General features: G+C 42.8%; 1 protein-coding gene across 1 annotated transcript; it reads left to right on the top strand.

Annotated features, from left to right (window-relative positions):
* The first annotated feature begins 7,966 nt into the window (after positions 1-7,966).
* On the top strand, positions 7,967-53,544 carry CLVS2 (clavesin 2). The gene is made up of 5 exons (XM_069973672.1): positions 7,967-8,355; positions 30,223-30,397; positions 47,213-47,323; positions 50,750-50,973; positions 53,454-53,544. Exons 1-5 carry the CDS (start codon positions 7,967-7,969, stop codon positions 53,542-53,544), a joined length of 990 nt encoding a protein of 329 aa, XP_069829773.1.
* Positions 53,545-54,512: the final 968 nt, after the last annotated feature.

Genomic DNA, 54,512 nt, shown 5'->3' with positions numbered 1-54,512 from the left:
GATACAGAGCTGGGAAAAGACCAGATTTAAAACAGTCTTCTTCTGGCACGTTCTCACGACCAGTATGGTTCTGAACACTCAGAACTGAATCGATCAAAAGTTTTGACATGTCTCTATGCCGTGTCAAAAGTTTTGTTTTTGTAATGACAGGTACACTTAACTTGAACACTTAACAAGTGACAATCTGCTCAACATAGACAGCCCAAACTATACCCAACGTACGTTTCGCACAAAATGGCTTTTTGGAGTTTCTGACACTGAGCCCTGAACTTAAACACAATTCGGATAAGTTAGAATGGAGACTGTGAGCCCCACCCTCTCCTGTAACCTCACTGTTTGACCCCACAAATTCTCTTCTGGATGAATGGTCCAAAATTTCCCACAGACACGTTCCATAATTGTGTAGAAATTCCCAGGAGAGTGGAAACTGTTATAACTGCTGTGGGGAGACCAATTCCATATTATGTTATAACTGAAAAGGGGACCAACTCTATATAAATCTGTAACCTTATGGATTTAGAATGCAATGTCCGAAAAGCAAATGCAATGTGTAGGTCTGCCAAAATATCTGTCCATATAATGTATGTTATGTGTGTGATAATGCCATGTGACAAACACGACTGCCAAAACATGTACCGTCAGCTAGTACTTGGCAAAAGGCTTTTGGGCATTTTTGTCTGACTTCTGTAAAAATCCCCTATAGCTCTAACATGTCTTGTACCACTTTATGGTTAACAACGAGACAAATGTTTATAAAATCTAAAATAACATAATATATCTTAAAATAACATTCTATACTGTAGTTGATTTATCATTTGGTTCTATTCAGCTATATTTCATGTTAAACAATGCTTTTTTTCCCCATTATCCTAGCAGTTCTTCAGATGCCCTAACCAAAAGGATTTATGTGCTGATCTGCCCCTCCCAACAACCCCCCCCCCCATCATTTATGTCATCATTAGGGCCATTTAATTTAGGGGATCTGCACAGGTGTCTTGGATTCCAAGATGGCCCACATCATTCGGAGCCCACTCAAGGATCCTCTGGTCCTCCAGTGGGCCAGTGACAAGATCAGATGTAGGTCCGGACCATCCACATAATGATCTGCCCCTGGTGGCACACTATCTTGTGGGGGCAAACTGAATCTCTGCCCCAGGTGCAGGAATGTCCTAGCTTTCCCTTTGCTTAAACGTGTAAATGTAAGGACACAGTCGGCTGCCAAGTTGTATTTTTGCTTTTAACGTGACTTGAGGAGTTTATTGAGGCCAGCCTGTTCTAGTCACCTAAATGAGTTTGGACAGTATCCATCCTGTTTCTTGAGATCTATCGTTGTCATCTACTATGCTGCAGATCTGAGAACCCATATTGCTGAAAGTACCAGCACTTCTGAAATTCAGCAACTAATATGAGATAAGAGCACAATGCTGATAAATTTAGACTGTCACTGCCAACACAGATTATATTTGTTGTGTTAACATAGGAGGTGTAACTATCCAGCTACACCAAGTGCAACCAATTTATGGAGGTTTTCGTAATTGAAAAATAGGGGTAACATGTTCTTAAGAAAGACTGATAGCAAAAAGTATAAATGGTAAAAAAAAGAGATAGAGCTGGAGATGATGCAAGAAGATTTTTAATCGCTAAATAATACTTGTAGTACTGCCGTTTTGCCTCACTAATAGGCCGCTACATTAATCTATCTGTGCACTGCATGTAGAAGTCCCGACACACGGTTGAACTATCATATATGGTTACAGGGACTTTTTACCAATCTATACGTCCACTCCCTAGCTTCTTTGCCCAAACTTACGGGGTCTCAAGGTAGACCGATATTGAAACCCCAGCAGTGTGAACAGGTGATCACGTGGATAGCGGATAATGTGTCCAGTAACTTATCCACCACCCAGTCTTCCACGCAGTCCACCCACGCTACCCAAGGGAGTTGAACCCTTGCTCCATTAGCTCAGCCTCCTTCCCCACAGCCTGGCCCCTCCAGGGAAAGAAGGGATTCAGATCCACCACCCTGCTCCCAGGAACTGTTTTCTGGACCCTTCCCTGAGTCAAAGCAACCGGAGCAGTCGATCTGTCCTGATGCCCAAACTATGCAGTTCACGCAGTCAGTGGGTGATGAGAGTGGGGACTTGCAAGCGGGGTTGGAAGAGGTGTCTGATGATGACTATGAGATACGGTTGTCAGACAGTGAGGTTGTTGTCATGGATGTAACTCAAAGTGAGGAGGAGAGTGAGGAAATGGAGTTGACAAAAATGACGTTTAGGATACACACCGCCACAGTTAATAGTTTGTTAATGCTGTTTGAGCCTTAAAGGGGAAGGTAACTATCACTTCATAGAACGATTGACGTGACTATAACTTTCTTATTGACATGTCAGCCTCCTTACCCCCAAGAGTTGCCAAAATAGGGCAGAGGTGGTCAGGTCGTCACTTTTTTGTTTCTGTTTGTCTATCCGGGAAGTGATGATCAGGAAGGAACAGATGCCGCACTCTGCTGAGGGCCCTCTGCCCCTTCCTTTAAGCAAGTAGGGTTAGGGTCAGCACTTGGACCCTAACAAGTTTGGTGACATGTCAGAAATTTGGAAATGATGGTTATTGGTTACCCTTCAGTTTAATTTGTTGGGATATATACATATTGTAAGTTTGCACAGTATGAGAGAGAAATCTAGCTGTGCTCATGCTTGTTTGTTAGCACTTAAACCAGTTAGCACTTAGAATTGTGACTTGTCACATTAGTCAACCAGGGAATGGGATGTCACTATTGGTGGGTTCATAGTTTTCAGTTCACATTGTAAAAGTTTAAAGTTCTGCACTTATCTCACATTTTTTATTGGTTGTTGTTTGATTACACAGTTTGTGTTCACTTTTACTACTTTGATAGTTTAGAAGGATGTGTGCTTTCCCCCCCAAACATTTGTACTATGATGTACCACACCACCCCTTACTAAGACACCATGTATAGATTTATTGTACTTTTTTAATTTAATATTTTCTTATTTTTTCTTAAAGGGGAACTCCGGATCGAGGCAAGAAAAAATGAAACTTCTGCAGAAGCATATAGCATTATTTATTACTAGAGATGAGCGAACCGGGTTTGGTTTCGAGTCGATGCGAACCCGAATGTTCGGTATTTGATTAGTGGTGGCTGCTGAACTTGGATAAAGCTCTAAGGTTGTCTGGAAAACATGGATACAGCCAATGACCATATCCATGTTTTCCACATAGCCTTAGGGCTTTATCCAACTTCAGCAGCCACCGCTAATCAAATGCCAAAAGTTCGGGTTCGAATTGACTCGAGCATGCTCCAGGTTCGCTCATCTCTATTTATTACCTATCTATCCCAGTTTTGAAACTACCAAAAATCCATTTGTTTTAAGGTTTTTTGTTCTGTTTTGTGTTTCTGTATTTCCTGGTTGAGCAGATGTACTCAGTACTACAGGTTCCAGAATGCATTGCTGTCCCTCTGTTTTAACCAGGCTGTTGCACAGAATTAGGCATAATGGTGCCACAGCCTCAGAGGTATGCATACATGCTGCCCCTGCCGTTTCCTGTCCATTTCCGTTGTGTTTCCATCAATTTCTGAGGTTGACAGGTTTTCACACAACCTTCCCTCTACCGAACTTGAGTCTCCTGCAAAAATACTTGAGTCTCCCATTGAGGCTCCCATACTCGAGCTTTGGGAAATACTCGTCTCGAGTAACGAGCACCCGAGCATTTTAGTACTCGCTCATCACTAATTATTATTTTACTCTATTATTTAGCGATTAAAAATCTTCTTGCATCATCTCTAGCTTCATCTCTTTTTGCCATTTGTACTTTTAGCTATCAGTCTTTCTTGAGGACCTGTTACCCCTGGTTTTCAACTATATTTACCTACACCTCCTAGGGTATAGGAGACCTACAGGCTCACCTCGATAGTCTTCTTTCAGTTGATTTCACACATACCTCCTTGTACTCATGTATTCAGGTTTTCACTCATGCTCAATAACCACAAAAAAAATGTTCAAGAGCAAGAGCATTACTGTAATTTGCAGTAATGTTTAACATGTCATCACACATATCCGAATGTCACTGATAACATCAGGTCTCACTCCTGAGACTCACTGTGATCCCGAGATACAGCAGGAGGTAGTGCTTGCCTCTCCTCAGCTGTCAATCAAATCCGACTTTCTCTGTATTACAGTCTATAAATTAAAATAGTTGGATCTTACTGCCACACCCTCCCCCTGGCTGTATCTCAGAATAACAACAGGCCTCAGGAGAGAGACCCGATGCTATCAGTCTGATAACATGCCAAAGGTTTTTGCAATTGACAGTAATTCTTTAAAAGGGTTTTCCGCTCAAATATAACTTTTCATATGTTGCTTCCCATGGTGAGATTAACAATTGATTCCATACTTGTTATTATCTATTCAGTCTCCTTCTCCCAGTTCTGAGCTTCTACTTTCTGCTGAAGTCACAAAAAGCTGTGTGTGAGCTTTTCTCTCCATCTCCCCGTCCCCCATGGTGTAGCTACCATAAAGGCAGGGCAGGCAGCTGCTATGGGGCACATGGAGGAGGGATGCACAGGGAAGATAAGAGCCATCCTGTGTTCTTCTGCTTAACCCCTTATGTACTGCAGTGTGTAAGTGACCAAGTGTTCACTTACATGCTGCAACACAAAAAGGGTTAAAAAGCACAAGACAAGGAGATCTATGCTTCACTGCTCTGATAACCCCTGACCTCTGTTCTCCGAGTGCTGAAATCAAGTAGGAAAATGTGCAGAGCTCCATGCAGAGGTCAGGGGTTAACAGTACACAAGCAGTGAAGCAGAGATCTCCTTGTCTTGTGCTTTTTTGTGTTGCAGCATGTAAGTGAACACTGAGTCACTTACACACTGCAATACATAAGGGGTTAAGCAGAAAGTAGCCTGCCCCTGCACCTATGTATTTAACCATAAGGGCTCCTAGTGGGCCCTTATAGTTAAATATAGTGGACGTACAGTGGATTGACAGCCACTTTTGTAGCTGCAAGTAGGATTCTGCCTCTGGCCACAAGAGATTTTATTTTTTAGCCACACCAATATATAGGGCCCCATAAATCCTAGCTATGCCCCTGCCCACCCCCTCCCTTCTGAGACGACTGATGTAAACAAGTCCCTGACAGGCTGTATCTGCAACCTTGGCTTCTTTGTAATGTTGGGATGATTAATATTAGGTCAAGTTGCTGATGAACTCACTGTGATTAATCCTCCCAGCATAACAAAGATGCTACAGATAAAGCCAGTCAGGGACTTGCTTACATCAGCCATCTGGGAAGAGAGGAGAGAGGACAGAGAGAAAAGCTCACACATAGTTTTTTGTATCTTCAGCAGAAAGCAGCAGCTGAGAACTGGGGGAAGGAGACTGAATAGATAACAAGTATGGCATGAATTGTTAGTCTCACCATGGACAGCAACATATGAAAAGTTATGTATGAGTGGAATACCCCTTTAGGCTATGTCCCCACACATTTTTGCTCAGTGTTTTGCAACCAAAACCAAGAGTGGATTGAAAATACACAGAAAGGCTATGTTCACACACTGCTGTTATTTAGTGGATGGCCGTCATCTAATGGCAAATAATTTCTGTTATTTTAAAACAATGGCCTTTGTTTTGAAATAATTACTGTTATTTGCAATTAAATTACGGCCATCCACTAAATAACAGCAGTGTGTAAACATAGCCCATCTGCCTTTTTAATCCACTCCTGGTTTTGGTTGCAAAATACTGACCAAAATACTGAGCAAAAATACTGAGTGGAAACATAGCCTTATAGTGTCACTGTCGCTAAATTTTTTTTTTGCAACAATCAATAGTTCAGGCGATTTTAAGAAACGTTGTATTTGGGTTTATTAGGCAAATATGCCATTATTTGCATTCAAAAAGACTTTCCCCAGGTCTCCCCCTCTTCTCCTTTCTGTCATCCACTGTTTATTATCAGGAAATCTCGACTGTTTTACATCAGTCAAATCCTGTCTGTTCTATGAAGAGGGGAGGAGGAAGGAGGGAGGGAGGGATATTAGTCGGCAGCAGAGAGCAGAGAACAAAGGATTACACAGCAAGGAGCTGCTGAAAGCTGGTATTCAGAGGTCAGAGAGGTCAGTGCTGACACCAGAGGAGAGAGCCTGATGTAGCTGTAAATTAACTCTTTGTTGTCCTGTTTCCCTCCACCCCTCCACTCTTCAAGTGGGGGGGCTTCAAACTGCTTTTTCATGATAAAAATGAATTAACGACAGTGACACTTTAAGGTATATTGTGCATGTATTCAGGAAATAATTTTTTTCTCTATTTTCTCTCCTAGAAATTTGTGATTAAATTGATGACAATCCAGGGTTGTGTCTCTACACAATCCAATACTATTACACTGACAGTGCAAGGCGTTGCTGGGACATTGACAAGGGAAATGGTAAAAGCCAATGAATAACACAGGGGACAGCACAACTTAGTGTTACAGCATGAGAAACCATGTTCTATGATTGTTTATTATGGGGGGGGGGGGGATACCAAACAAACATGACAAGAGAACTGAGAGCTTAGTGAGTTATTACTGGCACCGACAATACAGTCTCAAAGAGTTAGACGCAAAGTCACATTTACAGCATTTACAGTATATATTTTGAGCTATATATATATATATGACAAGAATACAATGTATATAAAATATCATTAAATATTTATACATGAAAGGTAAACAATAAAGTAACAAGCATCCCTGTGTATAAAACCAGGGAATTTAGCAAGTCCTTTTCTTTATACATGCTGTAACCTTATGGTGGGCTCAAAACTGTGCAGGGAGGGGCTGTGCAGTGAGTGGGACCACAAAGGGGGGAAAAAAAAAAAAAACAGCAGGTGCAGAATTAAATAGAGATCACTAACAAAGACTGTGAGTGGCATGTTGGGGGGAGATAAGAGCAGGGAGGATGCTGCATACTGCTGAGTCCCAGCTACTAGCTGCATAGTACTGGCTGGGCCAAGGCTGACGTCACCCATCCTCCAGCAGCAGCAGCAGCAGGACCACAAGTGATTGAATGCACAAAACAGACGGGCAACCTCTCATCTCATTGCCATCCAGCACACAGCAGCTGCAAGAGCCCCAGCAATGGAGGCAGGCATGGGAGCTGGATTGTAAGGAGCAGGCATCAGATGATCCATGGTGCTGTGACAGATAGTGGAGCTACTGGACCATCCCTTTAACAGAACCTTATTGCATGGGAAGCGACTGTCTTCACAGGTATAGGATCAGCTGCAGTGAGCCACATGTAGAGGAGACTCCATCCTCCTCCTCCTCCTCCTCTTGGATGTTTCCCTGCTCTGTAAGGCTGAATGATTCTGCTGCTGGATATAGCTTATCTCAGGTACTGCAGGCTACCGCATTCTACATAGAAGGAGATGTGTCCAGCTATCTTTTGGTGTAGGATGGGATTTATATAACCATTGAGCATGCACAGCTGATCAAATCCCTTATCATCCACAATCAAGGCTTCTCATCCATAATACTACAATAACACAGCACATTGGATTTATCTATGCTCACATTTAAGGAGATTTAATCAGAAAAAAGCAGATGGGAGATATATATATATAAAAAAAATCATGGCCAAAATGCTGAGGATACTCAATGCTTCTGAATATTAGTGCCGCCTCCTGCCGCCTGGGGGCGCTGTCTTCATCTGTTCAATTGTTATCCTTGAAGCCTGGAAGATAAAGCAACAAGGGCTTATTATTATTCTTATTTTTTTGCTATTGCTTTATTCTAAATGCTGTGAAAAACAAGGGATTGAGTGATTTTACAGACCTGTAAAGGAGTTCTTCATACTGGTTTACCTTGGGTTTGTGTTCTTCATAGCTATCTGTTGTTCTGCATTTTGGCTGGGCACAACTTGCAGTCAGGGCCTCTCAGGAACAGAAGGTGAACGCTTGCTTGCCTAGTCAATATGACTCACTTACAGGCTGGCCTGTCTCCTGAGACCCTGGAGAAAGCTCGCTTGGAACTGAATGAGAATCCAGATACCTTGCATCAGGATATCCAGGAGGTAAGGGACATGGTTATTACACGACCAGATATTGGTTTCCTCAGGACAGATGATGCCTTCATCTTGAGGTTCTTGAGGGCCAGGAAATTTAACCACTTTGAGGCTTTCCGCTTGTTGGCCCAATACTTTGAGTACCGACAACAAAACCTGGATATGTTCAAGAACTTCAAGGCTACGGATCCAGGTATAAAGCAAGGGCTCAAGGATGGATTCCCAGGAGTGCTCTCTAATCTTGACCACTTTGGCAGGAAGATACTGGTATTATTTGCTGCCAACTGGGACCAGAGCAGGTAAATTTGCCATGCTAAAAAGTTTTAATGCAACACATGTATTTAATATGTCTTTGAAGGATTGTTTTAATATGGTAGATAGATAAATCTTATATGCAGCTTAACTTCAAGTGATTAGAACACATGTATTCAGTTCTTCCTCTGCTAAGTGCATATCGTACAAAAAAAAAACCACACAACAACAAATTGTAAAACATTTGTATCATATAACACTGTTGCTGGTATACAATTTGTATCAATAGGCCAAGCTTGTGCATTGGACGTGTTCTCTTTAGTGTAAGCCGGCGTTTGGCACAATACAATACAGCTGTTCGTATATACGGTAGGATGAATAAATAAAATACTGCAACAAAACAGGAAAATAGCTGAAAGAGCCACGTTGCATTGTCTATACAGATCTAGTATCTTTGCAGTTGATCGCTGCATCTCATTAACATCTTTGTTCTTAATGTTATGTAATAACCAACAGATACTGGTTTCCATTGCAGGTATGTGAGGGTCAGGTTCTCTGCCATATGTATAATTTCAGCAGAGTGGTATGTGTAATACCCATTTCATTCCTCTTCATGTGTTTTGATGGAATGCAGCTGGTACTATATGTGTGACATTAGTTTTGAGTCAATCGGTTTTGCTCACCCGAATGTTCTGGTAAAGTAGATGGTGGTTTCTGAAAACATAATGCAGCAATGCCCTTGTTTCTATGGAAATGGAATATATATATATATATATATATATATATATATATATATATATATATATATCTTTTTAAGTCGGCATATATTAGCAATAGGCCAGAGTTCCTGAACCTGAAGCATGACGACAAATTGAGTGATGGAGGAGTATAGCAACTTTAAACATTGACCAAAGAATTCATACTGAAATGTAATGAACAGCTGGGAGACGCACATTTTTGGACGCCAATTTTGTTTCTGGTGAAAGGAGAGATGGTGCTGGCATAGTGGAATCCATCTGCCTGATACTTTAGGCCTTCAAGGTTTAGAATGCTAAGCTTGGAGCAGTAGTTTGAAGGATTTTATGTATTTATTTTTTAATCTATCATTTAATTTATTAATACTATTCTGTACACCCACACAGCCTGACATCCATGTTGCCCATTTTATGAGAGGGACCTTTGGACAGTTTTGAATCACGTATATATGTTTCAAGACCTGTGAACATCATATTGTTGTATACAATGGTGGTCGAATAATTTGCCTATCTAGCTGTTCTCTTGTTTAAGTAAATCCATAACTTTAGAGTTACTGTACATGATACCCACACCATTCATGAAAAACGGAATTATCCACTTAAACCTCATAACCGCTTAAACGGCCTGTAGCTGCAAACATTGATAAATTTACACCTTATAAATGTTGGTTATACTCAAAGATCCTTTTGCGTTTAGAACATATCTATGGTTTCCATACATTAAAATCGCTATTTAGGAAACTGTAGATGTATTGTAGCTAGAAATATTGCATCCTACCTATTTTAGGTCTGTCTATTGCTGCTTCTTAGAAATGCACATTTTCTCTCTCCATGCCAGTTAAGTGGGTGGACTCTTCCTGGGATGATATAAGAGCTATGCTTTTCACTATGAGCCAATCAGCTGCCTTCACCCTGCTGTTCCCTCCCCCCTCATGCTGTTTCTGTTTACTGTTTTACCCTAAATGTTTTTTTTTTTTTTTGCAATTAATAGATTATTGCATCTTTACAAACAATCAGTATTGAAAAAGATACTAAAAGCTGATTGATGATGAGGAAGATGCCACTTTCAAAAAATAAAAAAATAAAATAATTTATAATAATGTACAGAGTTTCATTTTCATGCTCTTCAATGTATGTACATTTTTAATGTACTTTATTTTCATGATAAACAATATAATAATTGTTGGTACACTTTAAGTAAGGACTTTGAGTAAGTTTAAGATGAAATTTTATTTATAGTCCGCTATTCTCACGTAGACTTTTGGATCATTGGCTGGCTGTATAACCCAATTATAATAGCAATTGTTTATAGTAGTAAATTCATAACTAAGGACACGCTAACCAGGTCCTATCAAAGGGACATTACTCTTGGAAAGCAATGATTTTGCTTTGCTACTTTCTCGTGTATTCCATTTTTGCCCATTCCCTTATTGTATAGATAAAAATTATTATTTCATGAAAACTGGTCCTAGCTAAGGCTAAGGGTGTCAGGAATCTGCAGTAGCCTGTGTGAACTGGACCTGGTGTTTTGCCTTTGTGTGCCACACCCGATTGCTTCTCAGCTTCTGGCTATGCAGGAGTTAAGCTGAGAAGCTCCTGGTCTTGATTTTACACCTGTGTTGTTGCTGTGATTGACAGGTTTCTCTGCCTGTCTGTACCTGGAAGATCAGAGCGCCGTTCCAATAAGGATCCAGACCGGGCTCTTGGTCAGCATAAAAGCTAAGCACAGACTGAGTCCCAGCGCTGGCTAATTAGGTGTATTCCTGGTCCCAGCTCTCCCTTGTATATTCCTGCGCTCCCCGTCCTATCCCTCCTACTGCTCGACTCGTTTTTCTGACCTCCTGCCTGACTTGTGACTTCTCTTTTGGATTACTGATTTTGTACTACGTTGCCCGTGTGGTTTGACCCGGCCTGGTTTACTATTCCTTATTGTGTTCGTCTGTCCGTATTGTTTTGTGTATCACGTATATAGCGCAGGGAACGTCTCCGTGGTTGTCCGCGACCGCCTAGGGTCGCCATTCTTTTGTAATTTTGGTTTTAATCCTAGGTATTCCTCTACTCATGCTGCTGAATCAGTTAACCCCTTCTGCTGAAGCCATATTCTCTAAACTGTGCACAGTTTGGGCCCAAGCTCATCAGATCTTGGTTAAAGCCCAAGAGCAATACAAAAAACATGCTAATAAAAGACGCATACCTGGCCATCAATACATAGTAGGGGAAAAGGTCTGGTTGTCTACGAGAAATCTGAGGTTAAAGGTACAATCCGGTAAACTGGCACCTAAATATGTTGGACCATACCCTATTGTGGAAGTGATTAACCCTGTTACCTTTAGATTAAAACTGCCTGCATCATTTCGCATACACAATGTGTTCCATAAAGCACTTCTGAAAAAGTATGTTCCTCCGGTTGCGCCGTCTTCTCCTCCTGCTCCCCTGGTCATCCAGGGGGAGTGGGAGTATGAGGTAGAAAAAATTCTAAATTCTCGCTGGGTACAAGGGTCTTTGCAGTACTTGGTCCACTGGAAGGGTTTTGGCCCAGAAGAACGGACGTGGGTTTCTGGGAAAGACATGCATGCCCCACGTCTGGTTCGACAATTTCATGCACGTAATCCGTCTAAGCCAGGTCCGTTCAATAAGGGTCCTGAGGCCCCTCATAAGAGGAGGGGTACTGTCAGGAATCTGCAGTAGCCTGTGTGAACTGGACCTGGTGTTTTGCCTTTGTGTGCCACACCCGATTGCTTCTCAGCTTCTGGCTATGCAGGAATTAAGCTGAGAAGCTCCTGGTCTTGATTTTACACCTGTGTTGTTGCTGTGATTGACAGGTTTCTCTGCCTGTCTGTACCTGGAAGATCAGAGCGCCGTTCCAATAAGGATCCAGACCGGGCTCTTGGTCAGCATAAAAGCTAAGCACAGACTGAGTCCCAGCGCTGGCTAATTAGGTGTATTCCTGGTCCCAGCTCTCCCTTGTATATTCCTGCGCTCCCCGTCCTATCCCTCCTACTGCTCGACTCGTTTTTCTGACCTCCTGCCTGACTTGTGACTTCTCTTTTGGATTACTGATTTTGTACTACGTTGCCCGTGTGGTTTGACCCGGCCTGGTTTACTATTCCTTATTGTGTTCGTCTGTCCGTATTGTTTTGTGTATCACGTATATAGCGCAGGGAACGTCTCTGTGGTTGTCCGCGACCGCCTAGGGTCGGCTGAGGCAATTAGGCAGGGACAGTGGGTGGTTCAGATAGGGCCCACTGTCTGGTTGTGTCTGTGTTAGTCTGACATATTAGCCAGCCCTATATACTGCCATTGCCCCATGGACAATAGGACCGCCATGTTAAACAACGTGGACCAAATGCAGCGGCTCAACACCATGGTGCAGGAGCTTGCTGTAAGGGTTCAGGATCAGGAGACGACACCCCGACAAATCACGGTGACCCCTCCGCCACCTCCTGAGCCACCCGTTCAGCTCCCTGATAAGTTCTCGGGGGACAGGAGGAGGTTCCGTGTGTTCAAGGAGGGGTGCAAGCTGTTCTTTAGATTACACCCCCGCTCATCGGGAGACGAGTCTCAGAGGGTCGGCATTATCATATCCCTTCTCCAAGGGGCACCTCAAGAGTGGGCATTTTCCTTACCACCTGCTTCACCAGAATTACTCTCAGTTGACCAGTTTCTTGGGGCTTTGGGTTTACTATATGATGACCCTGACAGTGCCACCAATGCTGAGCGTCAGCTGACAGGGTTAAGGCAAGGCAGGCGACCCGTAGAAGAATATTGTTCTGAGTTCAGACAGTGGAGCGTCCTCTCCACTTGGAATGACTCAGCCCTCCGATTCCAGTTCCGGGCAGGGTTAAGTGACCGACTAAAGGACATGCTGGTAGCTTACCCCACTCCTGACTCACTCGAGGAGAGTATGACGTTAGCCATCAGGGTTGACCGACGTCTGAGAGACAGGCAGAGAGAGAGAGGTACCCCAGACCTTCCCAGAACCCCAGTGACTCCAAGCTCCTACCCTAAACCTTCCCCTCCTGTTACGCCCACACCAGAAGAACCGATGCAGGTGGACTCTACTGACGCCAAGGCCAGACGAACACATCGGTTACAGAACAACCTATGTCTGTATTGTGGGAAGGCAGGACATCGGGTGCGGCAGTGTCCGTCCAGGCCCGGATCACCGCCGGAAAACTTCAGCGCCTGAGAGACTATCGAGGGGGTCTCTCCGGTGCACAGGTAACCTTCAAGAATAAATTGTTGTTACCTATTTCTTTGGTAATAGGGAATAGGAGTGTTTCAGGTTACACCCAGATCGATTCTGGGTCGTCAGCGAACTTTGTTAACCTCATGTTTTTTTCCGGTTTAGAGGTATGTCCCCTCCGGCTCAGGTGCCCAGTGAATGTTACTGGGGCTGACTTGGCTCCTTTTGCCCAGGGGGACGTACGATACATAACCCCACGCTTGGAAGTCAAGGTGGGATCTGTTCATGTGGAACATCTTGATTTTCTCCTTATGCATAATTTGTCATCAGATGTGATTCTGGGATTGCCTTGGCTGAAACTGCATAACCCTGTTTTTGATTGGTCTAGTAGGGAACTTACTCGGTGGGGTCCTGAATGTAGTTCCCATTGTATCCCGGTGTCGCTGGCAGAATGTTCCCCTGGGGAGGGAGAGATTCCAGAATTCCTGTTTGACTACGCGGATGTGTTAGATGAAAAGGCAGTAGAAGTATTGCCTCCTCATAGACCGTATGATTGTCCTATCGATTTAATTCCTGGTGTAAAATATCCTGGAGGTCGTATTTTTAATGTATCATGTCCTGAGAGGGAGGCCATGCGAGAGTACATAAGGGATAGTTTACGTAAAGGCCATATTCGTCCTTCCTCCTCTCCTTTGGGGGCGGGCTTCTTTTTTGTCGGCAAAAAAGACGGTGGGCTTCGGCCTTGCATTGACTACCGGGAGTTGAACAAAAGTACGGTTAAAAATCAACACCCGTTACCCCTCATTCCGGATTTGTTTAACCAAATTGTTGGTGCCAAATGGTTTTCTAAGGTGGATCTACGTGGAGCTTATAATCTTATAAGGATCCGGGAGGGGGATGAGTGTAAGACCGCCTTTAATACCCCAGAGGGCCATTTCGAGTATCTTGTTATGCCCTTTGGGTTATGTAATGCTCCGGCGGTCTTCCAACACTTTGTGAACGATGTATTTCGTGAACATTTGGGACGATTCCTTGTTGTCTATTTGGATGGTATTCTGATTTTTTCACCTGATTGGGCTTCTCACATATTACATGTACGTACAGTAATGGAGCTTCTGAGGCAGAATAATCTGTATGCCAAGTTATCGAAATGCCAGTTTGATATCTAGGAAGTCTCGTTTCTTGGTTACTACATTACCCCTAATTCGTTTGGTATGGACCCTCTTAAAGTTACTGCCATTGAAAACTGGGAGCGACCCAATGACCTGAAGGCCCTGCAAAGGTTCTTGGGATTTGCAAATTACTATCGAAAATTTATTAAAAACTTCTCACTGGTAGCCAAACCCCTTACGGATTTGACTAGGAAGGGGGCGGACTTAGTTAACTGGTCCCCAGAAGCAATCATGGCATTCGATAAACTTCGGCGATGTTTTACAGAAGCTCCAGTGCTGGCTCAGCCTGATTTTGAGCGCCCCTTCATAGTGGAGGTGGACGCATCTGAGGTGGGTGTGGGAGCAGTGTTATCCCAGGGATCTAGCACTTTTACCACCCTTCGTCCTGTTGACTACTTCTCCAGGAAGTTCTCCCAGGCCGAATGTAATTATGATATTGGCAATAGAGAATTATTGGCTATCAAGTTGGCGTTTGATGAGTGGAGACACTTCCTGGAGGGTGCCAAAAATAAGGTGGTCGTGCTTACTGACCATAAGAACTTGATGTACTTAGACAGTGCTAAACGTCTCACCCCACGTCAAGTCAGGTGGGCCCTGTTTTTCTCAAGGTTTAACTTTGAGATCACTTACCGGCCTGGTTCCAAAAATGTCAAGGCTGACGCCCTGTCTCGTAGTTTTGACATAGAAAATTCTCCCATGAACCAGCCCAATACGATTTTAAAACCCGGTGTGGTGGTGTCTGTCCTACAACAGGACCTGGTGACCCAGATCGCTGAGTCTCAGTCCTTGGCACCCCGAAATACTCCGGACTCCTGCTTGTTTGTACCTCCGGATCTTCGTCTCCGGGTCTTGGAGGAGATTCATAGCTCTGTGTTGGCTGGACACCCAGGGGTGGCAGGAACCAGGTTCTTGCTCTCGCGCCACTACTGGTGGCCTTCCTGGGCCCGAGATGTGAAAGCTTTTGTTGAGGCATGTGAGACTTGTGCTAGGTCCAAGGTCCCTCGAAGGCCACCTGAAGGATTATTACATCCGCTACCGGTGCCTATGAGACCATGGACACATATATCGATGGATTTCATTACTGACCTGCCCCTGTCCGGGGGGAAAACTGTCATTTGGGTAGTTGTGGATAGATTTTCCAAGATGTGCCATCTTATTCCTCTGTCTAAGCTACCAAATGCTCGTACTTTAGCTACGCTATTTATTAATCATATTCTACATTTGCATGGCATCCCTGAGAATGTTGTTTCCTATAGGGGTGTTCAGTTTGTTGCAAAGTTTTGGAGAGAATTCTGTGAAAAGTTGGGTATCTCGTTATCTTTCTCGTCTGCCTTCCATCCGCAGACGAATGGTCAGACCGAGAGAATTAACCAGTCCCTAAAGCAATTTCTGAGGTGTTTCGTGACTGATGCCCAGGACAAATGGAGAGACTTTATATCTCTAGCTGAATTTGCCTTAAATAATCATGAACAGCGCTCACTTGGTATGTCGCCATTCTTTTGTAATTTTGGTTTTAATCCTAGGTATTCCTCTACTCATGCTGCTGAATCAGTTAACCCTTCTGCTGAAGCCATATTCTCTAAACTGTGCACAGTTTGGGCCCAAGCTCATCAGAGCTTGGTTAAAGCCCAAGAGCAATACAAAAAACATGCTAATAAAAGACGCATACCTGGCCATCAATGCATAGTAGGGGAAAAGGTCTGGTTGTCTACGAGAAATCTGAGGTTAAAGGTACAATCCGGTAAACTGGCACCTAAATATGTTGGACCATACCCTATTGTGGAAGTGATTAACCCTGTTACCTTTAGATTAAAACTGCCTGCATCATTTCGCATACATAATGTGTTCCATAAAGCACTTCTGAAAAAGTATGTTCCTCCGGTTGCGCCGTCTTCTCCTCCTGCTCCCCTGGTCATCCAGGGGGAGTTGGAGTATGAGGTAGAAAAAATTCTAAATTCTCGCTGGGTACAAGGGTCTTTGCAGTACTTGGTCCACTGGAAGGGTTTTGGCCCAGAAGAACGGACGTGGGTTTCTGGGAAAGACATGCATGCCCCACGTCTGGTTCGACAATTTCATGCACGTAATCCGTCTAAGCCAGGTCCGTTCAATAAGGGTCCTGAGGCCCCTCATAAGAGGAGGGGTACTGTCAGGAATCTGCAGTAGCCTGTGTGAACTGGACCTGGTGTTTTGCCTTTGTGTGCCACACCCGATTGCTTCTCAGCTTCTGGCTATGCAGGAGTTAAGCTGAGAAGCTCCTGGTCTTGATTTTACACCTGTGTTGTTGCTGTGATTGACAGGTTTCTCTGCCTGTCTGTACCTGGAAGATCAGAGCTCCGGTCCAATAAGGATCCAGACCGGGCTCTTGGTCAGCATAAAAGCTAAGCACATACAGAGTCCCAGCGCTGGCTAATTAGGTGTATTTCTGGTCCCAGCTCTCCCTTGTATATTCCTGCGCTCCCCGTCCTATCCCTCCTACTGCTCGACTCGTTTTTCTGACCTCCTGCCTGACTTGTGACTACTCTTTTGGATTACTGATTTTGTACTACGTTGCCCGTGTGGTTTGACCCGGCCTGGTTTACTATTCCTTATTGTGTTCGTCTGTCCATATTGTTTTTTAATGAAAAGAAGGGAGACAGGGGGCGCTTCCTCGTGTAATAAAAGATGGCCAGGTGGATGGAAAAGAGATCTTACAGGGATCCACTCACCTGGGTAGGTTGTGCGAATTTTAGGCACAACTCTAAATGCAGCGTGAAAGAGGGTACTCCGCAGCTGTACTGGGGGACGTCACCACCAACGGTGGGAGAAGCAAATGCAGATGTGTAATCAGGCGACTACAGGACCAAGGGTCAAATCCACACCAGAATACGGTAAGCGCAGGAGTATACACATTTGCACACAGCGGTGCAGCCAGGAATCATCCAAGGGTAGATGGCGTAATAGGCATATGTTCTTTTATTGCAACGCGTTTCGGCCCTATATTATCCAACATGGGCCTTTATCAACATGGGCCTTGCTTGATAAAGGCCCATGTTGGATAATATAGGGCCGAAACGCGTTGCAATAAAAGAACATATGCCTATTACGCCATCTACCCTTGGATGATTCCTGGCTGCACCGCTGTGTGCAAATGTGTATACTCCTGCGCTTACCGTATTCTGGTGTGGATTTGACCCTTGGTCCTGTAGTCGCCTGATTACACATCTGCGTATTGTTTTGTGTATCACGTATATAGCGCAGGGAACGTCTCCGTGGTTGTCCGCGACCGCCTAGGGTCGGCTGAGGCAATTAGGCAGGGACAGTGGGTGGTTCAGATAGGGCCCACTGTCTGGTTGTGTCTGTGTTCGTCTGACAAAGGGGTTTTCAGATATCTACAGAAGATGCTCTTTTCGGATGTTTTGAGACTATGAGTCATCACTGTTATAATGGAGTGAAAATACACACAAAAAATAAAAACTTCAGGGAGCAGTACCACTCTCTCTGTGAATTCACGCAAAAACACCACTCCCTTCTTGTACACTCCTAAGTTTAATTATCTGTCTCACTGCAACCCTCCTGGTTTACACTCTGTAGTCAGCAGTCTTCATCAAATACAGGAAAAAAAACAACAACACTTTAGTCCTCCTTGCTTAATCACCTATTTTGTGGGATTTTTTTCCCCACTCTCAGGCTATGTTCAAGTGATCTTTCCGGCCGCGGAGCTCTGATGCCGGAGCCGCTCTCTTCACTGTGTGAACTGGCAGGTCTTTCTGGGGCCGGAATTCACTGAATTCCGGCCGCAGAAAACTGACCTATCAGTTTATTCCGGCGCCGCATGGGATCCTGGCCGCAGCACATACGATGTGTGTACGCTCCAGCCGGGATCCCATTGCACATAAGGCTTTGTTACACACCACAAAACTACGGCCGTAGTTTTACGTTGTGTGAACATAGCCTTTTATAGTGGAGTAATCAGGATGTCTACTTATGTTAAGATTCACCGAGTTAGGGCCAGTTCACAAGACAAATGAGGCATCCTATTCAATGAATAAGACCGCGCCACTAAGAACCCTGCTCTGGCTCCGATCAGCCAATGTAAATAAAATAAAGAAAATCAATGCATCTGATGGTTCGCTTTATAACAGATTTAATGAACAAGGCCCATTCATTCTTCATAGAGAAGACTTTAAGGGAAACTCTCAGCAGGTCCGTGCATACTGCTGATATCTCCCAATATCCGCCTACCTCCCCTTCCAGCACCACTCTCGGTATTTCCCACCGTTTTTGAGAAATTACGCCCGACAGAAATATGTAAACTATGATCATTTATGCATATTCAAGAATGCATCAACAGGTCGGTCTTCCTCATGCATGTGCATTACAGCTCCTGTATGGAAACAAACAGGCAGGCAGGAATGGTGCACATAAGAAGAGTGGTTCTGGAAAGGGGAGGTATGCACAAACCTGCTGATAGTTTCCATTTAAAGGCTTCTCTATTAGCAATGAATCTTCATAAAATCTGTTATTAAACGAAGTGTGAACACTTTCCATAGCAATGTAATGGCGTTTTCTCAGAGCATATTTGACAATGTAAAAAGCGATCTGATCTGATCTGGTTTTAGAGTAAAGATGTTGAGAACAAACCACAACTTTAGGCCCCATTCCCACTGAGCAAAACTAGCGGAATTGTCCGCCGTGGAATGCCGTTAGCCTCCCGCTCATAATGGGAGTCTACTGGAGGCGCGCGCTCCTGCCCTGTCCGCGATGATGAATGAACATGTAGTAACATCTAATAGAAGTGGATTGTTCTTTGCATCTCTACTACTGTATACTCACAGGTCCTACAGTATGTCTTTCAAAGCTCCTGGCTTAAGTAGCTGAGATCCCCATTTCTACCCCTTTGCATGGATGAAAGGTTAATATTGCATTGGTCCAAGGGTCAAGTTCTTTTGGGATAACAGACTTTGGGGGAAATAAAAACTCACTCATATGGTAGTCTCTACATTTTCTCTACAGCTGATTAATTTTATGGGCAAAACAGACAAAAACAGTGTATGTATCCAACCCATAAGCTTCTTACTATGGTCAGGGAATCCTTAAAAACAGCATTTTACCCTTTGAAACAGAGCTGACAAACTTCCTGACAAACTTCACACTTTATCTCTATCTCCAACTTTAGCTCCATCTCTAGTTTTGCATTTAAAACAAAAATTATACCATATGAATCATATTTGATATCAAATATGTATATCGTAAAGTCAATGCATTTCTTATGACTTCAACTCCTCGAAAACTGACTCCAAATCCATGCCCCCTTTATACGGCCCTATAAGTGGCCGTATAGGGCCGTATGTGCAGCCGCATTGTTTGTGTGGCCATTTATATGTATTGTTATGGGCCACACATTCTATGTTTTGATGTGTAGCGGATAATGATTTTACCTGCCGCACCAAAGATCCAATCAGCCAATGAGCTCCTACGATTCGGCCCATGTAAAAAGGCCTTTACTCCACACCCCTGCCTTGAAAATATACAATTCAATGGCCCTTAGTCATCTGGACTTTCTTTGTTGTAAGCATAATGCTGTTGTTTATAGTAATACACTGTAATATACTACAGTACTGTGGCAAGTACTGTACCATCCCTGAAAAAGGTCTACATGTAGTAAAGTTTAGATTCAGTAAGAGGATGTGCACAGCACACTAAGATAGACATGTAGATTGACATGGTTCTTGGTTCTATGGCAGCAAAAATGGTGTCCACGGGGTGGGGGAGGGGGGGTGCAGAAGCTTGACAAAAAGTATTGGCTGTTCCAAGCTGCTTTCCCAAACCATTCCAGAAATCTTAAGAGTGGTCCTATTATTCAACGATACGCTGTCTTCATCCTGTCCTCCAAGTCCTCCATTATCCTGCCTACTTGCTACTGCCAAAAAAGTGTCCAAAGCTGTTACAGACCTTTTCAAACAGATTGGTGAGTTCGGTCTGATCTGATGATTCGGTTGATAACTTGGATTCAGATAAACAGCTTCATGCAGACAACACTAACAGGATTAATGCCCGAGAGTTAATACTGGATGGACTCAAAAATGGTCACATTATGCTAACTTTAGAATTAGAGGCATCCCTAAGACAGTTAAAGACCTCCATGGCTCCCTCACCAAATAGTTTCAAGCTTTAATTTCACAGTACAACCCCACACTGCCACAAATGGACCATATACATTGTGCACTGGTCCATCCATTCCGACCTAGCCCCATCTTTTTTGGGAGATGCAATCTTTTATTAATCAGTCAGGCTTTGCAAAGGTAGCAGATTAATACAGATGGGCCTTTCCATTAAAGAGTACCTGTCACAAAGAATAACTTTTGACATGTCAAACGTTATTGACCCCACTGGGTCTAACTGGAGACTGGGTGTGCTTAAGTTACTCTCATGAGAGAAAAGGTTGAACTGCTCTAAAAAAAAGTGTTTTTTTTTTTTTTGTTTTTTGTTTTTTGGGGGGGAGGGGGGCTGCGGTGGGTAGTTCTGAGGGAGAGGGTACACTGGTGTGGTGGTTTTTCTGGTGTTCGTGTCAGCTCAGCCAGTGATGTTAGTCTTGTGGTGCCAGTGCTAGTCCAGCACACAGGCGTGATGTTGGTACCTGCTCTTTGTATGGCTGGCTGTGTTCCCCAAATGGTCGGTAACCTGCCAGGTTGTTGCAGGTTCCTTGGGTTCTTGTCACGGCAGTCCTGAGTGGCAACTGACCCACCCGGATTGTCGGTACCACCACTCACAGAAGGCAGAAAAATAACCCAAGGTGTGCACTTGTGTGTGCAGGTGCAGACAGAGTCTTGTGCTTTATTATAAAAATATAACAGATTTACTTTAAGGCTTTTCAGTATAACAGTACACATTTTCAGACAATTATCTTGACACACTGGAGTGCTTGACCTTAGTGCTTGGAAGAGGTCCTTGAGAGAAGTAAAAGAGGTAGTTGTACGGTGCTTGTAGAATGATTAGTAGAGAAGAGGAGAGGACTTTGCCAGAGGAGCCCTTACTCAGTGTAGCTGTGTACTCTGCCGGAGTAGATATATCTTGAGCAAAGTAATACTCGTACTCACATATAGACACTGTCTGACGCCTTCTGCCCTCTGGTAGCGTAGAACCCGTCCCAGTAGAGTAGTACGACACCCAGTTGTGGTTATCTGGGTGTAGCTAGGTGTCCAAGTCTTTCCGGTTACCTGCGCTGTGCAGTAGGATACATAGGCCTTTATATACCGGTTGCTTTGTCCTACTAAGGCTATTTTTTTTTTTTCCAAATCAAATGGTCTCTGAAAGTCATACACATTTGTAAATTACTTCTATTTAAAATCTTAAAATTCTCAATTCTTCAATTCTGTCTATCACAGGAACTGTCCAAAGCAGTAGAGGTTTTTTATGAGGTTTTGCTATGGCTCTGGACAGTTCCCGTCATGAACAGGGGGAGTAGAGAAGAGCACCATATCAGGCTGAAAAGAATACACCACTTCCTGCAGGACATACGGAGAATGATTAGTTCATAGCAGTAATTTATAAACCTATATAACTTTCTGACACCAGCTGATATGGAAACAATTTTTTTTGCCTGAGTAACCATTTAATTGTTATTATTATGATGATGATTATTATTATTATTTATAATTATTTATTTATTTATTTTAATTAAAAACTGTGTGAATTAACATGTGGTTCATAGCTGACTGTTTACATGAGTTAATTTGAAATCCAATGTTCACAACAGACACGTTTCAAAAATGAGTATTCTACAAGAAAAATATTGCTCTCAATGGTTATATAGGAAAAATAAAGCTCTGTTCATATCTGCATTCACAGCCTCCTTTGTAGTTTATGTACATTTGACATAAAAAATCATGCAGAACGCAGTGCTATTTTTCCATCAAAACAGCAGAACACGTACGATCTTATAATATCACAGCACCCCATTAAGCCCACGTGTGTATATGCCAAGTATTTCATTCTAAAGATGGTAAAATAAATTGCCTATATAAAGTGTTTGTTTTCTCTTTATATAATGGGAACAGGGCCGGTTTTAGACTAGATGTGGCCCTGGGCAAAGTTAAAGGTGGGGCCCCAAATGCTGAAATATTTTAGCAACTATTTAAGGTCCCCATACATTTTACTCTTTTGTTGCTGGTACCTGTTGCTCCTGGTGGGTTCGGCCATCAGTGTAAGGTGTATGGGGCTCTCTGGACAGTCCTCTGATAGATGATATCAGTGGACATAGGGGATCAAGCTTGATGGAAAATCAATGCCCAACCTCTTTGTTCTAAGAGAGATAAGCCGCCATCAGATCTGTATGGCTATGGCTTTACCCTCTCATAGAAAACACAGGAAAACTCAGATGTGCCAAATTTCTGTGTATGGGGAGGACGGGACCAGATTGGAGAGATAATTGTCAGCTGAAGGATTGTTCAGCCAGCAGTTATTGGAAACATACGGCCACTTTTAAGGCCGTATTACACGGCCTGATATTCTGCAGAAGTGAGCGCCAATCTGGTAGAATGGAGCTCGCTTAGAGAGCCTACTACAGCAAAAGCTATGGAGGAGATTTATCAAACTGGTGTAAAGAAGAATTGGCTCAGTTGCCCCTAGCAACCAATCAGATTCCACCTACTTAGAATCTGAGTAATAAAAGGTGAAATCTGATGGGTTGCTAGGGGCAACGGAGCCAGTTTCACTTTACACTATGTTTGATAAATCTCCCCCTATGTGTATATATACAGTATATCATTAGTGATGTGTGTGCAATCCTTGCTGTATATAGTAAACAATAAAGATATATATATACTACCTGATCATGTTCCCCGGTGTCCTCAGGCCGTGTCTGTGATATATACTACCTGATCATGTTCCCCAGTGTCCTCACAGAGCGATAGCGTCCTGATTCGGACAATTTTCGCTCCATGTATTAGGGCCCTTACTCAGTTCAGAAGTTTACATGCCGCTACATGTCAGGACTACCGCTACATGCCGGGACCGCAGCTACATGTCGGGACCGCCGCTACATGTCGGGACCGCCGCTACATGTCGGGACCGCCCCTACATGTCGGGACCGCCTCTACATGTCGGGACTGCCCCTACATGTCGGGACTGCCCCTACATGTCAGGACCGCCGCTACATTCTGGGACTGCCCCTACATGTCAGGACCGCCGCTACATTCTGGGACTGCCACTACATGCCAGGACTGCCGCTAAATGCCAGGAATGCCCCTACATGCCAGGACTGCCCCTACATGCCAGGACTGCCGCTAAATGCCAGGACTGCCCCTACATGCCAGGACTGCCGCTAAATGTCAGGACTGCCCGCTAGTGGTGTAAATACAAGAACTATTTATATGAATTGCTTTAAAAAAATAAATTAAAAAAAATCACTATAATCAGGACCAAATATTACCTCCATACCGTTATTGAAGAAAACACACTATATATAGGCCAATATTACCACCATAAAAGTGACCACCCCATAATGACTCTATATACACTATATACAGACCAATATTACCGCCATAGAGTGACCACCGCATAAAGACTCTATATACACTATATACAGACCAATATTACCGCTATAGACTGACCACTGTATAATAAATGACTGTATATACACTGTATACAGACCAATATTATGTGGCTGTCACCCTATGGCTGTACTATTGGTGTATATAGTGTATATATAGAGTCATTATGTGGCAGTCAATCTATGGCAGTAATGACTCTACACTATATACGCTATATACAGACCAATATTATTGCCATAGGCTGACCCCTGTATAATGACTCTATATACACTGTATGCAGACCAATATTCTGTGGCGATCACTCTATAGCTGTACTATATATACTGTACTGTATATAGTGTCATTATGTGGTAGTCAATCTATGGCAATAATGACTCTATATATACGCTATATACAGACCAATATTAATGCCAAAGAGTGACCACTGCATAATGACACTATATACAGACCAATATTACCGCCATAGAGTGACCACTGCATAATGACTCTATATACAGACCAAAATTACTGCCATAGACTGACCCCTGTATAATGACTCTATATACACACTATATACAGACCAATATTATGTGGGCGATCACTCTATGGTTGTACTATTGGTCTGTATATAGTGTGTATATAGAGTCATTATGTGGTGGTCACTGTATGGCGGTAATATTGGTCTGTATATAGTGTCATTGTGTCATTTTGTGGTAGTCAATCTATGGCAGTAATGAGTGTATATATATACGCTATATACAGACCAATATTAATGCCAAAGAGTGACCACTGCATAATGACACTATATACACTATATACAGACCAATATTACCACCATACAGTGACCACCACCTAAGGACTGAATACCACCTTATTTTTTTCTCAATAAAATACACCGTGTTGCCTTAGTGATGTCATCATACACTATACATAGGAGCTGCAGCAATTACATAGGACTGATGAGGCCGGAGAATGGCTGCAGCTCCTACATACAGTCTATTCACCTCAACACTTGGAGTCAGCAGTGCTTATACACACACACCATTATATATATATATACATACACACACACACTCACACACCCATGAAAACACATTATACAGATACAAACCATCCAGTCCACACACTATACACAGGACATGTAACACACACTGCATTCATGGATTATACACCTACATTCATACACATTACACACTACATACACAGTATACTTACTCCCTCTAGCATGCTGGGTGTAGTGGTGAATCCCCCTCATGTTCCTTGCAGCAGCAGCAGGCTGTCATCCTCACCCGGCAGCCCTCTCCTCCATCGTCCCGACAGCTCCACACCAGAGCAGGAAGTCACCTGCAGTGAGAGGAGCTGGAGGGAGGGGGAGGGGGAAGCTACACACACGGAGCCCAGCGTCCTGCAGCCTCTGCGTGACCCCTGATAGCAGCAGCCAGGGATCACTCCCAGACGCTGCAGGACGCTGTCTGTGCTCTCCTCTCCACTGGAACTGCGGTAGGGGGCCCCTGGGGGATGGGGGCCCTAGGCATTTGCCCTGCTTGCCCCCCCCCTAACGCCGGCCCTGAATGGGAAAACTGATTGTCTGTGAGATTTGCTGAAAAATCCCCCAAGAAATTAGTAATAAAGGTAGATGGGTGATTATTTGGGATTTGGAAACCCCTTTTTCAAGTGAAAACAGTTCTAGGCTATGTTCCCACCAAGGGCGGATTAACTTTACCAATGACCTTGCGAATCATGCAAAGTATGTCAGAGTGTTTTCTCATCTTTACCACATTTCCAGCAGGTGGGATCCACCTCTGGAATAAGTTCATATAGCCTGTACATGTACCCTGTCTCTTAAAGGTGGGAACAAATGGAGGACTTATGTGTCAGGGAATAAATGGTGCACTATTCTGATGTGTGGGTGATATTCAAATCTGATTCCCAACTAAAAAGTAAGGTTGAGGTTCATGAGGGGGGAGGGGTTAAAAAGAAAACATGTGCCGCATTCTAACTGTACCCACGCTTAGAGATTCGAATGGGGCTCCCAATTGGGCTAAGGTTGTGGGGTTTGGTCATGTAGAAAGAAAATCATGTACTTGAGCTACTCTCCAGGGGCCCAGAGGACATGATTCAGTGATTGCTGAAAGTGTCATTCTATGATGATTGTGACAGGAAATCATGAGCCCTGAAAGTAGCAGTACTTCTACTCCTGGAAGGCCTTATCTGCAGGGCTTGGGACAAACTCAGGGTGTTCCAGAATAGGAGACATTTCAGAATTCAATGGAAGAAGATGAGGCATATCGCCTTTTCTGAGCAAGCCCCAACTATAGGGCCAATATAGTTTCAGAGCCGTGAGGAGTGAGCTGGGAAGTCACAGAATACCCTGTAATGGTAATTTTGTAAATGATTGCTCTACAGTGATCCATTGCTTCCTAGAAGCATTACAACACCAATCTATGACATGGGACATCTAAGCGGCTAGATAATATTTGGGAGGCCCACACCGCCGCATTCCTTGGGCCTATATAGGAGTTCTCTGCAAAGTCCTATATAGGTTTGTCTGGTTTGTTCCCCAAAATATATCTGGTCTGAGATGAGATTATAGATTGGAGGAGCTGACAATCTGATGGGAATACGTTGAAGATAATAAAGTATTCTCAGCAGAATGTTCATTTTGTTAACCACACGTCTGCCCAAACCATATAAACATTTGCCAAACCATGTGAACTTTTGTCCACCTTGAACAGTCGGCCACAATAGAGTTCAGAAGAGGTAGCAATTGTTTTTGGGTTTTTTTTTAATTCAACTTTATTTATAATTTTTTATATATATAAAAAGAGAAAAAAGAAAAAAAAATTAAAAGATCATTGGCACAAGGAGATTACATTTCAAAAAAGCCCCAACAGCTTATACACATTCATCTGTGGGATATTTCAATAACAGAGGAGGAAGTAACTCAGAGGGGGAGATTTATCAAACTGGTGTAAAGTAGAATTGTCTTAGTTGCCCCTAGCAGCCAATCAGATTCCACCTTTCATTTTTCAAAGAACTTGTAAGGAATGAAAAGTGGGTTCTGATTATTTGCTAGGGGCAACTAAGAAAATTTTACTTTAAACCAGTTTGATAAAGCTCCCCCTACCACATTTCGGAGGGGGTATCCCCGATAATGCATCCAAGGATGTTCATTTAATATTCACTTTTATTTTGCACTACTTTTACAGCGTAATTATGAACATGAGAGGAGATAGGGGATACCCCTGCCATATTCCATTGGCCATCTGAAAATGCCGTTCACCAAAACCTTACTGAAGAGGAGACATAAAGAGAAAGGATCCTAGTAAGAAAATTACATCCCACCCCTGGAAATTTAAGTTTCCTCCATACTGTAAATGGTCAGTTAACCCGGCCAAAGGCTCTTCGGTATCTCTAGGTTGCCCTGGTAGTGTCACATTGCAGAGAGGTTCCCCTGTGTGAGAGAATTAAATAATGGCAGGAAGTGTGGCTACAAAATATTCAAGAATATTTTATAGTGGGCTAAAAAGCCATTCGAGCCGGTGGCTTTACTTGAATGGGTATCTTTGATTGCAAGCTTTAATTCTTCCGATAATATCGGAGTCTCTAAGGCCTCAACATCTTGGGATAGAGCAGTGCTTCTCAAAATTTTTCTACTGGAGCCTCACCGAACAAACCAAGGCAATGCCTGGGCCTCACCAGACTGACCAAGAGGGTGCCTGGGCCGTACTATCTGTTGTGAAAGTCCATTTAAAAGTTAAAAATAATGCTAGGGCCTTTTACCCATGTCCCAAGATCTGTATACTAATAAAGCAAATGCAAAATAAATAAATGTTGCCAAAATGGAGGTTTTTGCAAACAGCAAAAGGACTGTGCAGATTATAGTTGCTTTGTGAAAACTGGCTCCTCAGCTGGGACTCACAAACAACTAGGGGGCGCCAGCTTGTTGTGAGGGCAGGAGGGGATCCCATTCATCACAGAGGGGTTAGTTAAGACGATCCCTGCTTTCAGGGTTAAGTTCACTTCGCTGCCTGCCTGTCCCCAATGTTTGTGTATGCTCCGGTGCCTTCTCAGCTTTTTGTGCCGATGCCATCTTGGCAGCTTAATCTTGTGGGTTGAGCTCAGAGACCGACGGAAGTGTTCCAGGGTCAGTCTGAGCGACGTGAAGTGGGTCTGCGAGTGTGGGGTATAAAATACGGGCCTCCTGCGGTGACCAGGCTTCCCAAGGGTGAGGGGAACAGGAGGAATTTGTAAGGGAAAGTGCTGCTGTGAATGAAGCTTTAGTTGTAGTCACGTTGTCACATTGCCATGCCTAAGCTCCGTCCCATATTCTTGGTACTGGTATGGCCTATGGCTCTGTATTCTCACAGCGGATTTTCATTCTACTGCAAGAATGTACTAGCAACTTTCTTTAACCACTTCTATGGCAGGCTGGTAAAAATAACAAAAACACCTGCATAGAAGTATTAAGGGAAGCTGCCACAGCATTTTTGCAGCAGAATGAAAATCCACAGTGTGAAAAAATTGCACTGTGATTTCTTCATAGTATACTTTATGGAAAAATTGTTGGTGTTATTACAATGTACAGTTGGTCCTACAAAAAACAAGCCCAAAATAATGTATCTGTATCTGTATGCTAAATAAACTAATGTATTTTATGAATGAGACATTTTATAAGGGAACACTACCGTTATTGGAAGCCAACAATCCCAGCTATACCTCTCCAATTTAGGTTGACTGAATTTATTTTCTGGAGTATAATATATTTACAGTACTTTATCACCATAACAGGATGTTGGACATGACCTGCAAAGATTCTGTTGCTTTCTTTCTTTCTTTCTGATCTGTGACCAATATGTGACCAATACAGTATTACTGTCATATTCTTAGACAAATAGGAGAATTTTAAGTATTATGAAAAGCTTTTCTTCTGTTTTCTGATGTCTAAAACCTTACTGTGTTCCATAATCTGGTATGTTTTATAGCCCAAAATATATTTGAAGAATACCTGTCAGGTTTGGGCAGGAGCCTGGGGCTTTAAGACCTGTCAGACTAGAAGGGAGCTATGACAGACCAGGTGGTGCTAAACTCATGGAATTAGCAGTGATCTGGTAGAGAATTATACCTCGTTACTTTAATACTGTTCAGATTGTGTAACATTTGAATAGTTAGCAAAATCTAGAGTAAAGTACTACCATTAAATTTCTGTACCTTAAAGGAGAAGTCCAGCCATAGCCAATTGCTAACAGCCGGCAGGGGAGTGCCTATGCTGCGCCGCTGGACCAGCTCCGGGACCCCTGCTGGAAGGCATTTTCCCTCGAGTTGTGATGACTTGGGGAAAAATGCCTGATGGACAGCCCGCTCATCCTGTCAGTGACTGGAGTGACATCCCCCCAGTCATTGACTGGCTGAGCAAGCTGTCCATCCACAGAGTCTGGATGTCAGCAGCTCAGGACATCCCGGAGCCTGGGGGGGCTGCAAAGGAATGGGGAGAAATGAGTTAATATTGTTTGTTATGTTCTCCCCATGCCCATGCCATTTATGAAAAAAATGTTGTCGTCGGACTTCCCTTTATAGTGATAACTGTTACCATTTTAAAAACATAAGTAGAAACTTCTCATGTTCTTGACTTGTGTAGGATCTCCAGTTGCTTTTGAATGCACATAAAGTCATGGTCTGTGGCCATCAATCTAGGATTCAAATAGGCACTAGTCAGCACTTGATTAGGTTAAAAGTGCTTCCTTTTTTAGCGGTGGCTGAAGAAGCTGGATGCATGGCCATCATTAGCAATAAAAGGCAGCCTTTTGCAATTAAATGACGGCCTGTTCCCGTAAAGGGGACCTAGACTAAAAATGATGACTGAAATAGAAAATAAAATAAAAAATTCCCTGTGTTATTTACTGTCAAATAAGTTAGCTTAAAAGTTTGGTTTCAAGTATTTTTTGTCTTTATAATGTTACATCATAACTAGAGATGAGCGAACTGGGTTCGGGTTCGAGTCCATCCGAACCCGATCGTTCGGCATTTGATTAGCGGTGGCTGCTAAACTTGGATAAAGCTCTAAGGTTGTCTGGAAAACATGGATACAACCAATGACTATATCCATGTTTTCCACATAGCCTTAGGGCTTTATCCAAGTTCAGCAGCCACCGCTAATCAAATGCCCAATGTTCGGGTTCGGATGAACTCGAACCCAAACTCAGTTCGCTAATCTCTAATCATAACAGTTAAGAAAATGAACACTTTGTGAAAGACATTTCTAATATCCAAACATAATTATTCTCTTCTCTAGATACACACTTGTAGACATTTTGCGCGCCATATTGCTATCTCTGGAAGCTATGATAGAAGATCCAGAACTTCAAGTCAATGGATTTGTATTGATTATAGACTGGAGCAACTTTACTTTCAAACAAGCCTCAAAGTTGACCCCAAGTATGCTGAGACTAGCAATAGAAGGACTTCAGGTAAGAAGATTGTTGAGTTCTATGGGTTACTTTATTGCTCATAATACTACTCTGTTTAAATTGCCTTAAGAAAATTTTTCTTTCATACAAATGATTATGATCATAATAATGGCCATCTATGTTACAAGATGGCTGCCTTCCCCGATATGTTACCGAAGTGAGAACAATGCCTTTGTACTTTTACTTTTTCTTTAGATGCTCCATCCAATTGCACTTAAAGGGGTAGTGCGGCGGTAAACAATTATTCACAGAATAACACACATTACAAAGTTATACAACTTTGTAATGTATGTTATGTCTGTGAATGGCCCCCTTCCCCGTGTCCCACAACCCCCACCCGTGTACCCGAAAGTGTGGTGTGTTATACATACCTGTCACGTGCCGACTCGTCTCCGATCTTCAGTCAGCGATGTCGTCTTCGGCCGAAGCCCTCCTTCCATCCTGAGTGCCGGACGCCCTCTGCCGCGCCATCGGCTGCTCAGCTGCGATTGGCTGAGCATAACTGTGCTTAGCCAATCGCGGCTGAGCATCTGATGACGATGAAGAGGGCGGCCGGCACTCAGGACGGACAAAGGGATTCGGCCCGGCCGGCCGAAGACGACATCGCTGACTGAAGATCGGAGACGAGTCGGCACGTGACAGGTATGTATAGCTCACCACACTTCCGGGTACACGGGTGGGGGTGGTGGGACACGGGGAAGGGGGCCATTCACAGACATAACATACATTATACAAAGTTGTATAACTTTGTAATGTGTGTTATTCTGTGAATAATTGTTTACCGCCGCACTACCCCTTTAATCTTTGCAAGAAGATAGAATGTGCAATGTAATCCAGGATATCCAAGGCAGAAGATAATGTGTATGAGTTGTCATACTGTCACAGAATGAGTGAGTCGATGTTGGGGGTTTTACTGTAGACAGTATTGATCCATTGTCAACTGCAGTGTTATCCAAAATTCGACACTCTCTCCTGCCAGTACGACTAGAGGTGTGTGAGGTGTGTATTATGAGGTTCTGCAGCAGCTGAGGTGTGTATTATGAGGTTCTGCAGCTGAGGTGTGTATTATGAGGTTCTGCAGCAGCTGAGGTGTGTATTATGAGGTTCTGCAGCTGAGGTGTGAATTATGAGGTTCTGCAGCAGTTGAGGTCTTGTATTATGAGGTTCTGCAGCTGAGGTGTGTATTATGAGGTTCTGCAGCTGAGGTGTGTATTATAAGGTTCTGCAGCAGTGGATATTGCTGTCTGTGTTTTAGCCGTCATTTGTTCTTGCTTTCTGTATGATTTTGTGGATTTAAAATATTGCTTTGTGATTACTTGTGTAAAATTGTATCAGTATAATAGTAATATTTTTTCTGTTATTTGATTGTGAAACTGACTTTGGTTTTAGTTATGGAGGTCTGTATCTCACAGATCAGGCTCAAACTACTCAACTCACTGATGGTCAGATTAAATGCCATCCATAGAGGTCCATTGAGAGGGGAGAAGATGGGTAGGATCAAACTGCTGGAGAGAGAAAGCATGTGCATTATTGCATGTGTGAGAGGAAAGTAATCTTCCACAATCAGGGCTGGCCTTAGGGTAGATGGCGCCCTGTGCTAAACTTTTTTCAGCGCCCCCTCACCCCCCACAACCTACCCCCCAAACCCACTCTCAGGGTATGATGGGGTTGTGGTCATGTAACAATGCAGCTGTCAGGGTATGATGGGGGTTGTGGTCATGTAACACTGCAGCTATCAGGGTATGATAGGGGTTGTTGTCCTGTAACACCTCAGCTATCAGGTGATAATAGGGGTTGTAGTCATATAACACTGCAGCTATCAGGGGATGATGGGGGTTGTTGTCCTGTAACACTTCAGCTATCAGGTGATAATAGGGGTTGTAGTCATATAACACGTTAGCTACCAGGGTATGATGGGGAATTTACTAGCACTGAGCAGCCTGACAGCCAACACATTGATGATAACACTCATCGTCAGAGCTGCTGTTGCTCCTCTTCACTGTCCAGTCCCTGGTAGGAGGCCTCCAGCTGCCGCCATCACTCCCTCTCCTCCCTCCTCACACAACGTTTTGCAGGACTGCACAGCAGGAGAAGGTGAGGGGTCGTCAGCAGCTCCGGGCAACATGTGAGTGTGGGGACTGGGGAGAGGGGAGAGAACCAGCCTGGGCCAGACGCAGCATCCGGGGGCTGAGAGGGACACATTTGCCAGGTATTGATGTCATCTGGGGGAGCGCTGTCAGGATTGTCAGGAAGACGATGTGCAGGAGAGGGGAAAGGAACACTCTGGACAAACCAGTATGGAAGGAGGCGCTCCTGCAGACAGAACTTACACATTTCTATTTCTAATTTAGCTGTGCTGTTTTTCTGCAGGAGTGCCCCCCCCCCCCCCCAGCTGGCCGGGAGTGATGCGCCCTGTGTGACCGCACAGGCTGCACACCCCAAAGGCCAGCCCTGTCCACAATGGTTTCCAACAGCCTAAACATTAATATCATTCAGACCACCTGCTTATTGCTTTGAATGTAGAACTGAAAAACACTGATAAGGTTTTAGTTTCCTTTGTTCAGGCCATTTTTGGTTATTTAACTGCAGTAAACCAGAACTGTGAAGTGTGAACTATCTTTTCCATGACACTTTAAAATTAGATTGTGAAACTTGACTTTTGTCAGGAGACAGAGATTATGTCAGCTCAGCATCTAGTACACTTAAAGGGGTTTTCCAGGAAAAATTGATTTTTGGTATTAGGAAAGGGTTAACCAAGGTTAACCCTTTTCTAATATACTTCCCTAACATTACTTGTCAGCTCTAGGAGATCCCCCAGCTTGTCACGTGAGTTGCCTGCTCCTGAGCTTCTGACTTCCTGTCACATCCCGGACCAGAAACACAGTGTGTCCGGTTCGGTGACGTCAGCTGCTGTGCCTGCATGTGTCCTCTGATATAGCTGGAAGCTGCTGAGTCCTGTGTGAGGAGAGGAGGAGGGACTCAGGTATTGATGCTTTCTGATTGGCTCTCGGCAGCAGCACAGACATCCACAGTCTCTCTGTCCCCAGAGTGTATCACACTCTGCTGCAGGCTGTATCCCATCCAGAGCAGGAGCAGTGAGAGTCACTCTGGGAGGGGGAGATGCTGTGTGTGTCTGTGCTCCCGATCTGATAGCTCTCTCTGTCCCAACACAGAGCTCATCTCCACCCCGTCCTAAGCCACCTCTCCCCCCTCCACACACAGGACTCATGGGATGTCAGTGAGAACTTCCCTATAGATAGAGCTGCTGCAGGTGTCCTCCCTATGTCTGTGGAGGGAGGAGGTCGGGACGGGGTGGAGAGGAGCTCTGTGTGGCAGAACACTGTTATTGTCTATGTTCCTCCAGCTTCTCCAGCCTCTGCCTATGGAGCAAAGTGTCAGGATTACCATGCTCACTGACCAGGGTTCAGCTCCTGTCAGAGTTAGATTTTTTTTTTTCCATCTTATTTTCCAATGATGGCTTGTGCTAAATATTATAGTGATTGTATTTTCTCTGCAAACAAGAAACACTGAGGTATTATACAAACAAGATGAATTTTCAAAGAAAATAATGCTCTACTGACAATACCTAATGACTCTATACCTTCTAAAACTGCCCTGGATATCTGTATACATGTATTACCTATCCAAGTCTATAAATAAATAATAAAACCAAATCTATTTGCCACAAAAAAAAATAATAATAATAATAATATAATAATAAAATTATTATTATTATTATTATTATTATTATTATTATTGTTGTTATTATTATTATTATTATTATTATTATTATTATTATTATTATTATTAACCCCTTAACGACATCGGGCGTAAACTTACGCCCTCGCGCCCTGGTACTTGGCGCATCAGGGCGTAAATTTACGCCCGATGTTTCCCCGATCGCTGCGTGTTCACACACAGCGGTCGGGGAAGATGGCCTGCTATAAATCATAGCAGGCCATCTTAGCTTCTCGGCACAGGGGGTGGTTAACACCCCCCGTGCTTACGATCGCCGCTATAGGCTGATCAATTCAGATCAGCCAATAGCGGCGATCGGAACCTTTCCGGGTCATCGGCGACCCGATGACCCGGAAAAAAATGGCGGTCGGTGCTGTCCGAGGACGGCACCGACCGCCATTACTGTAAAAAGTAATGGTGATCGCCGTGCCACCGGCCCGATCGCCGTGAACGGCCGGCCGGTACCGGCCGGCCATTCACGGCGATCGGGCCGGTGGCACGGCGATCAGAGTCCCACAATATAGTAAATACCTGCCCTGGACCCCTCAGCTAGGCAGCCGAGGGGTCCAGAGCAGGTATTTGTACATTACTCACCTGTCCCGGGCTCCTGATCGGCGTCTTCCGGGTTCGCGGCATCCTCGTCTTCGTTCGGGTCTTCGGCTTCTTCCGTGACGTCACGTTCGGCTTCTCTCGGCTATTTTCGGCTCCAGCGTCGGCTCTTTCCGTATTTTGCGCTCTGCTGCCCTCTAGCGGCTGATATGTGTAATACACTTATCAGCAGCTACAGGGATGTTCAGAATTTTTTTTTTTTTTTCAAATTTTTTTTTTTCTATTTTCCGCACCCTATCGCCGCTGAGTGTTGATCAGCATCGCACGAAAGTGCGCTGCTAATCAGCAACTCCTCCTTTTTGGCGTAGGGTGTTTTTTTTCTATATTCTACTGCCACGGTCTGCTTATAAGTGCCGCACATAACTGCGGCATTTATCAGCAACTCCTTTGTTGGCGTAGGTTTTTTTTTTATACTTACTGTAAAAAAACACGTAAAAAACACTACATTACACCACACTACATTGAATAAAGTTTGACACTACACCACTACATACCCCATATACTAATCCCCGTATAAAGATGGCCCCCTGGGTGTTTTCGGCGTCAGAGGGATACGTTATTATTACCTCCGACACCGAAACAGCCAGTGAGGATGAATGGGGAGTCCTTCGTTCCTCCATTCATCCTCATCATCCTCATCCTCCAGTGACGTGTCTGGGGGTAGTGTAGCGTACGCTGCCCCCCAGACACATCTTTTCCGCCAGTACCGTCCCAATAAGAGATGACGGTATGGAGTGAAATTCTACAAACTCTGTGAGCGTACCTCAGGGTACACTTACAGATTTCGGGTACGTGCACACTGCGGAATGGCGAAGGATAACCCTTCGTGCATTCCACAGCTGGCACCCGCCGGCGGACTGATGCAGGCATGTGTCTCCACCCGTGTCATAGAATCCATTCTATGCACGGGCGGATTCCATCGTCCATCCAAAGAATGAACACGTTGGACGGAGAGCGGAATCCGCCCGTGCATAGAATGGAGTCTATGACACGTGTGGAGACGCGCGCCTGCATCAGTCCGCCGGTGGGTGCCAGCTGTGGAATGCACGAAGGGTTATCTGTCGCGATTCCGCAGTGTGCACGTACCCTTAGAGTGTATGTAGGAAGGGACACCCGAATCCAGCCCCCAGATGCCCCCCCATCCTCGGAGTTAGTGGGAAGATCGTCCGGGAACTGATCTTCCCACTGCTGGATAAAGGTCACCATCTGTACGGGGATAACTTTTATACCAGCGCCCCCTCCTCTGGTCTCTCGCTGCCCTGTAGCTTGCGGCACGATCCGAACATATCAGAAGTAGTAATAGAGCCCTAATATTTAGCAGCCATGGAGCGGACCCAGCGCTTCTGGATATGAAGGACCCCGTATCGCACCAGGACAACATTTTCCAGGTGACGTCCCCCACACTGGAGAAAGGGAGACCCCAGAAGAAGTGCAGAGTGTGGTGTAACAGGGGGATCAGGAAGGACAACATTTTCCAGTGTGACACCTGTCCTGATCCCCCCGGCCTCTGCATACTGGATCGCTTCAAGGCGCACCACACGTCATTGGGGTTCTACATTATCTAAATTCTGTCCCTTATTCTTATTTCAGGGGTCACGTTGATCCAGGGATTATTCTGATCGCCATTATGGAGTCGGGAAGGAATTTTTCCCCTGTGATGAGGCTACTGTCGTCTGCCTTACGAGGGTTTTTTTTTGCCTTCCTCTGGATCAACACAGGTTGAATTTGATGGACACCTGTCATTTCCAACCTTATAAACTAATAATTGGCCTAATACCCCCAAAATAAATTAGAATTGTCCCTTTTCCCCAGCTAAATAGGTATGGCCGCCATTCCCATTAGAGGATGCCATGATGCAATTACAAAGCCTCTGTGCGGCCAGGACAGTAGAAACCCCCCACAAGTGACCCCATTCTGGAAACTACACCCCATAAGGAATCTAAGAAGGGGGGCAGCGGGGATATGGCCCCCTGGTGACTGCCACATTTGGGACGTGAAAATGAAAAAAATTGTATTTTTTATTTTCTCGGCACATGTTCTACGTAAGTGCCCGTCACCAGTGGGGTCCATATGCTCACTGCACCCCTTGTTGGATTCCTTATGGGGTGTAGTTTCCAGAATGGGGTCACTTGTCGGGGGTTTCTACTGTCCTGGCAGCACAGGAGCTTTGTAATTGCGACATGGCCTCCATCCTCCATTCCAGCCTCTAAATGGCGCTCTGTCCCTTTGGTGACTTGCCCTGTGCCCATATGGCACATTATGTCCACATGTGGGGTATTTTCGTACTCAGGGGAAATTACCCTACACGTTTTGTGTTCATTTTCTTTTTTAACCCCTTGTGGAAATGGAAAAAAATCAAGGCTAGACCAACATTTAGTGTAATTTTTGTAAAATTTTTACTCTAAATCATTAATCTTGTCATGTTTTTTCATTTTCACAAGGGGTTAAAAGATAAAAAAAACATTTAATGTGTAGAGCAATTTCCCCTGAGTTTGGAAATACCCCACATGTGTACATAAAGCGCCATTCGGGTGCAGGGTAAGCCTCCGAAGGGAAGAAGCGCCATTTGGTTTTTGAAGGCTGGATTTGGATGGAATGGATTTCGAGGGGCCATGTTGCATTCAAAAGGCCCCTGTGTTGCCAAGACAGTTGAAACCCCCCACAAGTGACCCCATTATGGAAACTGCACCCCTCAAGGAATGTAACAAGGGGTGTAGTGAGCATATGGACCCCACGGGTGACGGACACAAATGTGGAACAATGTGGCGTGAAAATGAAGTATTACATTTTTTACACTATAATGTTGGTTTAGCCTTGAATATATCATTTTCACAAGGGGTTAAAAGAGGAGAAAAAAAACTAAATGTGTAGCGCAATTTCCCCCGAGTCCGTAAATACCCCACATGTGGACATAAAGCGCCATGCGGGTGCAGGGCAAGCCTCCGAAGGGAACGAGCACCATTTCGTTTTTGAAGGCTGGATTTGGATGGAATGGATTTTGAGGGGCCATGTTGCATTCAAAAGGCCTCTGTGTTGCCAAGAAGGTTGAAACCCCCCACAAGTGACCCCATTATGGAAACTACACCCCTCAGGGAATGTAACAAGGGGTGTAGTGAGCATATTGACCCCACTGGTGACGGGCACAAATGTGGAACAATGTGGCGTGAAAATGAAATATTACATTTTTTACACTATAATGTTGGTTTAGCCTTGAATTTATCATTTTCACAAGGGGTTAAAAGAGAAAAAAACACACAATATGTGTAGAGCAATTTCCCCCGAGTCCGTAAATACCCCACATGTGGACATAAAGCGCCATGTGGGCGCAGAGCAAGCCTCCGAAGGGAAGGAGCGCCATTTGGATTTTGGAGGTTGGATTTGGCTAGAATGGATGATGAACGCCATGTCACATTTACAGAGCCCTCCTGCTGCCAAAACACTGGAAACCCCCCACAAGTGACCCCATTCTGGAAACTGCACCCCTCAAGGAATCTAACAAGGGGTGCAGTGAGGATATGGACCCCTTGATGACGGGCACATTTGTGCCATGAAAGTGAAAAAATGAAATTTTTCCCTTTCACGTCACATTGTTCCACATTTGTGCCCGTCACCAGTGGGGTCCATATGCTCACTGCACCCCTTGTTAGATTCCTTGAGGGGTGTAGTTTCCAGAATGGAATCACTTGTGGGGGGTTTCCAGTGTTTTGGCAGCACGAGGGCTCTGTAAATGCGACATGGCCCTTGAAATCCTTTTCAGTGAAATTCAGCTTCCAAAAGCCAATTGGCGCTCCTTCCCTTTGGAGGCTCGTCCTGCGCCCCCTTGGCACTCTATCGCCACATGTGGGGTATTTCTGTACTCGGGAGAAACTGCGCTACACATTTTTTGTCTTTTTTTGCCTCTTATCCCTTTAAGAAAATGAAAAATTGAAGGCTAGAACAACGTTTTAGTGTAAAAAATAAATTTTTCTTTTTTCACGCCATATTGTTCGGAAAATCTGTGAAGCACCTGTGGGGTCCAGATGCTCACCGCACCCCTTGTTACATTCCTTGAGGGGTGTAGTTTTCTAAATGGTGTCCCTTTAGGGGTGTTTTTTAGGTTTTGACACCCCAGAGCCTCTGCCAACCTGAAGTGGTACAGTCAAAAATGACCAAATATAACGGAGGCGTTGAAATTCACTAGGCGCTCCCTTATATCTGAGGCTTGTGGTTGCGTCAAATAGCGCAATAGGGCCACATATGGGGTATTTCTATAAACTGCAGAAACGGGGCAATAATTATTGGGGTGCATTTCTCTGGTAATAGGTTTATAATTATGAAAAATATTGGATTACAATAAAATCTCTGCACAGAAAATTAAAATTTTCAAATTCCTTACACACTTGGCTTTTATTTCTGTGACTCCCCTAAAGGGTTTAAACACTTTCTGGATATGCTTTTGCAGAGTTTGGGGGGTGCAGTTTCTGAAATGGGGTGCTTTGTGGGGCTTTCTAACATACAGGCCCCTCAAATACACTTTAAACCTGAACAGGTCCCTAAAAATATCTGATTTTGAAATTTTACTGAAAATTTGGAAATTTGCTGCTAATGTTTTAAGCTTCCTATCGTCTAAAAAAAATGAAAGATAGTTTAATAAATGCCGCCAACATAAAGTAGACATGTTGCTAATGCTATTTAATATATAATTTATGTGGTATAACCACTTTCTGTATACGCAAAGAAGTTTCAAAGTTGGAAAAATGCATTTTTTCACATTTTTTCACCTTATTTGGGTTTTTTTCATAAAGATTTGTTATGAGTATCGACTCCAATTTACCAGAAATGTAAAGTACAATATGTCACGAGAAAACAATCTCAGAATCAGCCGGATAGGTAAAAGCATCCCGAAGTTATTAATGACTAAAGTGACACTGGTCATATTCATAAAATTTGTCTCTGTCATTAAGGCCATTTCAGGCTCTGTCCTTAAGGGGTTAATATTATTATTATATTGTGGCAAATAGATTTGTTTTTATTATTTATTTATAGACTTGGTTAGGTAATACATGTATACAGATATCCAGGACAGTTTTAGAAGGTATACAGTCAATAGGTATTGTCAGTAGAGCATTATTTTCTTTGAAAATTCATCTTGTTTGTATAATACCTCAGTGTTTCTTCTTTGCAGAGGAAATACAATCACCATAATGCTTAGCACAAGCCATCATTGGAAAATAAGGGCCTTTTAACACAGAGTAAGAACAGCGGAATTGTCCGCCGCAGAATGTCGCCAGCCTCCGCGTCATATTGGCGCTCTATGGGAGGCGCGTCCTGCATTTCTCGGCGCTGAAAAATGAACATGTTCATTCTTCAGCGCAGGGAGAGGAGCTGCGCGCGCCTCCCATTATGACACAGAGGCTGGCGGCATTTTGCGGAGGACAATTCCGTCGTTCTTACTCTGTGTTAATGGGCCCTAAAACGGGGGGAAAAAAATACAAAAACTCTGTCACCAGACCTGAACCCTTCAGTGAGCACAGTAATCCTGACACTTACCATTGCACCATAGGCAGAAGCTGTGGAAGCAGGAGGAAAATAGTCCAAAAAAATAGATTCTATGCCTAGGCCAGGTTCACACCATGTAAAAACAACGGTTGCATTTCATAACAACTATGGCCATTGTTATGAAATACGGACAATGTTTTTACATAGTGTGAACCTGGCCTGAGGCTGCAGCACATGTGGTATTTGATTAGCTTGTTATACACTGCAATTCCAACTCTGGCCACTGGGTGTGCTGCATATGTAAACAGACAGAGCAGCTTGTAAACAAACAATACAAGATATAAAAAGAGCTTTTTCATCTCAAGAGAAGCTGATAGAGAAGAAAAATGTATATGGGGAGGTTTATCTTGACTTAGGCAATAATGCTAGATGATTTTTGAAAAAACATTAAAATCCTGGAAAACCTCTTTAACCCTTTGAGGACCAGGCCCAAAATGACCCAGTGGACCACGCAAATTTTGATCTTAGTGTTTTCGTTTTTCTCTCCTCCCCTTCTAAGAGCTCTAGCACTTTCAGTTTTCTATCTACAAGCCATGTAAGTGCTTGTTTTTTACAGGAATAGGTTTACTGTGTAATGGCGTCATTCATTTTACCATAACATGTATGATGGAATTCCAAATATATTATTTATGAAGCTATAAATAGGTGAAATCGTAAAAAAGAATGCAATATGGTAACGTTTGGGGGGTTCCTGTGTCTACGTAATACACTATATGGTAACAGCGACATGATACTATTATTCTATAGGTCAGTCCGAACACAACCATATGCAGGTTACACAGATTCTCCAATGTTATTTATATATTTTTTTATGAAATCCTTTTTTTTGGCAATTAAATATTAATAAAATGGGCCTATTGTGACGCTTATAACAGTTTTATTTCTTCACCTATGGGGCTGTATGGGGTGTCATTTTTTCCGCCATGATCTCTAGTTTTTATTAATACCATATTTGTGAAGATCGGACGTTTTGATCACTTTTATTGATTTTTTTAAATATATAATGTAACATAAAATCGGTAATCTGCGCATTTTTTCCCTCTTTTCGTGTACGCCGTTCAATCACAATGACGCTTGTTATATTTTAATAGATCGGACAATTACGCACGCTACGGTATATTATATGTTTATCTATTTATTTATTTTTATATGTTTTATTTATATAATGGGAAAGGGGGGTGATTTAGACTTTTATTGGGTGAGGGTTTTTGGGGTAGTGTAATAGTGTTTTGAACTTTTTTTTACACATTTGAAGTCCCTTTGGGGGACTTCTACATACACTACTTGGATTTCTACACTGACCATTGCTATGCCATAGGCATAGCATTGATCAGTGTTATCGGCGCTCTGCTCATTGAGCCTGCCTGTGCAGGCTCAGTGTAGCAGATCGCCGATCGGACTGCACGGAGGCAGCTGAGAGATCTCCGGCAGTCCGTTTTACCGATCGGGACCCCCGCAGTCACACTGCGGGGGTCCCGATCGGTAAGTAACAGGGGACTCCCCCTGTCACTTACACTTAAACGCCGCAGTCGCGCGTTTAAGCGGTTAATGACACGCGGCAGCGCGATCGCTGCAGCGTGTCATTACCGGTGAGGTCCCGGCTGCTCACTGCAGCCGGCCCCCACCTCCTATGAATCGCGCTTCGTTCCGGAGGGCGCTTCATAGCGGGAGAAACACCCAGGACGTACAGTTAAGTCATGGGTCGTCTGGGGACAGACTTTCATGACGTAACCCTACGTCCAGGGTCGTCTAGGGGTTAATGTAGTCTATATACTTTTTACTTATATAACATATTGTAGCCACCTTATTTCTCCAAGAACATTGCCGTCTTATTTTTATTTTATTAGATGTTTGTATATTTTATGTATGTCATTATGGAATGTTTTATTCATTTAATGTTTTTTTCTTAGAAACATAGAATATATTATTGTTTAAGAGTGGTGTTTTTTATATGCTGATCTTATGTAAAACCCCAGGGGGTTAATAAAAATTTCTGCGTACTTTCACTTCTTCTGCTTATTGCTGTGTCCTGTTCAGAGCAAAGTCCATAGATTTATTAACATGGGCCCTGGTGTACGCCTAATAAAAGGCAGATGGTTTGCACATAAATTTGTACCTTTTCAATGACGTAAGCTGGTCTGCCAGACTTATTAAAAAACTTAGATGGTGTCTATTGGGCTGGAGCTTTAAGATCAGAGTACAAGTATAACGGTCCTGATAAATCTTCCCCAAGCTGCTTTGACAGGTCTTATCTTTCCTCTCCTGTGGGAACTGAACTGACTCGAACTAAATGAAAGGGTAACTTTTATGTCGCCATAAGTCAGCTAAGAACCCGTCAGTGAATAGCTTTAGAAGACTTTTCTCTTATTGGGTATGTGCACCCTACGGAATCCCAACAGAAAACCCATTGTGGATTCTATGCACGGAAGGATTCTGCTGTCCGTCCAAAGAATGAACAGGTTCATTCTTTGGACGGACAGCGGAATCTGCCAGTGCATAGAATGGAGTCTATGGCATGGGCGGAAATGTGTGCGGCCGCCAGAGTCAGTGAGCGGGTGCAAGCTGCGGAATCCAAAACAGGTTTTCCATTGGGATTCCGTAAGTGTGCACATACCCAAAGGACACATCAAAAGGCCATAGAAGATTAAATGCACTAATCACACAAATGATTCTGCTTGAATCCAAAACATGTTTGATAAAACCATCTGCTGAGCATTTGGTCCATTCCATTATTGAGGTTGAGGTGCCATCCTGCAAAGTGGGACCCATTCAACATATTACTGATTTCTGTACCGTCCTGCTGTCTCATGGATTTGCTTAGAACCTAGAGGCAACTGCTCTCATATGAGTGACCACACAAGCCAATATCAAAGGTTGTGCATATTCTATATAATAAACAAAGATAACTATGTGCTGTACATCCAATTTAGGTACTGGGGAAAAAGATGCTAGGAGACCAAGAGGTTGTAAATGGAGATGAGCGCAACTGGAGCATGCTTGAGTCTGATCATTCGGCATTTTATTACCAGTGGCTGAAGAAGTTGGATGCAGCCCTAAGGCTGCCTAAAAACATGAATACCACCATGTTGTATTCATCTATTCTTGGAAACTATGTATGTGGTCAACAAGAGATAGAGAAAGACACAGTTAAAACTAATCCACTCAGCCATATATGCCTTCCATTCCCCCCAAACTCAAAAGACTAGTGAAATGCCCTGGGTGTTACAACAAGGCACTTAGTGGTTTCATGGGATATGGGATTGTATTCCCAACAGAGAGTTATTGGTAAAGGTGGGTGAGATTTTAAAATCACTCATCCCAGCACACCTCTTTTTTACTTAAAGAGTCACTGTTGTTTTCTTTTTTTTTTTTTTCTTTTTTTTAAAGAAATCAATAGTCCAGGCGATTTTAAGAAACTTTGTAATTGGGTTTATTAGCCAAATATGCCATTATCTGCATTCAAAAAGCCTTTCCCAGGTCCCCCCTTCCTAATCTCTAATTCACTGCAAAATATCATGAAATTGTGACTTGTTGCATCAGACACAACCCTGTCTGTTCTAAAGAGAGGCAAGGGGGGAGGAGGAAGTTAGCCGACAGCAAGAGCGGAGCATAAAGGATTACAGGCACAGAGCTGGGTGACAGCTGTATTCAGAGGTCAGTGCTGACTGTCAGAGGAGATAGCCGGGTCATGTAGTTGTAAATTAACTCTTTGTTATCCTGTTTTAGTGTCTCATTTCCCTCTCTCCATAGGAGAACAATAAAGACAGGGAGGGGGGGAGAGCTTCTAACTGCTTTTTCATGATAAAAATTCATTTTTCGACTAATAAAACCAATAACAAAGTTTCTTAAAATCGCCTGTACTATTGATTTCTGCAAAAAAAATTTAATGACTGTGACACTTTAACATAAAGACTCCGATGATGTAGGAGAAAACCTGCACCCAGTCTCACACATCATCCTAATCATTGTTAAAAGAGTCATACTGATTCACTTCACGCTCCCGTCCATTAATTTGATAGGTTCCCAAACTAGATATACACTCTTACTAAAAAAAACAGATGCTTGAAGGAGAACTATCAGCAGGTTAGACAGCAAGGAGTAAGGTATATCTCTTACTTTCCTCCTCAGCACCATTTCCATTTAGTTAGCAATGTAATCCTTGGTACAGAGCACCGTAAGGAGCACTGCCCTGCTCCCAATGTGCGAGCTGCCCCACCCACTCCATTGATTATTATTAAAAGGAGCAGTCCGGCTTGCGTGATGGGTAAAGGACCATGCTCCTGACGGTGCTCCGGACCAAGGATTACACTGCTAACTAAACGGAATTGGTGGTAAGAGACATACCTTCCTCCTCGGCACCCCATGCGCGATAGGGCACTATTAGCAGGCTAGATTTGTCTAACCTGCTGATAGTTCCCCTTTAAATGTGCTCCAAATGCAGGTTCGAAACACTTTTTTCATAAATATGAAATATTCATCACCTTCTGTCTGTTGCAGTGAGACCTTTGCCTTATCATGGCCTCTTCAGAGACAATTGATGGTATTTAAAAAAAAAAATCTAAATATGGGGGAGCACCTTGAGCAACTTGAAGATATACTGTACTAGTGATACAGATAAACAACTTGGGTATGATTTCAGGGGAGCTGCTGAAGTTAGAAGCCCAGAAGCCCAGGGTTTAGCAATAAGAAATCCTCATAAGTTAGGACAGAGGACTGCTTGCTGTTTGTAATACAAACTTTGCCTTTATTGTATGTTGCTTCTGAATGGGATAGTACAGTCAGTTCTTGGACTTGGCAGGCCGGGTAATACCATTTAACAATATACTGTGCATAATAAACTGGTATTACAGGGTGTGCAATCTTTTGCTAGTTGCCATCTATGACACTGTCTGCTCCGTCCCTGCTCTCCAGACACCACTCTGCCTTCAGGCCGTCCCCACTTCCTCTAAGATGAATAAAGCAGCTAATATTGCCAGCTGCAGTGCAGCAGATTACCTGGCATAGAACTTTCTAGAACTAGCCTCTGATAGGGTGAGGTAGTGGAACGCGGCTGGCAATCAATCTTTTAGCATACACAATATAGCCAATATAACATAATACAGAAACAACATTAACCCCCATTGACTTCAATGTGCTAGCATTAGTGGCAGCGGAAAAGTGGCACTACCATATTACCAGACTTGGGTCCAATGATGCATGGGTCCCAGGACACTGATATATGCCTATTATAGTGTATAGTATAGACTTTACATTAGCAACACCACATGCATTGTTTATTTACCCGTTAAGGATTGGGCCTGAAATGGCCTTAAGGACCGGGCCAATTGTCACTTTTGTGTTTTCGTTTTTTCCTTCTCGCCTTCTAAGATCCATAACTCTTTTATTTTTTCACCTATAGGGCCAGATGAGGGCTTGTTTTTTTCAGAAACAGGTGTACTTTGTAATGGTATCTTTCAATCTGCCATAAAATGAATGACGAACCCTCAAAATATCATTTATGGGGTGAATTTGGGTCAAAAAATGCAATTCTGCAAATTTTAGGGGGGTTCCATGTTTACATAATGCACTTAATGTAAAACTGACTTTTTTTCTTTTTCTATAGGTCAGTATGAACACAGCAATATGTATGTTTACTAGGTTTTCTAACGTTTTACCATTTTTATTAGTAAAAAAATTTTTTTTTTGCAAATAGGTATATTTAAAATGGCCGTATTGTGACTCTTATTATAGCGCTTTAATTTTTTCACCTGTGGGGTCATATGGGGTGTTATTTTTGCGCCATGATCTCTAGTTTTCATTGGTAGCATTTTTTTCTAGATCAGACGGATTTACTTTTATACATAAAATGTAATTTTAAAAAAATAATCTCTGCTTTTTTTTTTACTGCTTTTTGTTCACGCTGTTCAACGCGTGGGAACAATATTTTATTTTAATAGATGGGACGATTACGCACACTGTGGTATATTATATGTTAATTAACTTTATTATTTTAATCTGTTTTATGTATAAAATGTGAAGGGGGTGATTTTCTGTTTTATTGGGGGAGGGGCTTTGGGGCATTTTTTTTAACTTATATAATTTTTTTTTACACTATTACATTAGATTTCATACACTGATCACTGCTTTGCAATAGCATAGCAGGGATCAATGTCACTTACACTTAAATGCTGTGGCAATCGCGTGGCCGTCATTAATCGTGAAGGCCAAGCTACTCATTGCAGCCGGTCCCCACCTGCTAGGAAGCGAGCTCAGCTTCATAGTGTGGTCCTCCCCAGTGGGGCGTACAGTTACGCCCCTTTGCGTTAAGACCCAGCCTGCAGGGGCATAAATAGGGGGATGTAGTATTTATTGCTGGGATAAAGACCTGTGCCAACACCTTCATTCCCAGTTTTAACTAGGATTATGCATCAATAGAACAATCCTCACATGTATTTTTCCTATAGGGAAGAAGAGAATTGCTGGTCAAAGCTGACTGTTTTATAAAGCATGTTTCTCTTAATCCCTTAGGACAAGTGTTCTGTATTTAAGCCAGTGTTTGCCTCTCTTAATTGCTATTAAAGCTATGGTTGAAGAAAACGTCTTTAATTACAGGCTTGAGTTTGTTTTGCGCTCATTGCCTGTTATTTAATAACAAAGGGCAGATGAAGTGAACTCGAGAAGACAAAAATAGCCGTTTATTTACACGCTGTATACACCATGTTGGAAAAAAAGCCCAAGGGCTAATGTAAATTATACATAAAACCAGATTTTCATTAGCAACATTTTTAAAAGTTGCTCACAGGCATATGCTGCTCAGTGAGAAGTCACAAGGCACTGGATTTCTTGTTGTCTCGTCTGGTGGGTTAAACACATTATTTTCAAAAGTAATGCTTTCTCTGTCTTGTGCTCTGGCTTATCATGTTTTTTTTTTATTTTTATTTTATTTTACAGGATAGTTTTCCAGCTCGGTTTGGAGGAATCCATTTTGTCAATCAGCCTTGGTACATTCATGCCCTGTATACTGTCATAAGGCCCTTTTTGAAAGAAAAGACGAGAAAAAGGGTATATTCAGTTGTATATTGTAAAACTATATACTGTATACTCACATTATAATGTATTTATGTTTTTTAATCAACACATATTACAGTCCATCTTACCATTTAAATGAAAGAAAGCTGTAAATATGTTTGAGTACAGTGTCTGGCTGGGTTCACACTACGTATATTTTAGTCAGTATTGTGGTCCTCATATTGCAATCAAAACCAGGAGTGGATTAAAAACACAGAAAGGATCTGTTCACACAATGGTGAAATTGAGTGGATGGCCTCCATATAACGGTAAATAACGGCCATTATTTCAATACAACAGCTGTTGTTTTAAAATAACAGCAAATATTTGCCGTTATATGGCGGCCATCCACTCAATTTCAACATTGTGTGAACAGAGCCTTTCTGTGTTTTCAATCCACTCCTGGATTTCGTTGCAATATGAGGACCACAATACTGACTGAAATATACGTAGTGTGAACCCAGCCTGAAAGTTGCTACTTTGATTAAATCTTCATTACTTCATTCATTTCCAGATCCTCTGTTGGACTGGCTGTGGGTCCCAATGTGGCCATCTCTCTTCTAGTAATACATGCTGATTGTGGGGTCTCTATGTCCACAATGCCACTGCCTTCACAAGCACTCATTTAACAGCACAGATTGTTTCATGTACTGGTATTTCTTTCTACTGCTTACTAGGAGAAGTTTCTCCTTTGTAACACACAGGCTATGTGATTCTAATCTCCCCTCTTCAGGCTGCCATGTGTGTGCTTTTCTCCCTATCTACAGCCAGAGTGTTCTGCATTCCATAGAAACATAGAAGTGTGTGTGTGTGTGTGTGTGTGTGTGTGTTTATCCCAGGCAGGTTTAAATTCAGTTATTGTAGATTTATTAACCAAATATTCTAGAAGTTTCTTCCAAACATTTACTACTCTTTCTGTAATAGTTTTTCTGTTTCTGACCTTTCCCCCAACTAACCTCAGATTGTATCCCCTTGTTCTTGTATTCAGTTCCCTAAAAACTTGGAGGCTTTTCTCCTCTCTCTGTTCTGCTATGTACATCATCATCTTCCTTTCTGTTGTTAAAAGGGGTAGTCCGTAGTTCACAAAATAAATTCTTTCAAATCAACTAGTGACAGAAAGTGACAGAGATTGATGATATACTTCGATTAAAAAATATCAAGTCTTTCAGAACTTATCAGCTGCTGTATGTCCTACAAGAAGTAATATTCTCTCCAGTGTGGAGACCAGAAGAGGTTTTCTATGAGGATTTGCTACTGCTCTGGACAGTTCCTGTCACAAAGGTGTCCGGAGAGAGCACGGTGTCAGAAAGAATGCACCACTTCCTGCAGGACATACAGCAGCTGATAAGTACTGGAAGACTGGAGTTTTTTTTTATAAAAAGTTAATTAAAACTCTCTGGCACTTGCTGGTATCATTTGATTTGAAAGAAATTGAGGCCATGTTCACATGGTGCATGAGACCGGACATTCCGTGACCCGGCCGGGTCACGGAGCAGCCTGTCTCTAAAAAGATCATCCCGGCCGGTACTGCAGTATCGGCCGGATGATTTTTATGGCCGTAGAGTTCTGATGCGGGCGCGGGCGCCCGCATCAAAACTTCCCACTGCATAGTATGCAGCAAGCTGCCCGTGCCGCTCGCTTCATGTTGTGCACTGACAGGGTTTTCTATGGTCGCTATTCAATGATTTGTGGCCGCAGAAAACTGACATGTTAGTTCTTTGCGGCGCCGCATGGTATCCTGGCCGGAGTGTATACTATGTGTATGCGCTCCGGCGGGGATCCCATACAAAAACATGCAGGGTGTCTTGGCGTACAAAGTACGGCCATTGTTACTGATTGCACCAACGGCCGTACTTTTATGCTGTGTGAACATACAGTAGCCTTAAAGTGAAAAGGTGTTCATACATAAATGATAGCATTATCTTAACAAATGATCTCTGTGTGCACTTGTTTTTCTTTTTCCATTGCCATATTTATGAAGTAAAAAATTGTGTGGGTGCGATTTTTTTAAATATCCACCTAACTGAATGTGAACATTTAATTAGCCTTTGCAGTTGTATTAGACTAATTTATTGTTGCTCACAAATTTAAATACTGTGCAAAATTTTTGCTCAGCTCTTCGCCACCTCCTGACCAGGTGTTAAATTCATTTATTTTTCACTTTTGTGCAAGTGAGAAAAATTGCACAAAATTCACAAAGGTTTTGCACATAATAGATCTATTTCAAACAAAAAAACCCTGCAATAAAATAAAAGACTCACTGGAAATCACATGGTCATTAACCTGAAGGATAAATTCCCCCAAAGCTCTATTGTTTTGTTTTTATATAGGAAATACTTATTCTATACCTGGAACACGACACTGTTAGGTTCCCCTGGGAATTGGCAGCTTGCACATATTTGACGAGAGAATCAATTTTAAAGTTAATCTCTAGTGTTGATGAGCGTGTTGAGGCGTGCTTGACCGAGCTTAATTTTTGACCAAGCATCTCCATAACATAAGTTTTTTCGTGCCGGCAATAACCAACATACCGCTGGAGTTCTAATGTGTCTTGCAGACACCTATTACATTTCTTCATTTTTATTTTTGTATATTTCATTTAAACATCCCTTTAAGAGACGAAATATACAAATATTAAAATGAAAGAGTGTGTTAGGTTAACCAGGCACCCTCCGCTCTGCCAAACAGGGGGCACCTGGTTAAATGCACACGTTTTCTAAGCTCAAGTCGAGCACTTGAGCTTAGAGAAATGATTGACCCAAGTAATGAGCGTTCAAGTATTAATGTCTAATCTCTTTCAGGCAAAATGAGAAAGAAACATCCTGAATTGTGTAGGGCCCCATATAAAAACCAGTAGCATTTACCAGTTTACCTGTGTTACATCCTCATAGCATACTGAAATCTTAAACTCCTCAGACACTGAATTAAAAAAAAATTTCTGCCTTAAATCCAAACATAACATACGGTAGGGCATAATGTAGCGTAGATTTCAGCCACTTGTGCCCTGTGTCTATTAGTTACCCAGCCATCATCCTACTAGTTTCATCCTTTAGAAGTCACTCTCCTGTCCAGCTGTCTAAAAACCCTTGAAGAATCATTCTTAACGGGAATCTGTCATGTCTTTGGGGCCTCGCACGCTGACCTAGGGACCTGACCCTGCTCTCAGGCTGTCAATCGAACCTGCTATGTACCAACATGGCCAGCATGTAGCTGCGGCAGTGACTAGGATATAGGGAATGTCATGTTAACAGCCAGCCGGGAGAATCAAAGCTGGATGGTGGATGTGGGAGGAATTGAACTGGTCTAACTTTTTTATTTTTATTCTAGATTAAGTAATAGGAATTTATCAGACAACTCCTTTAAATGTTTTCATAAGTAAATATAAATATTTTTTTTTTATCTGCGTGTTTTCTTTGATAGATATTTTTACATGGTAACAATCTCAATAGCTTGCATCAGCTGATCCACCCAGAGATTCTGCCTTCTGAGTTTGGAGGAATGTTGCCACCATATGACATGGGAACATGGGCAAGAACACTCTTGGACCATGAGTATGATGACGAAAATGAATACAATGTAGACTCATATAATATGCCAACAAAGGTGGACATGGAAAAGGATTTGTCTCCTAAAACCATGAAGAGGTAAATTATACTTTCTCACTGCTGATACTAATGCTTATATTTAGCATCTTGATAACGGTGTATAAAAATATAGCATGTCAGGAGACAAGGCTTACAATTTTATCATGAAAAAAGATTCAAAAGAATAAGGTTATATACTGTATAACTGCTAGACGACCCTTAATGTACCGGTACGCCCATACTGCATCTAAAGCTAGGAAGCGAGCTCAGTAGCTGGGCTCGCTTAATAGCAGGTGGGGACTAGCTGCTAATTGCTGCATTTGAGTGTAAATGACAGGAACAGCTCCTGTCACTTACTGATTGGGACCCCTTACTTCCATGCAGTCTGACCAGTGTTCTGCTTATCGAGTCTGTTACAAATAGGCTCTATGTGCAGAACACCGATAACACTGATCAATGCTATGTAATTGCATAGCATTGACTAGTGTAGGAAATCCAATTATTGCATGTCAAAGTCTCCCAGGGGAACTTAAAGGAGACCTGTCACCCCGGCTGCTGGGGTGAAGCCCACCCGACCCCCCGGTGGAGCCCCTTATACTCACCCCTTTCCCCAGTCATTCTCTATGGGCATCAGACTCATCTCTGGGGAGCTTGCGCACAGCTTCCAACAGGAATTACTCGGCAATGGGACGGGGTCCGGGACCGGGATTTCGAGAAAGGGGTAAGTATAAGAGGCTCCCCCGGGGGGGGGGGGGTCGGGGGGGCTTCAACCTGGCAGTCGGGGTGACAGGTTCCATTTAAAAAATGTAAAAAAAAAAAAAAGTAAATAATGAATTAGTAGGGTTGGACTTCTTGGACTCTTGTCTTTTTGCAACCTTATCAACTACAGTAATGTAACTGTTACATGGGTTCACACAGTGAAAAAACATCAATAACAGTGCACACACTGTACTGTATGAGAAAATGGACAAAATTCTAATATTGGAACTATAGGTTTTTTTATTTAAATATAGTGTGGGTCAATTTTCTATAGACTTTGGTAGAACACATTATTAGATTATACATTTTTATACCTATTTTATGGCTCTTTTTGTTTTTATTTTACAGTGTGTGGTGTGTTAACAAGGGTTTATGTGAAATCCATATGCAGTATAAAAATATAGATCAAGAATAGAGATGAGCGAACCGGGTTCGGGTTGCTGAACTTGGATAAAGCTGTAAGGTTGTCTGGAAAACATGGATACAGCCAATGACTATATCCATGATTTCCACATAGTCTTAGGGCTTTATCCAAGTTCAGCAGCCACCGCTAATCAAATGCCGAAAGTTCGGGTTCGGATCGACTCGAACATGCTCGAGGTTCGCTCATCTCTAATCAAGAAGTTAATGCTTGCATAAACCCACCACTGTAAACATTATAAAAGGCCTTTGAAATAGGATGGTATCATTACACTCACTAATAAAAATATGTTAAATCACATAATCATCACTAGAGCCTGCAGTGCAGATGAATACACAGCCAGGAGCCAGGAATGGTAAGTGAAATCCCCAAGGAGGAGAAGGACATCCAAAATTTTAGAGTTCTGCTCCTCCCTGTGGGTTAAATGATGAAGCTGTGCACAGCATCACCACTTAACCCCTGCCTGCCTGACAAACAGAGCCGGCTCAGCAGCAGTAAAGACAGGAGCCCATCCAGAGCAGAATCTTTCTGCTCTTCAGCAGGAAACCCTGTTCAAAGCTGGAATTGCCTTAATTTGAAGGGATTCCCCACTCCTTCCATTAACAGCAATATGCCATGCACTTCTACTTACTGTAAGTCCAGAGGTACATACTATGCATCACCACTTAACATGTTAAAGTATGTGGGCATTGTGTTCTGCACATGACCCATAGTGTAAAAATTTATTAAACAGATTTACATTATTCCCTATGGAAATTCTGCTTGGTTCTGGAACTGCTGTTCAGAACGGATTATGTTTGAGAACAGAGGTATGAGTGTATCTATAGTAGACGTACAATATATAAAGATCTATCCATGTAATTGGGCATTGAGTATAAGCAATGTTACCTAGAATAATATTATCCATCATTTATAGGCTATGTTCCCACTTTGGGAACATAACAAGGAAAGGCAGCTGTCTTGTTATAACCACGGCTGCGATTCATGTACATGAACATTATTCACTGCCGTGATCATAACAAGACGGACGCCTTTCCCAGCTATGTTCCCAAAGTGGGAACATAGCCATAAACTGTATTTATTAATAGACAAATATAGTTTTTTTTAGGTGGATGCAGCAGAGAGGTTTGAAATCTCAGAGCACAGTTTCACATTTTGCCTAGCAACATGCATATGAATGAGGAACAACTAGGAAATACAGTACTGTGCACTGCTTTTTTGGGGGTATGAATATGTATCAAATGTGAAATGTTTTCCAATGCAAATTATAGGTATTATTGAGTGTCAAGTCATTATCCTCAGGGCCCTTGGGAATATTAAGCTGGCATTCTGAAAAACATTCCTTTTTGTTTGTTTGCAGATCTCAATCAGTAGTGGATCCTGGGGTTTTAAAACACAATGACAAAAATGAAGATGACAACACGCAGCAGCCCTTGCTGTCTCTTGACTAGTGGGTATATCGATGACGCTCATAATTTTCAAGCGGAGGGATCACTTCCAAAAATAACTAAATACTCTACAGGAATGTACCAACTGGAAATGTATCATATATGTTCATGTTGCATAATGTAAAAGATTTACCTACTGTACAAGTGTTAAGGGGGCCACTGATTTATGCTTTTATTCTGTAAGTGCCAACTTGTGGTTTGTAAATAGAATCCAAAGTATCTCTCTGTAGATTTCTAAGCACTCATTCGAACACTTCTGTGAAAAAAATGATATTTCACCAATTCATATTAAAAGTTGTGTAATGTAAAAAAAATATGAAAGACAAAGTATATTACTATAGTAGGCTTCATCCTTTTATATAAAGCCATAGAGCAGTCACCACACTGCGTTTTATTCTGACTATTGCATAAAGACATTTCACTATATGAATGCTTTACTAAAATCTTTGAAAAGGTCCAGTCCTTTGCTGCTTGCGGGTGTTGTCCCAGGAAGACACGGCAAAGCATGTTGGCTTCATAAGACAAAAGAACCAAGCCTTTCTGTAATGTGCCAAACTGGTTTGTTATCCAAATTTGTGATGATAGATTTTCATTTCTTATATATTTATCTTTTTTTTTTTACATTTGTAAAGTGGTATTCTACGTGTCATTACCTTTTATGTCTCCTTCCCCTAGTTCTCGACCTTCTGCTTTCTGCTGAAGACACAGAAAACTGTGTGGGAGCTGTTATCTTCGTCTTAACTCTGATCTCCTTCCTTCTCTCCCCCTTCCAAGACGGCTTGTGTAAACAGTGTCCCTGGCTGGCTGTCTCTGCCCTTTGCAATGCCGAGAGGGATAATTACAGTGAGGTCACCAGCAACTTGACCTCAGAATAAGGCTGGGTTTACAGTACATATTTGCAATATGTTTTTGCAAAAAAAGGATTGGAAAATGGATGGAAAAACGGAATTGTGTGCATCCTTTTTGATCCA

This window comes from Dendropsophus ebraccatus, chromosome 6 (genome assembly GCF_027789765.1).
Source record: "Dendropsophus ebraccatus isolate aDenEbr1 chromosome 6, aDenEbr1.pat, whole genome shotgun sequence".
Classification (NCBI taxonomy): domain Eukaryota; kingdom Metazoa; phylum Chordata; class Amphibia; order Anura; family Hylidae; genus Dendropsophus; species Dendropsophus ebraccatus.
The sequence above is the reverse complement of the archived record's forward strand: the minus strand, read 5'-3'. Positions and strand labels throughout refer to the sequence as shown.

What these genes read in the sequence shown, in the direction of transcription:
- CLVS2 (XM_069973672.1), top strand. Translation starts at nt 7,967, where the DNA reads ATGACTCACTTACAGGCTGGCCTGTCTCCTGAGACCCTGGAGAAAGCT. An exon ending in TAGCAATAGAAGGACTTCAG is followed by an intron (nt 30,398 to 47,212) that starts GTAAGAAGATTG and finishes TTTATTTTACAG; the next exon opens with GATAGTTTTCCAGCTCGGTT. An exon ending in TCTCCTAAAACCATGAAGAG is followed by an intron (nt 50,974 to 53,453) that starts GTAAATTATACT and finishes GTTTGTTTGCAG; the next exon opens with ATCTCAATCAGTAGTGGATC.